The 71,153-nt window shown below is 33.8% G+C and overlaps 6 protein-coding genes and 4 non-coding genes across 11 annotated transcripts in view; 6 read left to right on the top strand and 4 right to left on the bottom strand.

The window, feature by feature from the left end:
* Window positions 1–5,537: 5,537 nt before the first annotated feature.
* On the bottom strand, window positions 5,538–6,125 carry LOC115970155 (uncharacterized mitochondrial protein AtMg00810-like). Its single transcript, XM_031089819.1, has 2 exons — window positions 5,926–6,125; window positions 5,538–5,823 (listed from the first exon to the last, which is right to left on the bottom strand). Exons 1-2 carry the CDS (start codon window positions 6,123–6,125, stop codon window positions 5,538–5,540), a joined length of 486 nt encoding a protein of 161 aa, XP_030945679.1.
* A 3,664-nt stretch (window positions 6,126–9,789) lies between these two features.
* Window positions 9,790–18,940, top strand: LOC115970950 (tobamovirus multiplication protein 2B). 2 transcript variants are annotated; one of them, XM_031090589.1, is made up of 6 exons: window positions 9,790–10,016; window positions 10,641–10,799; window positions 17,056–17,121; window positions 17,232–17,296; window positions 18,052–18,142; window positions 18,494–18,940. In XM_031090589.1, the coding sequence occupies exons 2-6, from the start codon at window positions 10,668–10,670 to the stop codon at window positions 18,527–18,529; spliced, it is 390 nt and encodes a 129-aa protein (XP_030946449.1). In that variant the 5' UTR covers window positions 9,790–10,016; window positions 10,641–10,667; the 3' UTR covers window positions 18,530–18,940. The 2 variants fall into 2 exon arrangements, with proteins under 2 accessions (XP_030946449.1, XP_030946448.1); XM_031090588.1 differs by having other exon boundaries at window positions 9,791–9,943.
* Window positions 18,941–23,778: 4,838 nt separating this feature from the next.
* On the top strand, window positions 23,779–29,910 carry LOC115970951 (ribose-phosphate pyrophosphokinase 1). Its single transcript, XM_031090590.1, has 8 exons — window positions 23,779–24,076; window positions 24,574–24,747; window positions 26,372–26,620; window positions 27,094–27,237; window positions 27,318–27,485; window positions 27,653–27,722; window positions 28,397–28,478; window positions 29,176–29,910. The coding sequence occupies exons 1-8, from the start codon at window positions 23,924–23,926 to the stop codon at window positions 29,354–29,356; spliced, it is 1,221 nt and encodes a 406-aa protein (XP_030946450.1). The 5' UTR covers window positions 23,779–23,923; the 3' UTR covers window positions 29,357–29,910.
* Window positions 29,911–33,543: 3,633 nt separating this feature from the next.
* LOC115972660 lies at window positions 33,544–33,637 on the top strand. Its single transcript, XR_004087521.1, has one exon. It is a non-coding gene; the product is annotated as a small nucleolar RNA U61 (small nucleolar RNA).
* Window positions 33,638–33,717: 80 nt separating this feature from the next.
* On the top strand, window positions 33,718–33,803 carry LOC115972662. The gene has a single exon (XR_004087523.1). It is a non-coding gene; the product is annotated as a small nucleolar RNA snoR14 (small nucleolar RNA).
* A 92-nt stretch (window positions 33,804–33,895) lies between these two features.
* On the top strand, window positions 33,896–33,992 carry LOC115972653. Its single transcript, XR_004087517.1, has one exon. It is a non-coding gene; the product is annotated as a small nucleolar RNA Z101 (small nucleolar RNA).
* A 697-nt stretch (window positions 33,993–34,689) lies between these two features.
* Window positions 34,690–34,783, top strand: LOC115972652. The gene has a single exon (XR_004087516.1). It is a non-coding gene; the product is annotated as a small nucleolar RNA Z101 (small nucleolar RNA).
* Window positions 34,784–36,427: 1,644 nt separating this feature from the next.
* LOC115970952 (peroxidase 20) lies at window positions 36,428–40,771 on the bottom strand. The gene is made up of 4 exons (XM_031090591.1): window positions 40,493–40,771; window positions 38,912–39,103; window positions 37,560–37,725; window positions 36,428–37,050 (listed from the first exon to the last, which is right to left on the bottom strand). The coding sequence occupies exons 1-4, from the start codon at window positions 40,742–40,744 to the stop codon at window positions 36,629–36,631; spliced, it is 1,032 nt and encodes a 343-aa protein (XP_030946451.1). The 5' UTR covers window positions 40,745–40,771; the 3' UTR covers window positions 36,428–36,628.
* A 7,170-nt stretch (window positions 40,772–47,941) lies between these two features.
* Window positions 47,942–57,664, bottom strand: LOC115971914 (type I inositol polyphosphate 5-phosphatase 2). Its single transcript, XM_031092016.1, has 11 exons — window positions 56,703–57,664; window positions 56,483–56,588; window positions 56,308–56,400; window positions 55,676–55,763; window positions 55,485–55,589; window positions 52,791–53,619; window positions 51,522–51,706; window positions 51,174–51,282; window positions 50,919–51,067; window positions 49,396–49,610; window positions 47,942–48,349 (listed from the first exon to the last, which is right to left on the bottom strand). Exons 1-10 carry the CDS (start codon window positions 56,730–56,732, stop codon window positions 49,409–49,411), a joined length of 1,896 nt encoding a protein of 631 aa, XP_030947876.1. The 5' UTR covers window positions 56,733–57,664; the 3' UTR covers window positions 47,942–48,349; window positions 49,396–49,408.
* An 11,345-nt stretch (window positions 57,665–69,009) lies between these two features.
* Window positions 69,010–71,153, bottom strand: part of LOC115971576 (tobamovirus multiplication protein 2A) — a 6,908-nt gene continuing 4,764 nt past the window's right edge. The window contains exons 5-7 of the mRNA XM_031091574.1: window positions 71,135–71,153; window positions 69,840–70,049; window positions 69,010–69,422 (exon numbers count right to left, since the gene is read on the bottom strand). The exon at window positions 71,135–71,153 is cut by the window's right edge and continues 86 nt beyond it. Coding sequence (XP_030947434.1) covers window positions 69,315–69,422; window positions 69,840–70,049; window positions 71,135–71,153 — 337 coding nt within the window. The 3' untranslated portion in view covers window positions 69,010–69,314. The remainder of the gene's footprint in view (window positions 69,423–69,839; window positions 70,050–71,134) is intronic.

A 71,153-nucleotide genomic window follows, 5' to 3' on the forward strand; every position in this document is an offset into this window, starting at 1 on the left:
CAAGAAGACATCTCATCATCGCTGGGTGAGCTAGCATCTCCATCATCATCATCATCGAAAGCAGTAGCATCATCATCATCAGCAATGCCAAAGCCATCACTCTCATCCGCGGAGTGGAAGGCACAGTGTAACCGCCTATCTCAGCCTGGCGTCGAGCAATATGTCCAACACGGGTGTTCACTTGACACAACTCATCACTGAGAGTGTTGAGGCGAGCATCCACACGCTAAAGCTGCGCCATGATGTCCTCGAGTGTCACACAGCTCGTAGAAGAGGAGGGACTGGATGTGGATGGAGCAAAAGGAGTGGGAAGAGCTATCAGACCGGACCACCTCGAACGAAACTGCGCCTCGCTCTGTTTAACGATAGCAGGGTCAATGGCACACATCATGTGAAAGTGGTCGGAAGCAAGAAAGGGAATAGAAAAATGGCGTATGATCCTCGTGATAGCGGAAGGAAAGATGAGTTTATCACGGGACGCCGTATCCCTATAGACATCTATGATGGAAAGAATGAAATGTGAGGGAAAATCTATAGTGAGATGCTCTAACAAAGAAAGCAAAAATCAAGCCCGGGGCTCGGCAATAGAGTTATAATTAGAAAAATGATGTAGAACAAAAGTCATAACCATGTTCATGAATTTAGGACCTTTAGCAAAGGTCAAACATAGAGTAAACTGACGATCACCCCAATCAGCGGGACACTCATAAAAAGCAGATATCATCTCGTCTTTGGACACAGTCCTCAGACACTCACAACCGGGGTAGTTAGGAAACTCCACCCTCGGGACACGGAGCACATCGAAAACAATCTCCGATGTGAAAACAATGCGCGTACCTCGAACGCGAGTAATGAAATAAGGTACTGAATAATCAAATCCATGCATGTTGGAGTAAAACTCATGGATCAACACAGATGGACAGGTGACCAAGACATCACACAATGACTCCCAACCCTGACTGTGAATGATAGTGGATAGGTCAATGTTGGAGAAGTCCGACAAAATGACTTGGCGTTCCGAATGAACGCCTTGTCTAGAAAAGTTCTCCAAGAAGTCCTTTTGGGCTTGCTCATCACGGAACCACACAAAAGAGGGGGTGGGATTAGAAGAAGAAGATGCCCTAGAACGAAGAGGGTTCCGGGATGGAGTAGACTTACATTTCAGTGCCATGACAACACTAACGTAAACTAGAGAGTGAGGGGGAAGAAAGAAACACTAAGAAAAGTCCCAAAAACAGTTCAAACATATAAAAATATATTGAATGCAGAGGACATATGCATGAAAATGCATGAGCATGTGACGTGCAAAGATAATTGCATCATAGGCTCGGCCCAATCCAATCCTACCAGTACATAATCAGATAACATATAAAACACACATCTAAATGCATGAAAATATAGTTATAATGCACATGAGATTTAATGTATAAAGTTTTTACGATCAAATCTTCAAAACCCATCCCAAAAATTTTGCAAACACCTTTTTGATTTTGAAAAACCCCAAAATTTTCAAAAATCCCAAAAACTTAGGTTAGAAATCATGAAATGCATGAAAATGAGTGATTTAGACACATACCAAGTGAAGAATAACTTGATTTAGGCCGAAAACACCTTGGGAAGAGGTTAGGAGTGTTGACACTCTATTTTGTAACCCGCATTTAACCTCACATGGACGGTAAAAAGGTAATTTCACATTGAAAATATGCATCTTGATTCTGGTCAATAGATCCTTAATCTCATTTCACCAAAATGATCTTGATGTTGTAACGATTAAATCAACTAGTTATAAGCCAGAATCGGACCACCAAATTGAAAGTTATCATCAAATCAAGTTTTAATGGTTAAGATGCACTATTGCAAATTGAGTCCGACTATATGTGATTATGAACAATTGATTTCAATTAGTTATAAATATAATCAATTTGAGATCAATGATGTGTCATAATTTGATTAGTTAGGACTACATTATATGGTAGGATTGCACACACCTAATTAATTAGATAGTTAAACATTAATTATTTAATGAGTAATTTGTGCAATTATCTTTTAATTAGAGTAAATTTGGAACAAGTTAAGTCTGAAATGGGAGTGATTGGAGTCATTTAATGTTAATTGAAAGCTAATTTAGGACCTATTAATGTTAATTATGCTGAAATCATTTTCTAACAAATGATCTCTGCTCACTATTTCATCAATATCTCTCATAATATTTTGAATCTGTGAATGAGGTTAATTTTTTTCAAAAACTAGACATCCGGGGCTTCAATTTGAGTACAAGAATGAGATAATTCCGATCAGAATTGAGTCATATATGATTTTTCGAAGTTGGCTCTACAAGCTGTTACAGCAGCTACGGGAAAATCGAACTTTACTTGCTCTTCACTCTCATCAATTTCCACATTTAGTGCACCAAATTTCTCCAAAAGCTAAAATGAGGTCTAGGTTCATGATTTTTTGTCAATTCTCATTAAATGGCCTTCCATTCATATTTCATCCACCACTACTATATAAACCCCCATTTTCCTTCATTCTAAAACACACAAAAAAACCTCTTCTCTTCTCTTCTCTTGACTTTTAGTAAAGTTAAATAGTCTTGTCATATCTTGATCTTCCTGGGACTTAAGGTATTGAGTGAGACTCACTCTCCCTCTCCTAACTCTTCTTTTTCTCCACCCTTAGGACCTCCATCAAGAGTCCTCTCCTTCACCATATGGATCTTGCATGAAGGTATAATCTCCTTCCCTAACTGTTTGTTTATGTTGCCATGATGAGAATTTAAGATTAAAGCATGATAATTCTCTTGAATATGTGTGAATGTTCTTAATTGTTCTTATGTGTTCTTCACATGTTTTTGGTTGTTCATCACATGTTCATGCATATCACTAGATTTAATCTTAAATCCATATCAAAAATATGAAAACCATGTTTGTCTAATATTTCTTTCAAATTCTTGAAACTAGGATATCACCATACACACACATTCACTAGAATTTATTTTTCAATCCAAATGCAATGCTTAATAAATTGAATTAAGGTCATCACATGCACACACTTTAAATTCAATATGCAAATTGATTGATAACATATTGGATGATGTGATATGAATGTTGGCCACCATAGTCTAGAAGACCGGTTTCACTAGGCCAGATGGGTGCCTAACACCTTCCCACCTTATAACATAGCCTCCGAACTTAGATTAAGGGTTAGTAGATCAAATGTTTATCCAAGTAATTTTCAGTTTTTAGATTGTAACTAGGAAACAAAGCCATGTATTTTATCTTAGATTGTATCTAGAACCAAAACCATGTAATTTCCTATGATCAATGTAAATTCAATTTCAAATAAATAAAATGTGGAATTTTTTAATTTTGATTTTCTTATTTATTCCAATAATTAAATAAGTAGGGACTTCATTGTAAAACTCTACTTCATTGTAAAACTCTTAATCTAAAGGGAAAAATATAACTAGTCGAACCTCCATTTTGAGAAGTAATAACACGACTCCACCCATTTATGTGGGTTTGGCCTAACATCCTATAAAAAAGGGGGCCGAGGGCGCGGTCTCTCGCAAGGAGTGAGTGAGAGAGGTTTGGGAGATGAACAAACACGAACAGATCGAGGAGAATGAAGATCGAATCATGCTGACCCTATATATATATATATATATATATATATATATATATAGGTGTTCAGTAATTATCAACAGATAGTAGGTGTCGAGAGGTGTCGAGCTTTAAAAAGCTTCGACAAATCCAGCTATCGGGCAAGTGTCCACAGCAAAAGAAGCTCGATGGATCGAAGAGGTATCGAGGAGCTATCGAGGAGACAAGAACATTCTCGATCGATCCACCTAGCTATTGAGAGGTGTCGAGATTGCGATAAAAAAACAACTGAAGAGCTCAATAGATAAGCCAAGTATCAAGAAGTGTCGAGGAGGTGTCGAGATTGCTTAAAAACAATTTTTCAAGAAGAGAAAAACACAGATATGAATGCAATCAAGCATGCAACTCAACCAATGATCCAAACAGCATTTTTAACACTCAAAATCATCTCTCAACCAAAAAAAATTTAGCACACACACACACACACACACTAAACAAGTCTAACCAATTTTATATATCAAAAAAAGTCAAGATAGTTTAGTGAGCATACATTAACACATGTAAACCTTGTGATGGTCAAATCACATTGTACCTGCACATGTATCAAGAGTAGCAAAAAATATTGCTTGTTGTGTGTGAAAATCATCGCAAGATTGCATAAGTGTATATATTTTATGATGATTTGAGATATGAGAAAATCACTTTAACTCACACACAATCATAACTGTTTGATGGGGACTATCACCTTCAAGGTACATTCTATAACTCCCACATCTCCTAGAATACATGCTTTCAATCATATATAAAGCATTTTGATCTTTTTGCTTTTTATTTTTCTTTGCATATTTTTTTTAATAAGCATATCATTCATGACGATTTGAGATATAAGAAAATCATTTTAACTCACATACAATCATAACTATTTGATGGGGACTATCACCTTCGAGGTACATCCTATAACTCCCACATCTCCTAGAATACATGCTTGCAATCATATATAAAGCATTTTGATATTTTTGCTTTTTATTTTTCTTTGCATATTTTTCTTTTAATAAGCATATCATGCATGGGTATATAAAAGATAAAAAAGAAATACCCAGTGATGTTAAGCATTTTGACATTCCACTTTTATTATGCCGAAACTTACAGATGTCATTTTATGATTGGCGGGTAACAGTGGTGAGATGGTTATTTATGCATTTCTCTTAAGATTTTCTAGTTCTTCCCGTCAAAAAGAATAATACGAGTGTTAACTATAAGAAATTACTTAATCTTACTTATCACAAATAAGAGCCACAAAACTCACTTGCTTAGTTGTGCATAGAGATGCTCATTTAAGCTACAAAAGATACAAAGTTTAGAAAACGTTGTTTCATTGGCCATCCAAAGTACACAAGTACCAATGTATACAAAACACACACTGTTTTTGTATTTTCCTGATTATTCAATTTTTTTTTATATGAAAAACGAAATAAACAAAACTAAAAACAAACAAAAACATGTTAAATAAAGTAAAGTATAAAAACTAGATGCAAATGCATGAGGAGAAAAGAGGAGAGAAGTAGATTAATCTATGGAGATGACACCAATGTTTTGGCGAAGGAATTCAAACTGTTTGCTGGCAAGAGGTTTGGTAAACAAATCAGCCTTCTAATCATCAGTGTGAATAAACTCAAAAGTAAGAGTACCATCTTCGACAAGCTCCCTAATGAAATGATGTCGAATCTCTATGTGTTTAGTTCAAGAATGTTGAACCGGATTCTTAGAGATATTGATGGCACTGGTATTGTCACAGTAGATGGTAAGATGTTCTTGACAAATACCATAATCATGGAGGAGTTTTTACATCCATAGAAGTTAGGTGCAACAGCTACCGGCAGCAATGTACTTAGCTTCTACAATGGATAAAAAGATGGAATTTTTCTTTTTGCTTATTCAGGAGACAAAATTATTACCCACATAAAAACAACCTCCTGATGTACTCTTTCTATCATCAGCATTCACAGCCCAATCAGCGTCAGAATACCCAACTAAGACATCATTTTTGTCTTTGCTATACCACACACCAAAGTCGGTAGTGGTTTTGACATACTTTATTATTCTTTTTAAAGTAGTCATATGAGATTCTTTGGAATTAGCCTGATATCTAGCACACACACCCACACTGTAACTAATGTCAGGTCTACTAGCAATAAGGTAAAGTAGGCTACCTCTCACGCTTCTATAGAGAGATGAATCAACACTTTTTCATAACAAGTCAACAGTGAGTTTAATATTTGGGCTCATAGGGGTTCTAACAAAATTAGCAGATTCCAAACCAAACCTTTTCACAAGGTTCTTAGCATATTTAGACTGAGATAGAAATATACCTGAATTTTGTTGACGAATCTGCAATCCAAGGAAGTGAGTTAGCTTTCCAATCATGCTCATCTCGAACTTGGTTTGCATGAGTTTTGAGAAGCTATGAGCAAGTTCATCATTCGTAGATCCAAAGATGATATCATCAACATAGACTTGAGCCATGATCAACTCACCATCTTCCCTTTTGATAAAGAGAGTTTGATCAGCCTTTCCGCTTGTGAACCCATATGACACCAAGTATTATGTGAGCCTATCATACCAAGTTCTAAGTGCTTGTTTCAACCCATAAAGTGCCTTCTTGAGGTACAACACATGATTAAGGAAGAATGGATCAATGAATCCTTTTGGTTGAGTCAAATAGACATCTTCTTTAAGTAGCCCATTCAAGAAAGTAATCTTTACATCCATCTAGTAAAGCTTGAATTTTAGGTGACAGGCTAAGGCTAGGAGAATTCTGATGGACTCTATATGGGCAACTGGGGCAAATGTTTCATCATAGTCTACTTCTTCCATTTGTGAGTATCCTTGAGCTATAAGACGAGCCTTGTTGCAGATCACATTGCCCTCATCATCAGTCTTATTGTGGAATATCCACTTTGTGCCGATGATGTGCTCACCCTCCGATCTAAGTACTAAAGTCTAGACATCATTCCTTTGAAACTGAAGCAATTCATCATACATTGCTTCAACCCAGCTTTATCCTAAAGAGCTTTCTCAACTTTAGCAGGTTCAACTTGATCTTGTGGAGGACTCCATATATGAGTTCTCGAATTCTTTACCATGATCACTTCGAATTCGATCAATCTTCAGGCTCTTTTCATTCTGCAATCTTGTACACAAGGCTTCAATGTGCTCAGGAGCATCTGACTTGGATCGTAGGAGGATAACTCAAGTGTACCTAGTGAAGTCGTCTACCACAACCATAATGTATCTCTTACCACTAAGAGACTCGGTTCTAGTCAGACCCATAAGATCCAAATGTAAAAGCTCCAGTGGTCTAGATGTAGCAGATATCTGAGTGCCCGGATGCTTAGCTTTTGTCTATTTCCCAAGCTAACATGGTCCACACACCACATTGCTCATTCTACTAAGTTTTGGTATCCCCAAGACTGATTCTTACTTAGATACAATAGAGAGATGTTTGTAACTAGTATGTCCTATCCATTGATGCCATAGATCTTCATTTGGTAAACAAATGCTATTGCACACAATATCAACATCAGGAACCAATCCATAACAATTGTTTAGAGTGTGAACACCACTTATGAGTTTCTTTCCTAACTCATCAATGACAAAACACTTTCCCTTTGAGAATAGTACCATGAAATCTTGATCACATATCTGATTTATGTTCAACAGGTTCACTTTCAGACCTTCAACGTATAGAACATTTGCAATGTTCGACAGTCCAGGTAGAGAGATGATTCCTTTTCCTTTAATCTGTGATTTGCTACCATCACCAAAAGTGACATTGCCACCTTTCTTAGACTCAAAAACCTTGAAGAGAGATCGGTCTCCAGTTATGTGTCTTGAGCAACCGTTGTCAAGGTACCACAAACATGTGTCCATAACCTTAAATGCGAACTTCATCATAAAACACACTTTGTGCTTAGATGATAGATCAGTGGGAATTGTGCTTTCTCTCATCTGCCTTTTACGAGCTAAACCTTTAGTTTTCACTCTTCTCAGACGAACTCCTTTACACATTTTCATTCTAAGACAATCTAGTTTCTTCTTGGTCAACTTGAGATCTTTTCCAATAGTCATCATAATAGAATTCAAATAACTTTTAGATTTGTATTTTCTGATACACTCAAACAAGCAGAGAGTAGAAAAAAAAATGTATTTGCAAATAAAGATCTCTTCAAGCCAGTTGCAGCCATGACAACAAGGGTCAATGGATCACACAGCAAAGATTAACCATAATCAGAGTGTGCTTGCTCTGATACCACTTGATAGGCCAAAAATATATTGACCCCTTGTGATGAATTAATTGATTAATTAGTCAAGTTTATTAATTAATCAAATTAACATGCAAACGCGTGGTAGCATAAACAAATCGTCAATAAACTAAAGTATGCAACGGAAAATAAATTGACATAGTAATTTGTTTACGAATGGGAAAAATCTACACAGCAAAAACCCACCGGGTGATTTTAAGGTCACCACTCTCGAGAATTCACTATTATCACAGTAAGCGGTTACAAGTAAAGGAATCCTAGTACTTTATACCAACCTACAGTTAAACTCTTACCCCAATACCCAATTGAGCTTGTTCTATAGTGATAATCTCTCCTTTCAATACACGGCTCCCAATACGTGATTAACCAATTGCGCAGATCCCAGTACATGACTTCAATCACCAACTAGAAAAAGTTGTTGGCTACAAAGTTTTTCAGTTCATCACATGATAAAAATCGAAAAGTTCCTTGGTTACAAAACACTACGATGCACAAACACAGCAGCTTCTTCACAAGAAAGATGAATTAGGGCAAATTTTGTCTCCGATCACAATTTGCTTAAACAAACTTTGCTCAATACTTGTGCAACTTGTATCGCCTTTGACGACCCTTAAAATAATCATTTTATATGTCTAAGGTTGTGAGAAAAGAAAGCTCAAACATACAATCATAGAAACTGAAACTCTATTTTTCATAAACCTCGACAGATGCCTATTTGTCGACTTGTTGTAAAGCCACAGGCTGGAACAACTCTTCAAGGCTCGATAGATGGCTAGTTGTCGAGTTTTAACGACAGGCACTTTTCAGACTTGAATCTTGGACATACTTGCATGGCTTTAACACTTGAACTTGAAACAAGGTTTCTTGAAACATTAAACACATATTAGATCTATCCAATTACAAGTAAAATGCGTTTTGTCAAATAACATGTGCATATATATGGATACATTATACCATTTCAGCTAACTTTTATCTTTATTTACAGTACTTTCAACAAAAACTTTTCAATTTCAACAAAATAAGCGAATCCTAAACAGGCTCTTAGATTTCAAATTGTAATTCAATTAGAGTATAATTTTGAGCTACGTGTCCCATCTAATCTAAATTTTAAATTTTTGTTCCAAGTGAGTTCGTTCGGTATAAAAATTGAATTTCAATTAGAGTTTAATTTTGCACCACGTGTTCTATCTAATCTAAGTTTTTTTAATTTTAGTGTCAAATGAGTTAATTTAGTATAGAAAACAAGACGTTTAATATAAATAAACCATAAAAAACCTAATCATATAGTCTTATTGCTGAAACTTATTCAATAGACGGGTTAGCGACTAGTAAGAAACTTATTGGCAACAAAGAGAACCAATCGTCTTTTCCAAGGAGAGAAAGGAAACCTTAATACTATAGTTAGGAAAGGGTTGGGAGAACCAATTTTAATCAATCAAGAACCAACATAACTAATCAAGAAAATTTTTAAAGAACAAAATTTAGTTACAAAATTAGTTGTAGCATTAAACTACAACTTTACTGAGTATTATTTTATTAGATGTGAATTTTGACAAATCCACTGTTGGATTACATATTTTTCTTATATTTCATATGCTTGCAAAATTTCTAAAAAATTAGAAATGAATAGATATGTTATCGATAAATTGTTTAAATTACAAGTTTTTATAGTTTAAAATGATGCATAAAATATAACTTTAAAGATTATATAATAAATAATATCTGATTGATATAAAATTTGACAGGTGTATTAAAAGCTTAAAAAATATGCAATTTAACCATTATATTTTCAAAATAAGCAATAATCTTTAATTTAGAGAGTATGATTGTAAACTTAACCAAAATTAGTTAAACTTTGTCAGTAGATGATAGACATTTTCGACTGTCTTTCTCTTTAAAAATCGTCTCTCTCTGTCTCTTTCTCTCTCTTATTGGACTGTATTTCAAACACTACTACACCTACCGCCTATGCTGGAGTTTTCTCGGTCTCTTTCTCCAGCCACGGACAAAGCCGATTAGGTTAAATAACTCTCTCTCTCTCTCCTATTTGATTCATCCATGTTTTGAGAAACTCCATGTTTGGTTTGCTAAGGTATGATCATCGATGTCGTTATGTATCATATTTTTTGGAGTTCATGGGCCTCAGAATTAGATTCCTGTTTCTTTTTAATATTATCATTTTCGTTGTTGTTGTTGCTGTTTTTGTCATTTATTTCTTTCCTAATTGTTTGGTGGCACATTTGTTAGTAGAATAGTGATTTACATTTATCTATGGCGTACATTGTGGATCATATCTCCATGCTTTTGAATTCAATGGAAACATTTCCAGGATTACTACATCGAATTTGGTGTGTGTGTGTATGTATATGTATATGTATCAACACATGTTTCAAGAGTTGAGTTCAAGGGTTCGGTTCTGTTTAATGATCTATTTCTTTAAATTAACATTAAACTTTCTCGTAAAATCTTAGCATTGGAAGAAAAAAAAAATCATGTGATAAAATTATAACTAATAAAGATATTCTTTGAAGTTAGCACTGTACTAATTGAAAGCGAAAAAAAAAATACTAAATTTATTTCTTTGTTGTGAAAAATAAATTCTAAATTTCTATTTTTTCCCCCAAACACCTCAATGCCCAAATCAAAAAAAAAAGAGGTATGAACACTCTTCAAAAAAGCGGCTAGTTTTTCTAAATAAAACACAACTCTCTTGCAGAAAATTTTGTAATGTAAACAAGCAATAATGGCAAGCTCAACAAGCAGTGGGAGCAGCAGAGAAGGTACGGCCAAAGCCATGGTAGCCGATCAGATCTCTCAGGCTGTTCAGTCCACCTCCAATCTCCTCCACCTCATGCAGCAATCGTCTGTTTCTCAGGCACGCACTCTCTGTCCCTCTAAATATAGATATGTGCTTTGTGCAATTGAATTGTTTCATTCTTGATGCTTTTAGTACATGGTGGCAAAATGGGTTTGTTGTGTTTTTTTGATAAGTAAACCTGTTTTTGCATCTGGGTTTTGCTTAAGTTTTAAAGATTGATTGGAATATGCAAAAAAATCAGAATTTTGTGATTGGATGTTATGCTTTCTGAGTTTTTAAGTTCTTGTAATTGGAGAGAATAGCATTGTCGAAAACAAATTAAGCTTTTTAGGATGGAGAACTTCTGGAAATTGTCTTATCGAATCAATATGAACCAAGGAGACTGCAATGTATTTTTGCATTTATTTTAATTAAGAGGAATAAGTGTTACTTTGATATAGTTTGAAAACACTTAGAATTAGTTCCCAATAGATGTATGTGAAGTCATGAACGGGCATGACCTGGTTGACAGGCAGATGAGGCAGAAAGAGCTGCTAGTTAGCTTGAAAAAGGAGATGAAAGTGACTTATCCAAAAAAAAAAAAAGAGGACATGAAAGTGTCTACAAAAAAAAGGTGGAGAATTTGGAAGAGAGTGAAATACTGGTGCTGTCAAGAATTCACAGGGGATGATTGGGACAATATTGTTGAGTGGGCAGAGAAGCATTGCAAAGGTAAATCCTTGAAATCTGTAGGCAGCAAATTGGGATTTAGTGTAGCTGTCTAATGTTTATCACATCTGGGGTCATACTTATAGGAATGCAATCATTTTCCAAGGGCTGATTAATTCTGAAGACCACATTGTGAGCCTCGTTTGAAAATAAGTCAAGATTTGTTAAGAGGGGCGCCAACCATTTGCTAGATCCAGCACTAACTTGGAGCTTTACTGCAAATAGGGATTTGCGGATTCTGCCCTTCGGTAATAGTAGTTCTAAGGCTGGTTGGGTCTCCTTGTGGAATGTCGTTGTAATGCTTAACATTTACTTGTATAATTGGGTCATTTGATGTGCTGTTATGGTCTGATGTTTGTTATAGTTCCAATTAGTTGGGGCTTTGGGAGCTTATTGTTGTTGCTGCTGGCTTTCCCTTGATTGGCCTTGTTGTTTGTTGTGTCTGGTCTCTGTACTGTGTTTGCTGGTTTTCCAGCTTGTTTTTAATAAATGATTTTTGCTTATCGAAAAAAAAAGAAAAGACATGAAACTAACTCTAAGGCAATCTTTGATCTTTATTTATATGTAATGTAAAATCTGATACTATGGAAACAATTTCATCCCACTTTTAGATAAAATTTTTATGTAATGTAAAAAGAAAATACAAATGTATTCAACAAAAGAAAAAAAAAATACTGGAACGATACATGTAATATAAAAGAAATGTTTAACTGTGTGGTGCCAAATATTTTTAGATAATATATGAGCAGCTTTTTGACAACTTACTTCCTCCACTTTGGAAACTGGATAAGAAGTTATCGTTTAAGTAAATGCAATGGATGGTCCCTTATTGCTGTAATGACCATTGATCTTCCAAATTGGAGTGGACCAAAAGGCTCTGTGGCTATCTCATAGGCGTTGAAATGAAGAGAAGATAATTGGAATTTAGGATTAGGAGACATTTGCATGTGCACTATTTTGTGGAGTTAAAAGGATGAAATGAAATGGAATGGAATGGAATGGATGGTTCATAAAAGAATGGATTTGAATACAATGTATTTTCCCTGCTGTATTTAGGAGTTTGTAAAAGAAGAACTGAAAAGGAAGAAGGGAATCCAATGTATTCCTCCATTTGAGGGATTCATGTAGTCTACAACCCAAGCATCTATATTTCTTGCAATCATGAAGAGCTCAGGATAACTTTCTTTCAAAGTTAAATCTCCATTCATGCCAGAAATGGATCCTGCTTCCATCTCTCACTTCAAATCTTGCAAATTTAACAAAGCTGTCCCAACCATGCCTAATATGTTTCCATAAGCACTCTACATAAGTCTCCCTTGCAGCATTCAAACACCGACCACCCTAGGCAATGCCATATTTGATATCTATTACCTTCCTCCATAGATCATCTGCGTCCTTAAGTAAATATTTCATCAAAAAAACACATAGGGGCAACCCCTGTACACAGGATGTGTACAAAAGTACACCAAAATTAAGCACAAAACATACAACTATCAAGCATCTCAAGCACAGTGGCGAAAGAAAATAAAGAGGAAGCATTCATCCACTCAAATAAAGCTTTGAGGAAGGAAAGCTTATGATCTGGAATGGATTTTTTCCATCCTTCAAAGATCCTAGCATTTCTCTCATGCCATAGACACCGCATAAGATAATGAGGGGTCACATTCCAAATCACCCTATTGCCTCTACCAAACCTGGCTTGCCAGCTTGTTAATAGATCCAGCATGCCCCTTGGCATAACCCACAATAGCCCTAACAAAATGAACACCACGCTCCAAAGTTCTTGTGCAGCAAGGCAATGAAGAAGCAGACGGTTAATAGTTTCCTCAGCTGACTTACTCACACATCACTAGTCTATGACAATTACCCATCTCCTCCTAGAGCTATCGATAGTCAGGATTTTCCCCAAAGCCGCAGTCCAAAGAAAAAAGGCCACCTTATTAGGGACTTTAGGCTTCTACAAACTTCTCCAAGGGAAGTAAGACCAGGTTAAAGGAATGCCTCCATGTATAGCTGCAACCATTAGCTTTTTTAATCCTTAGATCCCCCTAATTGTTCAAGAGTGCACACAATCTACCAATTCACCAAGTAGAACTTGTGATCTTCGTCAATACCACCCCATAAAAACCCCCTTAGAATTTTTTCCATCTTATTAGCCACTCCCATTGGCAAATGAAAGAGTGATAGAAAAAAAAGTTGGTAAACTAGAAAATGTATATTTAATCAGAGTGAGCCGCCCTCCTTTTGATAGGTACATTTTCTTCAACGTGCTAAGGATTTTTCCATTCTTTCTTGAATACAATCCCATATCTCCTTTGCCTTAAAATGAGCCCACAAATGTAATCCTAAGCATATCTTTGGAAGTCATGATACTTTGTTTGAGTGGATAAATGATTTAGGTGCTTTTACTTTTGCCTCTTTGTTTGAGTTACTTGATAGTTGAATTTTTCAAGCATTGTTTTGTTTGATTTCTCTTTATCCTTTGTACACTGCCTGTGTACTTGGATTCATTGCACTCTTTTGGTTTTTTCAATGAAGTCTTACTTATCAAAAAAAAAAGTCGTCCAAGTTTGCACCCAGAAGATTATGCCAATATCTCATGGTCTTCTACTCCTCCTCCTGGTACCATCTCTCACAAATTCTCTCTAAGAGCTGAAACTACTTCAAAGGAAATGAGAATACAACTTAAGCTCTAGATTTGATCAACATTTGCATTACAAAAGATGAGAATATCGTCGGCGATCAGAAGATGTGATATCACCAAAGGTTCTCCTTCTGCACGGTTAAGAAATACATTACCACACCAAAATTTTATGTTGCTCTCAATTGGAGTCTAGTAGGCTACTTTAAAGGGAGGAAATAGCTTAGGCACGGTGACTCTTTGTACGCTTACCTATTTGCAATTGCAATAGAGGCTTTTACTATGATTATGCAGCTAAGTGTCAAGGAGTACAAGGAAAGCAGGTTGCTTTTTCGGTACCCATTAATATCAGGGAGATTGAGCTTTCATGATCACCTCTAATTGATAAAATTATGGTGGACAGCTAAAAATCTCTCAGCAGGAAGACCTCAGCTCCTTCAATCAGTATTCTATAGAATCCAAGTTTATTTGGCTAGTTGTTTGAACTGCCTAGAAGTTTGTAAAAGCTATCGAGCAAGAATTCAGTAGCTTTTTGTAGAAAAGTTGAGAGAAGTATGTTGGGGTGCTACAGTTGTTTTGGGCTTGGATTGTGTGCCAATGAAAGGAGGTTTGGGGTTGAAAAGGATAGAGGAATGGAATAAGGCAGCCGTTCTAAAGCATAATTAGAATTTGTTTGTATAAGCAGGTTCTTTATGTGTGACCTGGGTGCACTATAACATCCTAAAGGGGAAGAGCTTTTAAGTTTTTAGGGTCCCTCAATAGTGTAACTGGGGCTGGACGAAGATCCTAAGCTTTAGGAGCCTCGCTAGACCTTATCTGAAGTTTCAGTTGTGGATGGGATCCTTATTTTCCTTACACATGATTGGTGGCATGCTGATAGGAGGCATATGAAAAATATGGATACAGAGCAATTTATGGTTCTGCTGGCAACATGGATGCTAAGGTTGCTGTGTGTTGAAGGGTTCTGACTGGTGTTGAAATCAGGCAAGGCCAGATGACTTAGTCTCCATCCAAAGAAAATTATATCTAATTAAGCTAGAAGATGTGGATCAGTCTATTTGGGTGGTTTCTCTCTCTCTCTCTTTTTGTGGAGAATCTATTTGGTTGGTTTTTAATTATGCTAGATTTTAGTCATACTGAAACCCAGAAGGATTTCTATCCAAGCCTCCTGTGGTTAATTGGTGGAGGTTGGTTTGGTTCCCTTTAGCCATCCCTTAGCATGCCCTTTATCGGGTGTTTAGCACTTAGAAACAAGTTAGCCCTAGAGATAGGCTCCGTCGATTGGGATACAATGGAGACATAAATTGTGTATTTTGTAGTGCCTTCTTGGAGAGTAGGAATCCCATTTTTTTCAGTGTTCTTTTAAAAGGAGAATTTGGAAAGAGATTATGTGATGTTGTCAGGTCACTAGTCCTAAATATTGCTAAGATGGTGTTGTTAATTGGGGCCTGCAGAATCTTAAGGGTTGGTTGGGGAATGGAAAAGTGGGAGGAGAGAAAATGATGGGGATGGAAAATTGGGGGGATAGAAAAAATTTTAGTTTTCCCTCATATTTGTTTGATTGGAGGTGGAAAAGTGGAGGAGTGCCTTTTTTTTTGTTTTGTTAAGAAGAAAAATGAGAGTATAGAAAATATTGTTTGAGTAATTTACACTCATGCCCCTATTACATTTAAAAAAAAAAGTTTATATGGAAAAAAAAAGTTTACAAAAATAACTACCAAACGTGAAGAGGGGAGAGGGGCATATGGGTAATTTCCTATCTTAAGCCCATTTTCTCCTCAATTTGGGGAGAAAACTCTCTTCACAAAAAGTGGGCCCAGGGAGAAAACAATTTGTCCCCCTCTCCCCCCCCCCCCAAAACAAAAAAAATCACTCCCTTCAACCAAATGCACATCCCCACCATTTTCTCTTCTCCCCACAAATCCCTCCATTTTTCTCCCCAACCAAATGGACCCTAATGGTAAAAGCTTCCAAGTAGTAAAGAATGCATGCTGGCCAGATCAAACAGAGGAAAGTATAATCCAGGCAGTTAGTGTTGTTTGTAATTGGGGTCTTCGGTATTCCCTTGTTTGTTTACAATTAATTTTGAGTCTGGTTTGCAAAGGGTTTGGGGTGGAGGATTGGAGGATCTTAGCAAAGTTGTTTGTTTTTTTATGCTTTCTTGTCCTCTGCTTCATATGCAGCATTGAAGCTCCGTGTTGGTGTTTGAACTGAGTTTTTCAATAATATTTTTCTGATTCATTAAATAAAAATTATAAGGAGAGAGAGAGAGATGATTTTTTATGTTTTGCTTCCACACATAATACACTTAAGTCAATAACTTTTCTTTGAAGAACCTTCATTGTATGCATTGTTAGCCCTATACATTGGTGGCACAAGTTGAATTATCACCTGTTAGTGCTTGTTGCTACTTTTGTAGCTCAATTCAGACTTAAATGGTTGAATCCTCTTGTACTCTGTTATCTTGCACATAATAGCCTATGTTAGAATCCTTTCTTAGTTGATATTTTTAAACTGAAGGAATAATGCCACAAAAGCTGTTCTGGTAGGTCTAACTTTTATCATGTGTGAAAACAAACTGCTTTTCATGTTAAGTTGAACAACCAATTCAAGATTTTTTGCAATTTAGATTTAGAGTTCTTGGAATGATGGGAAAGGTGGTTATTTATGGTAAAGTATGGTATGAAACTTATAAAACTTATGCAACATTGGTTAACTAATAGAAAAACTATGATCTACTAGTACTATGGAAAAAAATAAGAAGGATCCGCATTTCAGTTGATAAATTCATATCAGTCTGGTGTAATATTTCCTTTCAATATAATGATACATGACACACAAATTACTATATTTCTTTCATGAGCCATGTAAATGAGATTGATGCTTCTTGCAGCTTCTTAGATTGTCAAAAACCAAATGATATTCCTTCATGGTTACTCAAATTATCTATGATCACATCTGCAGGCCCAACTGATAAAGCTTCCAAAGAACCTTTTGGCAAAAACCTCTACAATCAAGAATACTGGGCAAGTATGTAGATCTGCTGCACAAATATAGGATATCATTTTTTACAAGTGTAGGATTTCTTTAAAAAATACCTGTAGTTTTCATCTTTTCATTTCTCTCCTCTTTTGCTGCAGGTTTTAGAGCAGATGCCTCGAGTAATTTCATCCTTGGATGCACATATGGAGAAAGGATTACAAAGGTTGTGTTCATGTAGTATGACCTTGTTATTTCAGATTATTATTAGTCTTAACTGGCCTTTAGTACATCAATAACTCTAAAGTCACTCTCACTTTACTAGAAACATGTAAGTATATGTTGTGGTCTCCCTCGGGGCATTTGTTAATAGGTCATTTTAAGAAAATTTTGATACTATTTTTATGAGAATTATAAAAAGCTATCAAAAAATCAATTACTTATTTCTTTTCCCATAAAAAGTTTCTAAAATTATTTCCTAAATCAATGCTCTTAGAATATCCGTTAATTTTTACCAACTTTGAATATGGAAACAGTATTTTGAGGATCCATGATGATCCTCGCAGAAAGAAGAATTATTTGGTCTTTCAGCTTTACCCTCCAGACTTGGTCTTTCAGAAAGAAGTATTATTTTGAGGATCCATGATGATCCTGGCCGCATATTTCTTCTTGGTCTTTCAGCTTTACCTTCCAGCCACTTGGCTGTTGCTATTTGTTGTAAGGATCAAATGGAAACATGTTTAAAATCTGGGTTAAAATACCCTTACCCCCCCCCCCTTCTCTTCCACTTTCTTATTAAGGGGGGAAAAAGTATCTACAATGCACTGAATTAGTTGCGTGTCTGGATTCTGCATGGGGACATAAACCACAATATTTCACTGCAACAAAAGAAGGAATATCTTTTAATTTCCTCCTGGTATTTAAGTTCACAACATTTCATTTCTGGTACTCATGGCTTATCTGAGTAATAATTTCCTGCAGTGTTCCTCATCTACAAACCGTAATCCAGTTACTTGAAAATATCAAAAGCTTCCAGCTTAATTCTCTCTCTCAAGCTCATCTTTCTCAAGAGGTACTCTCTCTCTCTCACTCTGTGACTAATGAGTACTAACTACAAATCATGTCACACACCAATAAGCTTTAGCTCAACTGACACCTGCTCCCCCTTGCACATGTTATGTGGAGGTTGAGGTTGTGGGTTCAAAACTCATTTGGTGTGTATGTCACTTACCAATAAAAAAAATGTCACACAACGCACAATTTTTCTCCACATTGAAAGCTGTCTCAATAGATGGCCAAAAATGAAAGTTGTTGCCTGTTTGGTACAGTTTATTTTTTCAGCTTTTGCTTTAAAAAAAAATTACCCAGAATTTGTAACTTTTCCCTGTTTCAATTTCCCCTCTCTTTAATGGTCAATCTTCAGGAACATGAGTTGGCAAGACCTTCTGAGGTGCCGTAGTTGACTGAGCTTTGATGGACAGTTTGCTGACTGAAATATCAGTTCAATGCAGTAACTGATGTGATGGCAGACTGTCTAAATCTACCTCGGATGATCGACACCTTTGAGGGTCACATTGATTTATATGTGTTCTCACTGTAACATTGAACCTAACCAGAAATCATTTGTTTGAACATAAGAGTATGTTCCATCTTGTAATGTCTGTTCTGTAAATGTCCCAATCTAGTGTTATTGATGTTCGATGAATGTAACCTCAAACTTGTCCCATAGTAATTTCTCCAAGCATTTGAAACACGTTTATCTGTCGGAAATGGAAGCATGTGTAAATTTGTAATCATGAATTCATGAATATCGTGCTTAATACGCGTTTGTTCTACCCTTGCATTTAAAGGTGCCAATGCTTTTTACACACATTATCTCTCTCGTATACAGTATACTACACAGGCACGCCTTTGTATAATTGACAGTTCGACTCTTTGAGAAGTGTTTGTTTGGTTTGCGCGGCTGCGTTTTGGACGTCCGCGTTTCAAGTGTTTTGTTTTGTTTTTTTTGGTTTTTATCATCGCCTATTCCCATGAGTAGTGCAAATAGGCATATGAACAGTAACAAAAAAGGATTTTTTTATTATTTTCAATTTTTAGCAAAATAAGTGGTATTCAAACGCACACTTCTTATCATATAAAACAAACAACAACAAAATGTTACCCACAACAAATGTTGGGGTGGCATGTTGAAGGGACAACTTGGAAAAGAACTATTTAACTTGTCATAGATTAGATATTTTTTTTTATTAAATGTAAATTTTGAAAATTTAACCATTAGACTACATATTATTTATATTCTTTATATTCTTAATATACATGTCAAATTTTATTCAAATTATATATTATTTACTAATCAATCAATTAGTTTATTTTTTTTATGTATAATTTTTTATTATAAAAGCTTCAAATTTAAACATGTTATTGATGACACAATTATTGATCTTTGATCTTCTTGAAATTTTGCAAATATGGAGAATATAATAAGAACATGCAATCTGTTAATTTTTCAAAATTCATATATAATAAAAATATGTAGAAGAAGTTTGAAAGGTTTTTCTCTAAACTAGATTTGTCTCAAGTCTTTCTTTTTTTGTTGCACTATTTATTTTTTAATTTATTTGTTTATGTATTGATTTTTAAAATTTTATATATTTTTTTTAAGTGTCTTTATACTTTAATTAACTTTCAGCAAAAAATTATCAACAAAAAATCAAATAAATTGGTGTCTAATGCACTCCCATTTGGATCGAGGGAAAAGAAGGTGGAGTAGAGTAGGATTAACTGAAAATTAACATATTTTCAACTAACTCTACTCTACTCACGCCTTCCTTATACCAAAGTAAAAGTAATTTATAAATGCACCCTCCGGCACACATGCATGCACGCATATTTAGCATCTTTATTCTTATTAATTACTAATTAATTCGAGTTGCCTCTAGTTTATATATTTAGATATTTTAGAAGCCAATTACAATGTAATTCTTCTAAGCAAAGTATATATAACCCAAAACTAGTTCAAAATAAAGTTGAGTACTGTTCAAAATTGCTTCAAAACCAAATTGGACTATAAATCTTGTTTATTTATCAAACACTCACATTTCAATCTTACCTCCCAAACTAAAATCTAAACCCGGATATTGTAGGTTTTTTTTTTTTTTTTTTCCCTGTTCTGTATATATATAGCTAATTAAAAAAAAAAAATAATGCCATTGAACTTAAAACTCAAACAAAAATTATATTTAAACTTTGGAGTGAAAGATTTTATAAGAATAATTATTATGGATAACGACGTATCCAACTATCCATAAATTTAATTGCATTAAATGTTTCTCTTAATATTTGCCACAATTAGTTTCACAATTAATTTACAAGACAAGTTTGGCATATTTGTGGTTGGTGCACGCTCCTGCTTTTGGATTTGGTAGTTGGGAATGGGGGGTTTGAACCTTGGACATTTTTCGATTAGTGTTGCATACTACATTTCTCAATTATAAACAAACTAATATAATACAAGACAACTTCCTTTTAAGAATCTTTCTTTGTGAGCTATGACTCTTTAAATGTTACAGATAATATTGTTACCATTTATGCAGTACAGATACAATTATACAACTAATCATATGCAGGAAGCAATATCCAATACTTTGATTGAATGTATCTTGTCTAACTTAGATTGTGTTTGTGTTTGTTGTTGTTGTTGTTTTTTCTTTTTATGGCAGAGCCAAAAATTGTCCTTCCATTACTTGCCAGAAAAGTAAAACGCTATTGCTGGTTGAATGTGAAAGTAGAATAGACTTTAAAAATTTTTCTTTTGAGAAGAAGAATAGACTTTAAAAAGATTTATTTATTTATTTATTTTTTATTTATAAACATTATACGTTGGATCATGATTTACGGGGAAAAAAACACTTCGGATTATGATTTTTTTCATAAATAGTCCAAAGATCATTGACCCGAAACTAGTCAAGGCAACACGCGCAGTCAAATTTTTGAAAAGTAATTTGGACCGAGAGAATTAAAAGACAAAAAAAAAAAAGAAGAAGAAAAAGATGGGAATCGATACAAAGATCAAACATATGCTTGCCAAAAGGTAAGAAAGTAGTAAAAGAAAGATACAAGCTCGTTGTCCCAAACTAAATGTAATTATAAATGCACTCTCGGGAATGCACATACACACATATATTAATATAACACGTTTCCTTAAGACATTCCGTTAACAAAATTATTTTGTTGAAATAGAATTCAGTATATATAATACTACTAAACTAGTTCAAAATCAAGTTGAGTACTTTTTAAAATTAATTCAAAACCAAATTGGACCATAATTCTTGGTTATTTATCAAACACTCACATTTCAATATTATCTCCAAGCTAATTATCTATACCTGGACAATGCATATATAGGAGTATGGCAGGTTTTTTTTTTTTTGGGTAGTGCCATTGGACTTAAAACCCAAGAAAAAATTGCATTTGAATTGTGAGATTATTGTACTCCTGAAAATTTGTATAATAACTTAAAGAAAATGCTAATGAATGCTCTTAGGGTATTAGTTAATAATCCATTTAAGAAAAATTTTTATGGGCAAAAAAAAACAATTAATGTTTTGACATCTTTTTTTTCATTTCTCATAAAAGCGGTGTCAAAACTTTTCTAAAATGGATTGTTAACCAATGCCTTAAGGGCACTTGTTAGTATTACTCATAACTTAATACTAATAAATCTTTTATAATAATAATCATTATGGATAACAATGTATGATGTATCTATAAAATTTGATTGCATTAAATGTTTCTCTTAATATTTGCCACAACCAACTTCACAATTCACAAGACAAAGGTGGCATGTTTGTGGTTGGTGCATGCTACTTTTTTAGTAATTCTATAGTTGGAGAGAGAGAATTTGAATCTTTAAAGTTTTCATTAGAGATATTAGAAATAGGAAATACTAGTTAAGTTCCAATACTCTTTTAAGTCTTAACTAGTTGCTGCATGCTACATTTCTCAATAATGACAAAGTAATATAATACAAGACAACTGCTTTTTGGGAATGTTTATTGGTAGATCATAACTCCTTAAATGTTATATATAGATATATATATATATATTTATTTATTTATTTACTTATTTATTTTTAAGTATAGTTACACTCTTACAGATACTATTGTTATTTGTTAACATATTATGGTGCTCTTATATACAAACCTCTATGCAGTTCAGATACAACAAATCATATTCAGGAAGCAATATCCAATACTTTGATTCAATATATCTTGGTAATTTTTTATTATGCCAAGACATTTCGACCTGCTCATAAATAATTGCATTATCTAACTTAGATTGTGTGTTTTATTTTATTATTATTTTATTCGTTTGCAGAGCCAGAATTGTCACTCCATTATCTAGACATAAAAAAATAAAAATAAAATAAAATAAAAAATGTAAAACGCTATTGCTAGTCGAATGTGAAAGTAGAACATATGCTTCAACCTTATCTAGACTTAAAAAAGAAAGTGCTTTTTTTTAAAAAAATTATTAAAAAAGAAAAACACAAATACTTTGAATCATGATTTACGGGGAAAAAACACTTTGGAATTTGGATGATGATTCTTTTCGTAAATGGTCCAAAGAGCATTGACCCCAAACTAGGCAAGGCAACCAAGTCAAATTTTATTTTCTCAAAAAAAAAAAAACAACCTAGTCAAAATTGTTGAAAAGTAAACATATTTGGACCGAGAGAAGTAAAAGACAAATAAAAAGAAGAGAATCGAGACAAAGATCAAACATAAGCATACCAAAAAGTAAAGAAAATAAAGGAAAGGTTCATAAAAAGTTAAAAACAAATCTAAATTCCACGGTGATTTTTCTCCGTGTTTGAACTTCGTATATCATAATGAAAATTATATTCGAATTGGATTGGTTTTTATAGTACTAATTATACTACTATTTATTTGGAGTGGGGGGCAAAAAAATAGGTGGATGTAATTAAAAAGTACATATTATAATAAAAATAATAATATACTAATTGATGGTCAGGAAGAGGAAGCCATTTGCAGCTCAACTTGCATTTTGATGTGCCACATGGGAAAAAGAGGAATAAAAGGTACATAAATCAAAAAGAATAAAAAAAAAAAAATTCTAGTACCATATATAAATTACAAATTTTATCATAATTGTTTATATGGCATATAAATATTTTTTTCAAAAATAAAAAAGATCCATGTGAAAATGGAATACAAATCCTCTATACCACATTTGTGTTCTATTTTATTTTCCATCAATCACAACTTATTGTGTATTTATTTTTATTTTTTCATTTTAAACTTTAACTATTTTATAAAGAAAGTTAAACAAATATATGATAAGTTGTGATTGGTGAAACATAAAATGAAATATAAAGTGGAACACAAAAAATGATACAAACTATTTATATTCGTAAAAATGAGTTTATATTATGTAAAATAATTATGACAAAAAATTTGTGACATTTAATATGATACTCGAATTAATTTTAAAGAAAATATGGAAATAATATTGATATGGCCAAAAAGGGCATACCAATTAACCAAGTTGCCAAAAAGACTCAAAAAGGTCACCTAACCCCAAGAGATCCAAAGCGGCGCCGTTTGTTGGCGTATAATCCGAAAGTTTGTGAGAAAACAAAGACCCGCCATTGATTAAATAAAAAAATATATAAAAACACACACGCACACACACAGAAAGAGCAAAAGCTTCGAAATCTCTCAAAGCTCTCTCTCTCTCTCTCTCTCTTGTTTCTCTCATTATTCATTACAGAGGCGAATTGTCTAAGGGTAAGCGAAACCCTAACCCTAAAGGTTGATAGAAAACCGCCATGGCTGCTGCTTCACTCACTCTGCCTTATCCTTCTTCTTCTTCGGCTGCTTCGGCTTCTTCTTCTCCTTCGGCTTCGTCCCTGTTCTCTCGCTGCTCTTTCGCCCACAGACGCTTCGACTCTCGCTCCAGAGTTCACGCCTTTAACACCGCCGTAAGCCTCCTCTCTCACACTCTGATTTTGTTTTGATTTTTTAAATGTATTCAAAATGTGAATTGTTGGTTTTTTTTTTTTTTTGGCTTTATTAAATTTCATTTCATATCTAATCGGAAATGATAATAAATTATGAATTTTTATATGTATATACCTGCAATATCAAAGGATTTTCTTCCTCATAGTATTGGAGTTTGGGATAACATTGTCAAGTTTTGAATTTTGAGAATGGGAGCTGAAGCTATGTTACATAGCTGCAAAGCGTTTTTAATTTTCACTTGTGAACAATTATATAAATATTTGGCACGGTGAAACTTTGTTATTGCTGCATTTTTTTTTTTTTTTTTTGGGTGGTGGGGTTGAAATATATGGGTGTTAATTGATATGGCTATAGGCTATAGCTGCAATTTTTTTTCTTAAATAGATATTTTGGAAAGATATAGATGGAATTATAATTGATTATTGATATGGGTGTTTTGTGTTGTGTATTGTGGTAGAAATGTGATCTATCAGAACCATTAAAAAATGTAAATGGGAAGCCAATTGTTCCCATCCTTAACGAGCGGACGCTTCCCAAGTTCTTGGAAACAGCACGCATGGAGAAAACAGTTAACCGGAATAGTACCAGGCTCAAATTGTTTTCTGGCACTGCAAACCCTGCACTTTCTCAGGTAAAGATGCCTTTTTTTTTGTTAATCAAGTAATTTTTAATAAATACTTATGTAAAAGAAATAAAGTAATTTTAATTAATGGAGGGGTAATGGGGCGGGTAAGGGCTTTGTCATCATATTCTAAATTGTCATTTAACAAATAAGTCTATTTACGAGTCATTTAAATGCCTGGATTTTTTTTATTAGTAGTATTTTGGTTTTGCTCTATTGTAATTTTGCCATTTGAGTGGAAGAGTGGACAGTGGTGTATGTTGTTGCCAGAAAATTATCTAAAGATTAGTGTTGGGGTGTGCCCATGGTCTTCAAGGTTTTTAAATTATTTTTGGTAATCATTGGATGACTCATTTGTATCTCATGACATACCATGGAGATTTCCTTTCCTTTTTTTTTTTTTTTTTTAATTTTTATTATTATATTAATATATATATATATATATATATAAATATATATATTCTATTGTATTAGAGGTTAATATGTTTGTTCTTCACAAGCCGTACTTTGTTATGAGCTGAGTTTTTCTTTGCATAGATTTTTTTTTTTTTAGTTTACATCATCTACTCAAGTTATGTTATGCTCTGAATTGCAAACCTGAAACTTTAGTTCTATAATCACTCGGTTATGTGGATTTCTGAAGTTCTATTTGAAATTTAAGAAAATAGTTGGCAAATGTAAGTAAATTTTTTTTTTCCTAAAAATAATAAATCTAGTAAATGGTACAGAAAGCATTAGAATTTACTGTTGTTCCCCAGTCAAGGTCACTTGCCTTGGCAAATATGAACTTTTTTTTTTTGGCTTACAAAAAGTGGGGGAGGGCGGATTTGAACCTAGGTTCTCCTCCATGGAAAAACTAGATAATTTTCGTTGAACTATAAGGCTTTTGGCACAAAAATGGAAGATTATTGGTGATTTTTTAAGACCACAAAATAATCAGAATTTTTTTTTTTTTTTTTCCTGACAATTCACTCCCTGATTTTTTATATCCCAATCACCAAAAGAGGCACTTGGAACTCTCTCAACTTTGGATTTAACGCTGGAAATCCCATTAAATATGGAGTTTTAAACCAATATATTCCTTAGAAACAGAAGTCAGATTTTTCCCTGCTAGAAGTATTCAAAGAGGCTTTCATAAAAAGGAATCTTACATAATTCTTATCAAATTAAGAATTGAAACTTCCTGACAGATGAGAATTGGCTTGGATGGTCAGGATTTTTGAAGTGCCATATGCCTAGATGTCTGTGAGTAATGTGGTTATGATCTTCTTAAAATCTCAATGTCTATGATGGAATTGATCTAAACTTTTATTAGGTAAAGGAGTTATCTGTGATAGATATTCAAAGAAATTCCAGTGCATCAGAATAAGTATCTTGGCTCCTTAAATTTTCAGGGCTTTGTTGGATTTGCATTCTTCTGCATCAAGTCCAAATTTCCAATAATTTTAACTTTGCTTTTGAATGGATGCTATACACCCAAAAAGATGTTGAATGTAAATTTTTTATATACTGTCTTGGAGTATGCTTTTTTATTTTTTTGTTATTCTTCTCTTTTGACTTATTTCAAGCAATATGTATTGTGATTATTGGAATTTTGTGCTTATGTTGCTGACTTTTTAATGTTTACCCCTAGGAAATTGCTTGGTACATGGGCCTGGAACTTGGAAAGATAAAAATAAAGCGATTTGCTGATGGTGAAATTTATGTTCAGTTGCAAGAGAGTGTCAGAGGGTCTGATGTATACCTAATACAGCCTACGTGCCCTCCTGCAAATGAGAATCTCATGGAGCTTTTAATAATGATAGATGCTTGTCGTAGAGCATCAGCCAAAACTATTACTGCCGTGATTCCATATTTTGGATATGCCAGAGCTGACAGGAAGGTAAATTTTAAATTGTGGTGCACTTTAAGTAACTCATCTTAGATAAATTTGTGCTTGGAGCATATATAGAGAAATTGCATACTACAGAGACGATGGAGATCTAGCAGAGGATGTTTGCGAATGATCTCTATCTCAAATGCTACTGGGTGCATGTTTTACTCACCAAGTTTTCAATAAAAGGTGTAAGGTGGAGTGTAAGGTCAAGACCTATTGGGTGCATGTATAACTCACCAAATTTTCAATAAAAGGGGGATACAACCTCAAATCTGGTTTCTTCCCTATGCTATATTGCTTTAGAATTTGAATTGATTGAACATGATGAACTGACATGGTTGGTTCCACCAATCCATCTTAAGAAGATCAATCATTTCATATAAGCATTTGCATCATATTGTGTTCTATTTATGCTGTTAAATTGTCTTCTCCATCTGTAATTTTGCCCCTTTTTTCCCCTTCATTTTTCCTTTTTCCAGACACAAGGGCGTGAATCCATTGCGGCCAAACTAGTTGCAAACCTTATCACAGAAGCAGGTGCACACCGTGTTCTCGCTTGTGACCTTCATTCTGGGCAGTCCATGGGTTACTTTGATATTCCAGTGGATCATGTATATGCTCAGGTAAATCAGTTTGTAGTTGTGATTGTTGACATCCATTGATTTAATGGTCTCTGATACGATTGTTTTCATGTGCACTCTAGCCTGTGATTCTTGATTATCTTGCCAGTAAGACAGTTAGTTCTAAAGATTTAGTAGTGGTTTCCCCTGATGTTGGTGGGGTAGCAAGGGCACGTGCTTTTGCAAAAAAATTGTCTGATGCACCTTTAGCCATTGTAGACAAAAGGCGTCAAGGACACAATGTTGCTGAGGTAATTTCTTCACCAATACTCCATGCCATTATCTCTTTTTAGATTACATGTGCGGTGGCCTTGATCAAACTCTTGATTCTCTAAAGCTAGATGTCTGGGAAGACTCTCTCTTTAATGTGCTATGTCTTTTCACATCCTAAAAACGATGTTTAACATTTACCTTCCAGGTGATGAACCTGATTGGAGATGTAAAAGGAAAAGTTGCAGTTATGATGGATGACATGATTGACACTGCTGGTGAGTCAAGTACTATTGATGCCAAACTCCAATCCTAAGCCTTTTTGCTAATGGAAGATTGAAAAAGTGGAAAATATAAGAAGAAAAAAAAACACAAATGAATTATATTCTTAATACATCTTTAATGGTCAGTTGATGGTTGAAAAAAATCTCAATGGCTAATGATTTTCTCCTTCATTTTCTTGTTTGGTTTGACTTTTTTCCTGTGGGTCAGTTGGCTGTGAATTTTAGCCCCATTTTATCTCTTGAAAAGTTTGTCACTAGGTTTTTTCATAAAGTTTTCTTAATCTTTTATGAAGGTACTTATAAAAAAAGAAAAAAAATGCTTTTAACAAAGGCATGACTGATTAAGTTTTACATTTCCTCCATCCTCCACAGTTTAAATGATGAAGCTGGCCTCCAATTATGTCCTTATGATTGAAGTCATGGATCAAATTCATTTAATTTTCAAACAATTAGTTAATTCTTGCAGATTGTGTTTTTCTCCAATATTAGGTTTCTCAAGGGTTCTGATGTTTCCTATCATAGATATGGCTGTACCCTGGAAAATTATTCCTTTAAAGAAAGCATAGAGCGATTTTTATTTTGAAGCTTATGAAGAGATATAATTGGTAGTATCAGTTTCCTATAAAATTTAATCAATTCATAACCAGTGAATTTTCTGTGTGCTGTAGGGACTATTGCTAAAGGTGCTGCTCTGTTACATGAAGAGGGGGCCAGGGAGGTCTATGCATGCTGCACTCATGCTGTTTTTAGGTATTGAGTCTTTTGACTTCATTTGTAGCATTTGATATTTTCTCATTTCTCTTGACGCTTAGGCCTTGGCGTAAATTTTGTTTACATTTAAATTTCTCTAGATGCTTAGCATTTGTTAACTGCTCTATGAGATGATTTTCAATATTTTGATCAACTTGGAGAACACAATTATTAAGTCAGCTCTCCATAATAAATAAATATAAAAAAAGCCAATTAACTCCTTTTTGCTAAGAATTCCAGAAACTGAATAATTGAGTCTGGCAGTTCTAATTGGGCCTCGTGATGTTTCATACTTCCATCTTTTTTTTAATTGTTATTTTAAGGTTGGGAAAAAAAGAGAACAGAAGTTGCACTGAGTATTCAAAAGGCTGCCAAACCCAAAAAATTTGGTACATAATGACAAAAAGAGAGAGGACTCTCCCCCTAGCATCTGACGGTATTTTTTATTTGAAAATCATAGATGTCAAGAACATTTCTGTGAATGGAATACTTGTAGTTGCTAATTTTGTTTCATTAGAGATGCCAAGAAGTTTTGTTTTTGAACATTAGTTTCTTTCCTCAACTATTAAGTGGAGATTATTGTGATTGAAACATCTCACTGTTAGACCTTTTCTTTTAAAAGTGGGAGAATCTGGAGTTTTAATTGTACATATTTTAACCATGTTTCAAATCATATGACTTTACTTTTTCTTTACAGCCCTCCTGCAATTGAGAGGTTGTCAAGCGGCCTATTTCAAGAGGTGATTATTACAAACACAATCCCAATTGCAGAGAAGAACTACTTCCCCCAGTTGACTGTTCTTTCAGTAGCAAACCTGTTGGGTGAAACTATTTGGCGTGTTCATGATGATTGTTCAGTGAGTAGCATTTTCCAATAGATCCGAATTGGAATTGCCAAAGGAGTCAATTAGCTTAGCCGGTAAAATCTTTTGAGCTGTACCAGATAGCTAGATCAAGTCCTGCTTGCACCAAGGATAAGAAGGATTTGAAGGATAAGAAATTATTACTTATTTTCTGTCGCCCATAAGCCCTGTTCTTACAATGGGCTGAAAAAAGAAAAAGCAAAAGAGCAACAACACAAAAATAAAAAATAAAAAATAAAAAAAAAATGACAAAAAGGAAAAGAAAATAGATTGGAATAGTCAATGTGAGCCTCTCCTTTCATTTTGCACATGGATTCATAGCTGCTCTCTTGTTTTCTACCATTTTTTGGTATAATTCTAGTTCCAATGTTCTCCAATTTGGTTCTTGTTACCTTCCATTGTCATTTTATTGGGTCTATCCCCTGTTTCAAAGGGTATGTTGTACGAATTTAGTGGAGCTTGCTTCTGTAGTAGAAATTTAGAACCAGACAACCAGTTTCTTCAGACTTATAGACCATACAGCTGCTTGAACTTAAAACCCAGAACTGGTTCCTCAGCTGGTTAGCTCACACTCTGACCGACTGGTTAAATTATTCTCTACTGGTGTATTTTTATCCTCCTCCCACATAAAGGTAATTCCCATCTAGGGATAATGCTAAGATGCAAAACTCACCAAAATTCATTTCAGTCTTCAAATTTTGCTTTCGGTCAATTCAGTACTCTAAATTTCAAGTGTTCAATTCAAGGCTTCCACTAACTTCAGATAATGCTCTACTATTTTGCCTCTCTTTTTTCTTTTTCTTTTTTCTCCAGTTTTTTAAATTAAAAAATGCAAAATGCTTATTTTAAAAAAAAATTAAAAATTCCAAAAATGCAGTACATGAATTCGACAAACCGAGTACACAAATAACAAAAATTTTCTTTATATTGATCAAAACCAAAAATGTCATTTGTAAAGGCACAATTTAATTCCAAAGCCCAAATATATGGTCAATGGCCTAAAGAGCCCAAAACAATGAATTTGTTATAGAGTGGGCTTGAAACTGAACTTTCAATGAGTTAGATGGACAATGATCACAGTAGGATAGTTATTATTGGAATGAATAAAGCAAATAGTTTTGAATAAGAAAAATTCTCCTTAGTCAAGTTCAAAGAAGGTCTGTTCTTATATATTTCTCTTAGACTTATACCAAATTACAACTCTTGAGTGTGTAGTGATTTCTCTCTAGATTTTCTAATGATCCCCTTTGCAATGGGGTTCTCCTTTATATTCCCTCCCCTTCTTTCATCTTAACCCTCTACGTATAGGTTAGATTGCTAATCTTCTTGATACTTGTGCCATCAGCACCTTCTTGAAGTCTTTGGGGGTAGATAAGGCTGAAAGTTACTATTCAGGTATCACTTCCACATTAATACTGCTAGGGGGTTAGATACAAAGCATTCAATGCGATGGTAGCAGCCTTTTTCTCAGATATTTCTCAATTCTCATTTGTCTTATCCTTCTCTGATGCTTATAATTCCAAGCACGATTGCTTGTTGCCCTGTTCTTAATGGATGGTTGGACCTTTGACCTCTACTCTACTTAACCGAGGAGGTATTTCTCCTCGGACAACGTCTCTTGCTCATTGTGACCAGACTTCTTCCACGGTTCATCAATCTGTATGCCTTCGCTAATATTTATCTATCCTTGGGCTATTTAACATCCTCGGGCGCTTTGACATCCTTGGGTGCAGCCCACGACCCAATACTTCCACCTAGGCCCTTCATCCCTACAGCATCCAAATACAAAATTCCAAGACACAAATTTAGATCAGAGCACAACGAACAAAGACAAGAGGATCTTGTTCCAACATTCACTATCACATCCACATACAATTTACAAATTCGCTACCCACAAACAATATTTATTCAGGCTTTTTAATTTTAGGGTTCATTTGATTTTTGCTAACAAAATCAGAATAAGAACATATTTGGCTAAAAACCAAACTTAAAAGTCCAAATTAGATCGGAGAGAGAATCCAAGGAAACCTAGATTAGATTGGAGAGAGAGAATCCAAAGAGACCTAGATCAGATTGAAGAGAGCTCATTTGGGTTGTTCATCATCACTAGTCTTTGAAACCAACCAAAAAAAATCCAAACACAATAGCCTAGTCATGGTTTGGAACTCCATTGAGGGTTTAACGAGAAAATGCAGAGAGGGGGAAATTTACCCAATTGAACCAAGCTAAGAGAAAGACGACCACTGCCAAGTAACGACAATGAACAGTGAGGAGCGGGGAGCGGTTGGCCATGAACAAAGCTTGAAAAGGAGCTGCTTGGGTCAGGCCTAAAGAGAGAGAGAGTATGAGAGATTATAGAAAGAAAAGAGAAAGAAGAAGAAGAGAGTGAGAGATTAGAGATTAGGATTTCTATTTTTTAAATTTTTGTTTCTTCAAAAAATAATTTTTAATTTTTTATAATTCTTAGGACTAAATTGATTGAAAGCAACATTAGATAATTGAAAAAAAATATATATGGTAAAACTTAGAGGGTGGGTTTTGCATTTTAGCTTAATAATAAGTATCATCATCCTTGGCATCATGTTGAACATTCTTGACTCAACCATTTAATCTCTTTTGAGTTGGGTGGGTGAAGAGTTTTATCAACTAATAAGAATAAGCATCTAGGGTTCTAAAAAAAATACTTATTTTACACCCTAAAAAGCTATTTTATCTATTTTAATATACCATTTCACAACTCACTTGCATCTCATCTCTTATTTTTCATATTACAACCAACACTATTCATTTATTTATTAATTTATCTCTCTCTCTCTCTCTCTCAAACTAGTGATTCGTCGAAGGTGGTTCAATCTCTTGGTTTGAAATTGGTGGTGATCTGATGGTGGTGCTTCAATTTGATGGTCCAATGAAAAGAGAGGTAGAGACATGTGAGAGTGTGTGCATGAGGAGAGAGAAACAAATTTACAAAAAAAAAGAAAAAAGAAAAAGAAAAAGAACTGCTACAATATGCTCTAAATGTAAAGGTCTACTATAGTGCATATGTACATTTTCTTAAGTATAAGAATCTAGATGTATGGTTTTTTTTTTTTGGGAGTTTAGGGGTTCTTTCATCAGCATATGTTAAAATTTAACCATCCAAAAATTGTCATCGTTTTAAATAGAAAATATATAATAAAAAAATGACATTGCTTTTTAGTGGGTTAGTAGCAAAAATGTGACAAACCATAATAGTGGAGGGTGTAAATTGTAAATAAGGTCATAAACTATAAAAAAATAATTGTCATTTATTTAATAGCAATAAAAATAATTCAAGACATAATGAAAGTGAATTCCTTACCACTTATTATGTCATTTTTAGTTAGCATATCTTAGCAACCATAATAGGAGAACCTATTTTTTACATCTTGTATATCACACATTTCTCTCATCATGGATGACTCCATATATACGGGGCTCACTATTTACGTGAAACAAGGATATACTAATATAGTGCATCAAATGCACTCCCATATAACTTGATGTAAAAAAAAAAAAAAAAAAGGTTTATTTCTCCCCAGAGAGTTAAGATCTATTTGGATTAAGAGGAAAGAGAGGTGCAGTGGAGGGGAGTAGAGTAAAATTGGTTAAAAATAGACTAATTTTAAGCTAACTCTACTCTATTCTTTCTCTACCCTTTTAATTCAAACGGGTCATTAAAGACTCCTAAACAAATCGATTTTATATGAGTTATTGGTTGGGTCAAGCTTTCGATGAAGAAAGAAAGGAAGGAAGAGTTTGTAGGTAAAAGAGGTGATATATGATATGAAGAAGTCTCCTCTAGCTTGTTTTAAAACAAGAAGTTTGGTTATAATAATAATGCAGATGATTTGTCTCTCTCCCTAACCAAAAATTAAAAAAAAAAGAAAAAGAATCTAATATTTTAAACGGGCCTGGTTGCAGAAAGAACATTCTAAACCCAAAACCCAAAAGTGTGAAAACCCAAATGGAAACCCAAAACCGATCGGCCCGTATGCTTGGTATGGAATAAGATTAGGGTTTCAGAGTGACGCAAACACAGCCTTCGTCTCTATAAATTGCCTCTTTGACACCCCTTTCATTCTCACATAGACACCAAGCAGCCTCTGTCTCTCACTAGAATTCTCTAGTTCTGTTTATTTTGGTTTTTCAACGCAGATTTGTGTTGTTGTTGTTGTTTTGAGAAGCTATGATGAAGAACTATCTGTGTACCAGAGACGGTCTCTCAGGAGCTCTGTCTTTGATGGCAAACACAACCCTCTAAGAAGTTCTGAGCTTTCCTTTCCTTTACATTTATTCCTTCTCTCTATGTTTTTACATATTATTATTTGTTATATAAGGTATGGGAGAGTTGAAAGGCGAGGTGATGATAGAAATTCATGTCTGTCAATCCACTGACTGTCATAGTGTGATGACCTCGTGAATCCCGACAGGTTCTGATCGCTTTCTTCTCTCTCTCACTCTTATTATTAAATTCTGGAAACTGGGTTTCTTTGTTTGTTTGTTTTTAAAGTAAAAAAATTATGTTTGTGGTTGGATGGGCATGTGATGAATCTCATTGTAACAAATGGGTAATTTGCGGCTGAAATTTTTTTTATTGATGCTATATCACCTTGGAGAACTGATGCCCTGTTATATTTTGCTTAAAGTTTGTTTGTGGTGTTCTGTTTATTGAGATGTCTATGATCAGAATTTACATAGCTGATTGTTACACATTGTAGCTTGTTTAGTGAAATATTATGGGATTGGGTGGTATTGTTGTGTAATTCCAGTAATTGAAATTGAATCAGATCTTACCCAAACCCATTGGATGTCATCATCATCAGCGTATGTTGGTTCTTTTTGAACTATCATAGCATGGTGGTAAAGGCGTTCATGGGAGAAAGGTTGGAATTTGATTTCATGGAAATTGCTGTTACTGTTTATTAGGAGTGTTTCTTAGGAATCATCTCACAATTCTGTCATCCTAATTCATGGCATCTTACTTGGTCTTACCAAATCACAAAGTTCTGCTAGGTATACACATTTTTGGCACACACATTGCCATAACTTACTTGGGTGTATGACGTCCAAGCAAGTTGTGGCAAAGTGTGTGCCAAAGAGTTTGTCCCTAAACTTTTTGAATCATAAATTTTGAATCATAAATGACAAAGAAAAAGAGTGACTGAAAAATTCGGTGAAAATTTGTGTCAAATTTACATGGCATCAAATTTTATTGAATTTCTCACTTTCTTTTCCCTTTGATGTTAGTGGCAAGTCCATTTGAGTGAAAATTTTTGTGCGTTTTAATGTTGGTCTTGGATTGGATTGTTTTTATACTGTTATTTCCCTTTGGGCAAGTGATGAATCTCAATGTTTTTAATGGGTAATTTGCGTCTGATGTTTCAATTGATGCTATTTCACTTTGGAGAACTGATGCCCCTTTTTGCTTGATACATAATTATTCAAACGTTTGTAATTAGTTTTTAATTATTCACCATATTTTTAGTTAGTACCTTTGTGGTTTAGGTTTCTAAATCACGCACCATGTCATGATGTTGGGTTTGATGTTGATCTCAAGTCTAAAACAAATGATGTTTTTAGTAATTTGAGATGCAATCTGCCCATACGTGATTATGTGTAGTGTATTTTTGAAATCAAAATGAAGGTCTATTGTCATGATGTTGGGTTTGATGTTGATCTTAAGTATAAAACAAATTATGTTTTTAGTAATTTGAGATGCAGTATGCCCATACGTGATTATGTCCAGTGTATTTTAGTAACCAAAATGAAGGTCTACAATCTTGAGTTACTTGATATCATTTGTCCAGTATACATTTATAAGCTCATTTTCTTTAACATGCATTGATGGTAGGACATCCATTCAAAATTTAGGATGGTCTGTTAAATTTATAGACCATGCTGAATTTTGAATGGAGGTCCTACAACCGGTGTATGTTTTATGATTTAAATTTTGGATTTGAGTTATGCAATAGCTAGCACTATATTAAATATCATGCTATTAACTTTTACATCTCATATACATGTGGTATAATTGCATGGTTCAATAGCTACTGGAACTCATAGATTTTCATAGATTCTTAGCAAAAGGTAAAATGCAATGCAACAAGTTGAAAGGAATTTCTTTTTTGAGGAAAATTGGAAGGAAAGAGTTTGTAGAAGATAGACCGAAGGAAAGAGAAATTTGGATTCATCAAAGGATCAATTTTTGCGTGTTTTATCGTTGCTTCACCATGGATTTAAAATATGATGTAGATAGAGTTTGTGGAAGATTTTTGTTGAGAAAGTTTCTAGCAAGTTTAACTTGGGTTAAAAGGAACGAGTTGTGATTTTTTGGGCAAATCTTGTAGACCTGAACTTGGTTTCCTTTGAGCTTGCTTAGGTAAATAACAGGAACCTTAATAGCTTGTTTGGATGGAGGGGGTAAGAGAGTGGAGGAGAAGAGTGGGTTTAATGAAGACATGTGTGGCTGCAAATCTATAAATCCAAGAGATAAAGAGAGTCGATTAGGCACACTACCAAATAATCACAAAGTGAAATGGTCTTTGATATAAAATGGTATTAAAGAAAATTTATTTTTAATGTTTGAAAATAAGTTGTAAAGTGGTACATGGAAGCTATACTTTAAATCCTTAAAAAAAAGGATGGATACATGGATGACACACACAAGTTCACAACATAAAGAGAAACTGACATTTAATTGGCTAATTAATTAATTAACATGGTCGGTTCCAAGTTATGCATGGAAGGTTCAAGTGGAGTACGCCTTATTTTCCCTATTGGATTTGGAGGGGTTGCAAGCTTTTGTAAGATGTTTGTAGTAACTAATGGATCATGGATGTGTCATGCTTTTGTGTTTCCACTAATTATTCAGCAAGTCACCAACTCCTCTAAGCTCGAAAAATCAGTTATTGTTGCCCATACTAAAAATGTAATTATAAAGTTGGACCCTATTAAGTGCCAGGAAATCTGGCCCATAAAAATTAGATTTCTTTAGTTATTTACTATTTATTTTAATTTTATGTTTTCGAAGTAAATAAAAGTTATTAAAATCTTTAAAAGCATATCTAAAATCAAAGGATTTATTCTAAAAATATAATGAAAATATGTCTTCTCAGCACACTAAGAACACACATGTAGTTGGGTCATGATATCTCTGACAAGTTTCGTACGCATATATTACATGTTAACTATGTATTCCGATTGCAATTTTAGCGCTATAAGTGAGATCCATATAGTAAAAAGTTCTGAGAAGGTCATATCCATGAGTTAGGTGTTGACAAACCTACACTTCCTCCTAATTTCTCCTTCATTTCCGGTGAGTACGTTGATGTTCCCCATCTTGACCATAGAATTCGCAAATGCCTTAAAGAAGAGCTCTTGATTAGAGGCATAAGCCCACACCTGCTCTATTATCAACCCCTCATGATCTTCAGTGACCAACACATTATCTGAACCCAACAAACCATTTCCTTGGAGGAGGTTAATGTAGTAGTGGTTATCAAATCTAGCCGGGGTTGTGAAATCAAGTGGTGCAAGCTCATTGTCCCTTCCTGATTTCGGGCATATGGACCGTAGGATTCTTCGGAAGGTTGTATATCTCTTGAAAGGATCATAGTGTTCTTCGGCACTAACATCATACACCCTTTGCCTGAAGCTTACACACCTTGCCTTTCCCACCGTATGGCTACCTGTTGAAATCCCCTTGTAGATTGCAAGGTGTTACAGTTGTTTCACACAAAAGGAATGTAATTTAAATACTTGAGAAAGATTTGCTTGATTCTCAAGAAAGTAACATGACATAAAAGATTTAGTGAAAGCTGTCATCTTTCAATCAATTTTTTCTTGTAATATTTTTCACAAAAGAAAGTAACATGACATAAAATATTTTTCACAATATTTTTCACATTGGTTAATATGATTTGTTATGATTAGAACAACATCACTTTTATTTGGCTTCACTATTGATATTATTTTTATTATCTATAAATTACAATAAATCATATCAACAATTATTGCTATACTTATAATTTTTTTTTGGTTTTTTATATGAGCATCATAACAACTGATATGGCTCCAAATCCTTAACTTTCAATTGAAAGAAAAATGTGATTTTCTAGCTGATTGTAAAATTTTCAGTGTCTCTTAATTTGCCCACACAATTTGTTCTTCATTATGAAAGTGGATGGTCATAAATTACCTGATAAAGCAACCAAGTCCCCCACGTCAAGGCCATGTTGTTTAAAATTGGAAATAAGAGTCTCTAGAGAGGAATTTGGAGCAGGGATTAATTGGTTGGCGCCACTGAAGCTTGCTTCCAGTGAATCTCTCCTGCCTAGCAATACATCCCATCCTGGCCCACCTCTCTATTTAGATAAGCAAATTCAAATTGTTACATTTACAAAAATTATTTGTAATTGTTAGAAACATATATATATATATATATATATATGTGTGTGTGTGTGTGTGTGTGTGTGTGTGTGTGTGACAGTAACATGAAGAAGCAAAATTCAAATTGAAGTTGTGCTGGCTATATCCTTGAGGAAAATTCCAAATTGACCTCCTCCATCAAATTCTAGGCCTTCTCAAGGAATCTAAAATCAAGTAGAATTCTCTTGTATACGTTCGGGAAGCATAAAAGAACAGGAATTCAGATTAGCTAATTAAGGGATGGTCTTATATATGATGAATGTAATAGAGTCTAATGTATGAAAATATATATGATAATGGAGCAAAAATAAAAATAAAAGGTCTGCCTACCAGTGTGTTCCTCTACCACCTAAATAATGGCTAAAAATATGTATATTCTTTTACGCTCAATTTACATTCACTATTTCACAAATATATATATAATTTTGATGTAATAATGTCTATATTTTAACATATAAAAGTGTACTCGAAAAAAGAGGTGTGAAATAGTGGATGTGGGAAAATCAAATCCACTGGCCAGTAGAAATTTTGTTAGGCCATTCAATTTACCTGTAACAATTATCAAGAAAATCCAGTCTATTTAAAGTTTGCAGTTGCATCATTTCTGAAGGATGAGCATCAGCCATCTTAATCATTGATTGAACTCGGACACACATTATCTACTTTTGTAGTATGTACCATGTAGGAGCCATATCATATACCATTTCGGAAGATACCTTTTTAAATGAGAATTGATTCCCATCAAGCTTTCTGACTTGTCTAAAAATAACCCTTTTTTTTTTTTTTTTGGACAAGATTTTCTTAGAAGAATTTCCTCTAATCCATCCATGGCAATTTATTAGATTATTTTTATATATTATTTAAGTAAATTATATCATTCATTAAAAAGATTATATGACTAAAAGTATATGTGAATAATTTTTTTTATTATTACGTTATATGAATAAAAGTATATGGGAATAGTTTTTATTATTATTACGTAGTAGTAGGTTGGAGAAAGTTTCCTCCAAATTGATTTGCAGGTAAAGTTCCCTTTTTTTTTTCTTCTCATGCTTATCATCTTCTAGTGAATCTAGTCTACCTTATACAAAATGGAAACTTAAGAGAAAAAGTAAGACGTACCGATACTACAGCATCACGAGCAACAATGGCTATAATATCAGCGCAAGAAATTGTATAAGGACAAGCCTTTTCCAAAATGTACTTTATCTCATCAATAACCTCAACTCCACGAAGTGAGTTTAGGTTAGGCACAGCTTGCTTTTCACTGATCATGTCCCCATTAGTGTCCAATAGAACTGAAGCATCGCACCCCTAGTAAAACCCAAAAAAAGAAAAGAAAAAAATGAGTAAAAAAATAAAAAAAATAAAGTCATAGAGATGAGAAGTGGAACAACATACTACATGATATATGGGCATCACCGTTTTGGTAAGGAAATTCTTCCACATTTGAGGACAAGAAAGAAAAAGATTTCACCATTCAATATATGAAAAAAGATAATTGGTGGGGGTTAGGTTTACCTAGAGTTGCATCAAAAGTAGGATCAACATTTGAATTTAAATATAGGTCATGGGAATGAAAAGTGAAAGCCCAATAAATCCAATTAATGATGAATATGACTGGATCGTTTAGTTCTATTCAAAGGTCTTTCACGTATATTCTAAAGGTTGGCAGTTCAACTCTTCAAGTACCTCAGGTAAAAGCCAAAGGGGGCAGGAGATATCATATACCGACTCCCAAGTAAAACAGATTTTGCTAATAATAAAGCTCACAATAGAAAGGTAACAAATGTTTCAATAATGTACACGCCATTTTTTTTTTATTGTGGGTTGAAGCCAAAGATATTAATTAAATTTGTAGTCAAATTTTGTCTATAAAGTACAAGAATGCACAAAATAAATTTTACAATTTGTTGAGGTGTAACATTACTTTTATATGTATCACTATACACATCACTTTTATGATATATCAATCACAAATTGTTACGTCAAATATTATGAAGAAACCGTAAAACTTATATTACCATTCATTAGACTTATGGCTTGGCTATACACTATTTGTTAAATAAAATTGTAGCAATAATAGAAACCGTTTCCGTATCTATGGTGTATGGTTTCTCTTCCCTTAAAATTAATAAATAAATATAAGTTTAAATATGCTTTTGGTATTCAATTTATAATGATGATTTTATTTTGGTCTCTATAAAATATTCTGTATCATTTTAGTCGTTACTCTTTTGAAACATGTTTCATTGTCATCCTTATTGTAACCTAACTGACCAAAATTGTTGACATGACAAGATGGTGGATTGATGGTAAGGGAGACCTATGAGATCTTAAGGATTTTAATGGGGTTATGAAAAGATTGCGATTAAGCATCGCCATCATCATCACCCGACACCTCTCTTACTCTCTCTTCTCGGTTTAGATCTCTTGATTTATTTGGTATAACCGTTTCCCTATTTCTCACAAGCTAGCTTCTTGTTTTGGAGGACTTGCATGTCTGCATGGTTTTCGATCTCAGTGAGAGGCAACAGGGTCTTGAAAGTTCTGATTGGCTCATAATGATGGTGGAGCTTGTCAGCTCTATCTGGGTTCTCTGTTGTAAAACAATTGTAGTGTGTGTTGTAATTGTGATTCATGGAAACAAAGAGAGAGAGAGAGAGAGAGAGAGAGAGAGAGAGAGAGAGAGAGAGGCCTAACCAAGACAAAACAATCATGGAAATGTAAGCGAAGCAGCGAGGCAGCCATTCGAGGTTCTTTAGCCACTGCAATCTCGACATTGACTCTCACAATCTCTTCCACCAATGGGCACGTTTCTTTGTAGTAGTCAAGAACAAGTGTCCCATCACCACTCAAGGTTTCAGTACCACACAAAATCAAAATAAGTGCAACCGTCAATAGTCTCATGAGGTCCATCGCAGAAAATGAAAGTGACAGATTTAAGTGTAACATGCAAGAGTATATTGCCTTGTAAGGTTGAATGAGATGCATGGGAACATGAGAGGAATGATGCAGTTACATCTCTATATATATTTACTTGCCAGAGATCTAACAACGATGTTCTACCTTTCAGGTTTCAGCAATTATTATTATTTTTTATGTTTTCTTACCAACTTGTCTGTGTTGAAAATTTCCCATTACTCTTTTGTCAAAGTTTGATGCAACCAACTCAACCTAATTCTTCCTTCAGTGCTTATTCAAAAAATTGTTCCTTTAGTGGTTCAGTACTTTAGTTTACTCTGGAAAACAAATCTGATTTCCTCTTTGGCCTAAAAAGTAGCATTTGCTCCTAAATATGGCTGAAGATGAGCCGATCTAAGTATTACAAGTTCTGCATTATTTATTTAATTTTATTTGAATACGAGCCGAGCTTGAACTTATCAACAAACTAGATTACACTTGACTACTCTACATGAAGACATAATATTAATAAAAATTAAATATAACAAAATCATTATAAGCCAATATGAAATTATATATAAAAAGCTAAGATGACTTTCACATCTGGTTGTTGGGGGTAGAATAGAAGTCAAAATGAAATTCTGAACAAAGCCTACCAATTAGTTTAATAAATTAAAGGAAAATAAAATCATAAACCGTGGAGTAAATAAATACATAAAAAAAATAATAATAAAAAAAAAATAAAAATAAAAAATAAAAGAAGAAGAAGAAGGAATAAGAATTTAGCACCTCCCAAGATTTTAAGTCATTTTTGCTAAGTTTCAAATAAGCTCAAGACTTTTTTAAGGAAAATGGAGAACCTAAATACTGAGTGAGAATGAGCTGTGAGCACATAGTACCAGTGAAAGCTTGAATAGCTATTAGTGGGAGAGCAACATGAAAGGGTGGAAATTTAGGGCAACATATGGAAGCTTGGGAATTGAAAAAGTTGAACTTCAATACCAAGCTAATGGTTTGACGTGTGGTGGGGGAGTTTGAATGATAAAGACAAAAAAACTAATAGCTAGTAAATGAGTGAAAGTCACTACATAGACAACTAAGAACAGTTGGGGGGGGGGGGGGGGTGGTGTGGGTGCGGCGGGGGCAATTGGTTTTTGGTGGGGGGCCAATTCTTACAAAAATGACTTAGGTCTTCAAATTTACCTGCTTTAGACAATTTTTAAACAATTTGGGGGTGGTCAAGGCCCCCCACTTAACAACATAGTTTTGGCTTTGGGCAGCGATCGTATTTTTGCAACCGTTGGTTTGTATATTTTTCGCCCTTGGGTATTAATTATATTCTTGCCACGTTAATTTGTATGTTTTTTGCTAGTAAAATTTGTAATAGTTTTAGTAATTTCATTCCCGGTTTTAGATTTGGGTCAAGATTAAGAGTCAAAATAAATCCAACTATGCAAGGAAGATATGGCCTGGAGATATTTGGAGTATTAGCCCAAAAGCTTTGGTTCAAAGATATGGATTGGGGAATTTTACAGATTCAAGGGTAAAAATTTATATCCTAATGGGTCATAATGGATTCAACGGTAAAAATGATATTTTCAAAATGAAATTTTTAGTTTTTGATCAGTTCATGCAAAAGAATAATCTTTATTTGTTGAAAATGACTTTAATTGAGCATGAATGCATGAAATAAAAATTTGAGAGACAAACACACACAAGGGAGAGGGGATGATGTTTAATTACAAAAACACACCACAAACTCCACTAAAAAACTATAGTAACTTTTAAGGGAGAGTGGAGCAACTGCACTCAAATAACTTTGAAGGGAAAACGAGACAAGTTATACTACACATAACTCTCTCCCTTAAACACTATGTGATAATTACCTTCTTTTTTTTCTTTTTTCTTTTTTTATATATAGAAACAGACGCACACATACACACATGGGAAAGAAGACATAATTTTAACACAAAGGCACACCAAAAACTTCACTCAAAAGCCATATTAACTTTGAAAAGATGGTGTGGCAAGTTATACTTTACACAAACACATTCTCTTAGGGTGTGTTTGTTTGGAGGTGAAATATGGTAGATGGAAAACTTTGGAGAGAAAATGGGAAGGAAAACTTTTTTAGAGTATGTTTGGTTGGGTGGGTGAGAGGAAAATAAATGATGAGGTTCGGATGTTTTCTCTCCAGGCCCACCAAAAAGTTTTTCCCCAAAATAGAGAGAAAACTGAAGAGAGAAAATAAGGCTGCTTAATGGACAAAAATGCCCATGTGCACCCAATTCGTCCAATTCCTTTTTTTTTTTTTCCCTAGACGTTGCTTTTTTATTTTTATTATTATTATTATATATCCTGGGCTGTGGGTGTAATAGTTGATTTGTTTTTCTTCTTTTTTCTTTTTCCTTTTTTTTTTTTTTTGTTTGTCACTTTTTTGTTTTAATTAGCAATCATTTTTTAACAAGGGTGTATAAGTAAATTTATATAAACTCACTTTTTTTTTCATCTCTCCACTTTTCCACTCCCAACCAAACAAAAAGATGAGAAATTAAAATACTTTCTATCCTCCCACTTTTCCACCCCTCTAACCAAACGAACCCTTAAACAATATGGGACAATGAAATTTTGATTCTCATTGGTTCAATTGAAATAATCATCATGCAATGGAAGAAACAAAAGATAATTGTGAAATTTCTAAACATCAAAATTAATTATCTATTTTTTAAAATAAATAATTGAATTGTTAATTTGGAAGATTACATTCCGATTGGAATCACCCTTGTAGAGTCCCGATTTGTGGCCCAAACCCAAAGTATAGGGGATCTCGACTCAATGAGCCCAACACAATAAATTTGTAGAGAGTGGGTCAAAGAACTAGGCCCTAGTGAATTGAACAACGACTAATATGGAATTAAATGACAATCAGGCACAAACAAGATGTATTGACATCAATAGACTTTCGGTCCGAGGACGCTATAATCATATATATTGATCACAATTAAATATAGAGACAATTTTGATTACTACAATGTTCTCCTTTTTCTTTTTTCGATCCCTTATCCATGAAGAATCTTTCACCTTATATATCCTCCTTTGGATCGTCTTCACCCTCCACCTATTGATCATCCGAACCCTTACTTGAGTACCTGTCCTATGAAACACCCTCTCTGGTTTTCTGTGAGTTGTGATAGCCAAGGTAGTACTGTTCAGAGGTCTTCTCCACATAAATGCGGCCAGAAAAGTAGCTGCAGTGCATTTAATGCGGTAGTGGTAGCTTTCCCTTGGATATTTTTGGGTTTCCTTTATTCTCGTATGTTCATGAAGTATGTCTCTTTTATTGGAGTTTTCTGGAGAATTAGGTTGACAGATGGAGTACATATTGTGAACTATTTTCATCATGTCCAAGGAGGATTTCCTCCTTGGATTACCTCCCACTTGTTCCCCATATTTGAGACTTTAATTGGGAACGTTTAACAATTACTTGCTCCTCCTCGGACTTATCAATGTCCTCGAACAAGGCCCAAGACCCAATACACTATTTTGGGCCCTAGTTTGCATGGCTTTATTGTGTTGTTCTTGAGAGACGTGACTCCCAACTCGAGAGTGGCTTTTGCTTGTGTGTGTAACGTGCACGCTGCCTTCCCTATCTGTCCTACGTTCAAGATTGGCGAAATGATTTTCACGTTGAGATGCCATGGATTCTGCCTGATGTGAGCCTGAATTTGCCATTTTTGATCGTTGTTTTCACTATCACACAAGTTATTTCCCACAGACGGTGCCAATTGTAGAGTCCTGATTTATAGCCTAAACCCAAAGTATAAGGGATCTTGGCCCAATGAGTCTAATACAATAAATTTGTAGAGAGTGGGTCAAACAATTAGGCCCTAATGAATTGAACAACGGCTAATATGGAATTAAATGACAATCAGGCACAAACAAGATGTATTGACATCAATAAACTTTCGGTCCGAGGAGGCTATAATCATATATATTGATCACAATTAAATACAGAGACAATTTTGATTATTACAGTGTTCTCCTTTTCCTTTTTTCGATCCCTTATCCAAGAAGAGTCTTTCACCTTATATATCCTTCTTTGGATCATCTTCACCCTCCACCTATTGATCATTCGAACCCTTACCTGAGTACCTATCCCATTAGACACCCTCTCTGATTTTCTGTGAGTTGTGGTAGCCAAGGTAGTACTGTTCAAAGGTCTTCTCCACATAAATGCGGCCAAAAAAGTAGCTGTAGTGCATTTAATGCGGTGGTGGTAGCTTTCCCTCGAATATTTTTGGGTTTCCTTCCTTCTCGTATGTTCATGAAGTATGTCTCTTTTATTGGAGCTTTCTGGAGGATTAAGTTGACAGATGGAGTACATATTGTGAACTATTTTTATCATGTCCGAGTAGGATTTCCGAGGACATTGATAAGTCCGACGAAGAGCAAGTAATTATTAAACGTTCCCAATTAAAGTTTCAAAGATGGGGAACAAGTGGGAGGTAATTCGAGGAGGAAATCCTCCTCGGATGTGATGAAAATAGTTCACAATATGTACTCCATCTGTCAACCTAATCCTCCAGAAAGCTCCAATAAAAGAGACATACTTCATGAACATATGAGAAGGAAGGAAATCCAAAAATATCCAAGGAAAAGCTGCCACCATTGCATTAAATGCACTGCAGCTACTTTTTTGGCTGCATTTATGTGGAGAAGATCTCTGAATAGTACTACCTTGGCTACCACAACTCACAGAAAACTAGATAGGGTGTTTGATGGGACATGTACTCAAGTAAGGGTTCGGATGATCAACAAGTGGAGGGTGAAGATGATCCAAAGGAGGATATATAAGGTGAAAGACTCTTCATGGATAAGGGATCGAAAAAAGGAAAAGGAGAACATTGTAGTAATCAAAATTGTCTCTGTATTTAACTGTGATCAATATATATGATTATAGCCTCCTCGGACCGAAAGTTTATTGATGTCAATACATCTTGTTTGTGTCTGATTGTTATTTAATTCCATATTAGCCGTTGTTCAATTCATTAGGGCCTAATTCTTTGACCCACTCTCTACAAATTTATTCTATTGGGCTCATTAGGCCGAGATCCTCTATACTTTGGGTTTGGGCCACAAATCGGGACTCTACAACCCTCATCCTCATCCAAAGAATATTCCATTTTGATTATAAAAAACCATAGATTTTTTATTTTAAAATACAAACCATTATAATAATATAAAAAGACTAAAGTAAAATTTTGGCCATTAAAATTTGGAGTTATTTTCATTTTGGCATTTTATTTTTTCAAATTTTCATTTTGCCTTTTCAGGTTTGATTCCATTATCATATTAGCCCTACTGTTGCCCATTTTAGTTAATAATCTGACCATTATGAGTATGTGTTTGGATTCACGTTGCGAGCGTCTGCGTTTCAGATTTCAGCGTTCTCTTTTTTTTTTTTTTTTCTTTTCATGCGTTTCAGGTAGACAATTATCACTATAGTAGCACTGTTCACGCACTGTTCATGGGACCCACAACTACTTTATTCAGAAAAAAAAATATTAAAAATGGGTTCCATGGCACTATTCACACATTTAAAAATTATTTTGCTACAGTGTTTCAGTTTTCAGTTTCAGCAAAAATAAGTTGTATCCAAACGGACATTAAGTCTCATTGTGGGCTGTGTGGCATACCCTCATTCGCTGATGGGCCTTATTGGGTGCAAGACTGGGCCTTGAGGTGGGCCCTAGATACATGGAGACATGAAGTAGATCAATGTATTGTGGGCTTTTTGTCTTAGAACTTTGGGTTTGGGTTTTCAAAGCTTTGTTGGAAATGAAGATGCCCTCAAGGCTTGTTTGTATTGGCCCAAGTATTGGCCATTCAAACTCTTGGCAAACATTCTTAGACTAGGCAGGGAGGGCATGTAATACTTTCCCACCTTGTAGCTTAACCTCCAAATTTTATATTTTGGGATATAGGCTAGAGTATCTGATCCATGTAATTTTCATTTCCCTCAATAACATATGACTAAGCCCTTGTAACATTGATTTTGGAATTGATATACCATTTTATAATTTAATAAATTCTCGAGGTTTTTCTTTGTTTTCTTTATTTCAAATTAAAGTAAGTTGCAATTTCATTGTAAATCCCTTAATTTAAGAGGAAGTATATATGTAGTTGAGCCTCCATTATGAAACTCCTTTATTGAGGGATGCTAAATATCTCGCCCCCTCAGGTTGCAATTCTCACAGCTACCTAAAGCAAATCTAGGAGGTGAGAAACTAGAAGCGTAGTTGAAAAGGGATGTTTGAAAGTGGAAGGAAATTATCAAATGCAAAAGGGAGGAGATTAGTGCGGACACAAGGTACAAGCCCCCAATTATACGCATGTATGGGAGGAAGAGCAAAAAGAAGACGGCCTAACTTGTGGCCTTATGAATGGAGCCTGCTAGTAATTGGGCTTGAGATTAAGCAAGCCTGAGCATTTAATAATTAGGGTTTCTTTATATGTTTTTATTGTTAGCTATTTAAGCACTTTTTCTGATTATTGTAAGACAGTTTTGAGAATTATAAAGAAAACATGTGTTTCTTTTTACACTAGTGCCGACTCCAGTTTTGCTTGGTGCTGACTCTAAGCAACCTTTAGGTGCTGACTCCTAGGGTTTATTTTTGATTCTATTGTTGTTTATTTGTTCCATTGAAATAGTGTGGTTGTCCTATGTCAGAGACTTTATATGCTTGTGTAAGGGAGGATAAGGATTCAGCTTGAGGTGAGAGCACAAGAGAGTTTACTGCTGCATTGAAGTTGCTATGACAGCCACAAGAAATTGATGTCCTCTATGTTGAGTTTAGATATGTACTCTCCATTAGGGGAATTTACTGTAAGATCTCTAGTTTGCTTATTTTTTGGGATTGACATTGTTGTACTTTTAGATTTAAGGTGCTTCTCTTCTGTGTTTTAATTGCAGTTGCAGGGGAGTTTGAGTGGCAATCTATGGAATTGCAGTTTTGGGTTCTGCAGCATTTATCTGCTTGTCACTTTTGTCTGTGCTCATTGTTCTATCTCTCTTTGGGTAATAGTATTGATCTCATTTATAAATAAAACAATATATATATATTGTTATTTTTCTGTGTAATTTAAACTGCTAAAAGGACATTGAAATTACAGTTCAACAAAAACATATTGCACACTTTATCATTGGAATTAGGCTTTTAATTATTTTTAAAAAAAAAACACAAACTCTTGCAAATAAAATGGAAATTGATAAAAAAGCAACTAACTCAAGTTAAAGGCTAGTATATCTTAAATTTATGGTAGCTCCACAAACCCATCACAAAATTTGAAAACAAAACCATATAGACCTGCAACACTACAAAACCAGTAAACCCACCGATAACACAAATGTTTGGAGGCCCTCTAGAAATAGAAGCAAATAGGTTGGCTTTTGCTATATACATTCATTCCTTATTCCTCTTAACTTATTAGCTTGTATGACCTAAATCAGACTTGTGATCCCAGCTGAAATACTTGACTGTGACAATCACTTCTTGTAAGCTATAGTCAGACATTGATGGTGTTGGTTGATGGCATCTTGAAACCCAATAATCAGACAAGGTAGCACCTTACAACTTGCCATAATGATTTGCAACCCTGTTTGAGAGTTTAATTATGTTAGTATATGCATGGACCATCGATCTCGTTATATTCTTCAAATCATAGATAAGCAAGTAACTTCATCTAGCCATCTTTAAGATACTTTTCAGGAGCCTCTTGCAAAGAATCACTCCAATGAGGCATAAATTTCCAAAACACAAAAGATTCACTCTAAGATGGTTGTCTGATTATTTGACCAGGTTTAAATAAATAACTGAAAAGGATCAACAAGAAAGGTCCACTTAAAAGTGAGTTGCATACTGCCAAGAGCCTTTTAGCTCAATTAGCACCTTCTAGTGTTTCCAATGAAAACATCAAGGGTTCAAATCCTCCCACCCTCAACTATCGGTGTATCAACAACAACAAAAAGTGGGTTGCATACTATTTGGTATAGAACATCTAACGTTATCAATTATCACAATCTGCCACACATAAGTAATACCGACATGTGCAAAAGGAAGGAACAATGTATTCAGAGTTTGAACTATCCTTCAGAATCAGCAGTGGTAAGAATCTAATACATATACTGTTCTTTTTCAGAAAGATGATGTGATTACTCGGACATATTTGAAGAAATTAAAAATAAATTTCCAAAAACAAAATTGACCTGACTTATGGACAACATAACAGATAATCTTGAAAATTTATAACTATTGTGCTATGTATTTAGTTTAACTTTACATCAATCTAGAGTAATCTTTTAGATCTACTAACAATTTCAAATATGATGGCCTATGATATTATTTTGCTGAGTTTCACATATATGAAAAATGAAGCAAAAGATTTGACTCTAGATAATTATGGCTGTTTAAACAAACTATTTTCGTGAATAGATCTCTTAAGTGGATTCAGTTAATGTCAAGTTTAATCCATGTAACATTTACGGGCACTTGCTATTGATTTCCTCCCTGTCACTTTAAAACCTTAAAACACAGCACATTGTGAAAGATTATGCAAGACTAATTATGATACTGGTTAAAAGCATTTGTTAAAACTTGTCTTTCATCTTTTCGTAATTTTCAATAATGAATTGGGACAGTTACCTCTGCTAAGATTCTAATTCTCTTCATCAAGGAAAATTTCAGGATGTACAGCTGCACTGTTGACATTGAGAGCCCTTTTCAGTTTTCGATGGTCTAGGACTTCAACTTCAACCAAGAAATCTGAACTAACTGGTCGATGATCTGAGAGCCTTATCTCTGCCCGCTTGTAGGAAACTTGTTTTATGCCTTTTCCTAACCAAAGTATACGATCACACCTGCATAATATATCAACTGCTCAGTTAGCTAAATTCCTGAGCATTTGTCTAAAGAAAGCTACATTTTGTCAATACTTGATCAATATTTCATTGAACATACTCAAGTTGACTCATACAGTCTTAAGTTCTAACGGATCAAGCTCTATTACTTGATCTGAAAAAATAGCTAATCCAATGCACTCCACTCAAGTTTTGAGTCCACTTGTTGAGTATCAAAGCAATGGAGCTCAGGATGTGCAGAGAAAAACTGTTAATTCTACCAACCTGACCCATACCAATGTGTTTGGACTACTTTTTTCCAAGCTAATGGGTTAGAATGGTTTCAAAACTAGAAAAACCAACTGGAAAGGTTTGGTATCAAGTTCAAAAGTTTTGACAAACAGGCAAACCCAAACAAATACAACAATTATGTTACCAAAAAAAATATATATAAATGGCAATACTGATTTTTTATTAGAACCTATTTTATATTATTTATTTCTTAATAAAATATGTAAACAACAATGCAATGAGGCCTAGATGGGCATTGTTAGCAATGATCCATCTTAGTTAAAAATTTAACCATACTTTTACATCTAGAATGGGTCTTCAGATGTTTTGGCCAAATTGTGCAGCAAGAAAAAATTATTTTTATAATAGGATCTTAAATGGTTAGATGAATTATTGGAATGATTCAAATAATTGAAATGCTTTTCAGAGTTACTGAAATAATCATTAAAGACAAAAGGCCCAAATCGACCTGATACTACTAGTCTAAATTGACAACCTAAATTGATCTAAAATGATCACATTTGGATTGGTTCAGTTTGGTCGGTTTGGCTACTATCCAAATCGTGATTTTTGGTTTGAAAAGACCTCCAAAATCAAACCAGTCTAGCCTTATGTACATCCCTAAATGATACCATGGAAAGTAAAAAATTTAAGTGATACATATTTGGGGGGGGGGGGGGGGGGGAAGACAACAGGGCACTGTTTGTTGCATACATTGTGTGCATTTACACACTGCCCAAAACAAACAGACTAGAAAACATGACTTAAAATCATGTATTCAATTGTATTTTGGCAGTGTGTAAATGCACACGTGTGCAACATAATTTTCCCTAAAAAAAAACCATGTCTTTAGTAAAAAGTATTAGAATTATGGTTAAGTGATTAAATTCATCATTTTCTAATGATTTAAGCTTTTAAGAGAATCGGTAATTTAACAAAAAACACAGCTAAGAGATAATTTTTGAGTTTTCCCCCATCAATCCCTCTTCCTCAACACCAGGTTCACAATCTTGATAGTCTCAAGAAAGTAGTGCTTACCAAGCTGGAGATCTCTTCTTCTCACATTCTTTTGGGTTTTCACCAACATATCTATCAGAGTTGATTTCATACTTGTAAGTGGGTGGAAACTCTATCTTCCCCTCTTTCCATCCATCAAATACGTGCCCACTATGGAGCTCCTTGCTTAGCTGCCACATAAAAGGATATCATTGAACATCAAATTTCCAATGATGCCAATTTATTTCCATCCATCAAATTTCCAATAATGCAAACTTAAAGCATTACAGGTCTCACCTGATCGTTGTTGAGAAGTTCAGCCCACCTTCTTAAAGCTACCAATTTCCTCACTTCCTCATCCAACATATTGATGCGATAATTCAAATCCCCAAACCAAAATATCTGACTGCTTACAAAGGGATCCAATCATAAATTTACATTCCAGGTAAAAAAATATTAGAGATTAAATAACAACATATTTTGATCAACTATTGAATAAAACAACAGTATCTGAACCAGTCTAAACATAGTAGACCTATGACCAAATTGAAATTCCATGCTGCAACAAGTTTCCTTACAAAACAAAGCTCACATGAAGATTTTGTGCTACATAAATGGAATTTCAAATGCGAAAATAATGCTTACTCATGGGAAGGAATTGTTTGTGGTTGATCTGTATCGAAGATAGATGAGAAATGGGTCCGCCGTATAATTTCATTAACATCAGAATTACGCCTCTGTTCAGCCCCATCCTTCTGACCAGAAGTCAGATGAGAACAAACAAAGCACATCCGGGATTGAAATAAAGACATGCTAACAGAAACTGATCCCTACATCAGCAACCACAATTTGGTTAAGACATCCAGTCAAATCGAAACAAGTAATCATCATACATGTATAGTGAAATGTCATCTCCCCTCTACAATTGATGCAATCTCTAGCCAGGGGCGGAGCCAGAAATTTTTGTTTGGGGGGGCTGATTTGTGTTGCTAATTTATTAGTCTATACAAACTTTTGTACACATACACAAACACATGTATCTATACACACACACAAAAAATTTGTATATTTCATAATGAATCCTTAAAATTTAATGTTTCATAGAATTAAATTAATCTTTCACCATCTTCCATAGTGAAATCTTTACAATTTTCATTTTCAATATAAGTTACCAAATTGTCTACCATTGTGAGTAAAAAAATTTCAATTGAATTAATAAAGTGTTCAAAGACATAAATGATCCAAAATTTTAAAAAATATGAGAACACATTTTACCATAAAAAATGAATTTGAAAAATAATATGTTCTCTATAACTACTAGACAAATTGGACAATTTTTTTTAAGAACATTATTGGACCAACTCAAATAGTTGGGGGGGGCCAAGTCCCATTTTTGAGGGCTAATTATTAAAATATTAAATATTTCTAAGTGAAAAAAAAAATTTCAAAAATTTTGGGGGGGCCTGGCCATGGCCACCCCCCCCCCCCCCCCCCTAACATGTAGCTCCGCCCCTGCTCCAGCCTGCCACCAATCACATTGCTTTGCATCATAATATGGAGGGCACTGTTTCTTGTCATAGACGTAAAAAAATTCAAGTGAACTAACCAATTATTGCTTACTATTTAGTGGCATGGAAGCAGCAACCCTTCATAGCATGATGCAGTGTGATGTAATTCTCTCCAGACTCTAGCAATAATGTAATAACAAGTAATTGTAGAGGTTAAGAACCCAATTATGAAGGTTCTATATTAGTCTCAGCCATTATGAATGTAGTTTTCAAATTTCACAAGGTTGCATCCAGGAAAGAGATTCAACCCCCACCACCATTCTTTTTAGTGTGTGTGCATGTGAGGAAGGGGAACACATTTGCTAAGAAGGTTGTTGCATTTCTATAATGAAATTAAAGGCACTACCTTATTTCCCATGTAGCCCATTAGACCAACTCCAACAGGAGAAACTTTCAAATTGTTGATATGTCTTCTGAAGCTCTTACGCACCCAAACTGATACGTATATCCCTACCATCTGCTTGCTGACAATCCTCACATACCTATGACGTGACTTCAAACAATTTTTGGTAACTTCATTAGTTTGCTGAGCCTGTGGAAGTTCAAGAAATTCATCATCTTCCTCATCAGAAAAAGTTCCGGATACATTAGATAGAGAATCAAGAACTTCAGGCTTCTCTTGCTGCTCCATCCACAACAAGCCTAAGTCATCTGAACTATGGTGCGAACGTTTCAATCTACTACATTCTAATGCAAAACTTTTAGGACTTGCTGGTAGAGAATTGTCTGTCGTGTTAAATCCAATTCTTGCAGAACTGCTGAATACTCTCCGCAATTTTGAATTGGAGGAGATCACTTGAGGGGTTGCATCTAATGAACGTTCAGGCCAGTCTAATCCATTATTGCAATCAATACCATATATTCTCTTCAATGGTAAATTCATTCCAAAACCAATTACTTTATCCAATGCCTCCTGTTCCATGTCATAATTATTTGTTGTCATGACGTATTCATCACTCATCATCTCTAATGTATCAACCTCAGCTTCAAGTACATCAGCAACAGAAGAAGTCCTCATCACTGGGGAGGGTGGGGCACTATAGCATTTGTATTTGCTTTCAGGTTCCAAAGATTTGTTGAGGGTTTTTCGTATGATCGCCTCCCATTTTGGTATGGGGCTACTATCCTCAGCCCCCAGTACATTCCCTGCATTCAAAGGGACTACCTCTTGGAAACTGGAAAAGCAAATAGATTATATTAAAATCAGTTGATAGACTATTAAACCTTCTCAGCAGCCAAAAGTTTTTCCTAATAAATGACCATTGTATAGAAGAGAGAGAGAACACTTTAACACGCAATGTCGACAGTCCCAAAATCATGAAGGACAGCCGCATGCACTTTTAGTTTTAGATTTAGATATAAAAGAATCAAAAAGATTATATATGTAAAGGGAGAAACATTGCAGCTTAAACAAACAAGAACATAAGACCATTCAACATGTTGCTTCTTGAAATGTGGAAAAATATTAGGTATATGTTTGTTTCCAGAGTACTTAAGAAATCTGCAGCAACTGAAATATGAGCAGAATTTACAGTTCAATGAACTTGAAACATTCTGGGTCTGAATGTTGGAGTAAAGCGTAGATGGATGTATATTATTTGATTTTAATGTGTATGCATGTGAATTTAGGTTTGCTTTTTAAGTGTAATACATTACGAATCAACATGCTCTCAGGCCCAAAAAAAAGGCTCTGGGACCCAAGGTGAACAGTAATGAGTCAATTGCCAAAATCCAGTTGGTAGCAGAATCTTTGCCAAGAACAAATGTCAGGCAAGGAAATCTACCATATTGGCTATGCAGTACAAACTCATTCAACCAAAAGCCCTCCAAAATATCCCTAGACTAGAACATATAAAAGGATAATTATGTAGATTAGACATGTATGTCCCATGGTAAAAAATTCACAGAATCATCTTCTGCATGGCTAGATAGATACAACTTCTTGTTAAATCTAAAATGAAGCCTTTGACTAGACCACAAAACTTAGGAACCTAAAAGCAAATAGGCATACTGATGAAGTCAAGATTAAAAGAAGAAAAGGTGTTGATCTATACTTGAAATGCAACCAGCATATACTTGACTTACTAGTAATCTAGTCATGAAAGGTGATAAAAACCTAAATAAGAATCATGTCGAGTATGAATGTGCAACCACAATGTTTGATTGAAAATTTAATGATTCATCCTTTAGATAATTAATCCATATAACCTTAAACCTAAATAAGAATCATGTCGAGTATGAATGTGCAACCACAATGTTTGATTGAAAATTTAATGATTCATCCTTTAGATAATTAATCCATACAACCTTAAAGCTATGAAAAGAATTTTGATAATTCTTCATTAGATCTAGTGCACCATGGACCTGGGATCCCAGGTTAAACTTCAAAGATTTGGAAACTCAGGTTCAATTTAGTTACATGTACTGTCTCCTCTAATATCATATGCCTAAACTTTGTTCTCTCCATACTTATAAGTAATCCAAAAATTCACAAATATAATATTCATTTAGGATTTAAAAGAAAATCAAATTGTATAACTTTGGCTTGTTGAGATATCCCTTGCATACTAAATCAATCTAGTCTCTTTTACATGGTAAGAGACTCAACATACAAGCTAGTAGTGTGTACAGATAATCATGAAGTCAAACAAAACCCAAGGAAGAGATCACCATATTCACATAAGATAAAGAATAAAGCTCAATAAATTTTATCAAAAGAAGAAAGAAATACCCAGTTCTGTGCAATATACCACTGATTCATTCAATTTTCATAGGACATCCCAGCATCTGACTACAAAGTTGGTCATTTTTTAAGGTCAGCATTCTACTATTTTCAACATATTCTACCTGAACTTATTAGCGAGATGGTTTTTAATATAAGTTTTTTTTTTTTTTTTGACTATAAAGTGTTCAAAAACATTGTTAGGCAGTATTAGCTTTGGCAATCAAATGTATATTAGTCAAACACTGAAGTTTATACAAGACACAAATTGACCGTCATCTAATGAAGCACAAGTCACAGGGATGAGGAAGTACTCACCCAAGAATGTAAATATCTGCTGGCTCTTCTGTACAAAGCCAGTCATCAATCTCAAGATCTTCACATGGAAGTCTTCCAGCAACATTCCATGTACCAATTGTCACCCTACAGTAAATAAATGTCATTATTAGAATCCAGTGAGAAAGAAAATAGTAATACCTATAGATAGCATAGGCAGGTCACCGTCAAACCTCACATCCTTTGTATTTATGTACTGCGCACGCAGAGTTTCTGATTTTCCTCTCCTGTGTCGTAACTGATACCCCTTGGAAGGTGTATCTGCATGAATGGAAATCAAAACCAAAGATGATAGTTATCAGATGACAAAATCATTAAAATATTAGGAAACTATTTCACATATTATTAAGCTGATTGACCAAAAGGTTTCTTTGGCTCCATTCAGATTTAAGGGACTAAGATGGAACTAAAGAAAAACGCTAATATAATTTGCATGATCCATACCATGCTTCAAATCCGAGGTCACATAAAAAAGTAAAACAAATTCTGACCACGGTAGCCTTCAGCTAAGAATAAACAATTAAAAATGTTCAACAAAGAAATAATAGCAAAACTATATAGAAACAAAACAAGGAAGATCACACAGATGAGACTTCCACAATTTTTAGAATTTAAACCAAAAGGAGCTTAACGCCGTAACCACAGATGTTCTTAGAAAAAAATAAGCACTGGTAAATGGTAAAACATTCCAGTAATAGTAAAGATGACAGAAAATATGCATACTTTTAATTAAACATGAATAGATATTGAGAAAGCAGTTTCATCCTAATAGGACCAATCAATTAAACAGAAAGCAAAGTATTGCCTGAAGTTTGACAGGGGAAAATGGATTGGTTCCTTTGTGTCCTATGGGCATGCTCCTCATCCGCTTGCAGGTTTGCATCTTTAAGAGAGCAAGCTGGAAAAAAGTTTCAGAAATCATAATCAAGCACAGAAGGCAAAACAAATAACTTGCAGTGGTAAACATGCTAAAACCATACCATCATCTTCACTCTCAGTTTCAGTGTCAACCTCATCTTCGCTAAAATCATACACCTTAGGCTGTATATTTAACCATTTCTTCATCACAATGGAAGGCCAAAAGGCCTGCAATCAAATGTAATTGGCCAAATAAATTATCAAGAAATCATATCTATATTTATATACAATCTTAATACACAAAAACTGGTAAAAGAAGTCCTTGATGACTTCAAAACATACCTCAGAATGCTTCCCTTGCCTGGTTCTCATTCTCTTAAGATCAGAAACTTTACACTAAAAGCCAGAAACACTTATGTACTAGACTTTCAAGCCACAGGTTCTTGAATCTTGAAACAAGGACAAGCATGCAATTGTCACTGTTCTAGCAGATAAATAATCAACTAAGAATTTTCCTAGACATAACTATATGAGACAGTCTATGGGTAGGCTTATTTAATGCCAATAAAAGGAGCACTCATGCGAGGACCAAATAGAAAGGACAGAAAAAATCTGGACATATCTAACAGACATCTTCAACCTCAAGTTGCAAAAAAAGAATACTCAATGGTCCTTCCTTACGTTGCAATTTTCAAATGCATAACATAATAAGAAAGATATAGTTGAAAATTCAATAGCAGACCAAAAAGTTCAATAAAAGCTAAAATGTCATTTTCATGACAACCAATGTGCAGTCCTAAAATCCGTTGATGCTACAGCTATTTCTTTCAGCAAGGTGGTGGGAAAAATAAGCCATTGACAGAGAGAAAAGTATAATATAATCAAAGAAACCCCACTAAGAAGAAATCATATATTCAATAATTGCCAACACTTTAATGAACCCAAAAGCTAACTACACATAAGCATTAAAAAAATCCAACTGGGTGCTCACAACAATGCAAATTGCTGACTCATCCACACACCTTAATCAGCAAATCACAATGATCCAACAACAGTAAGCTAATCTCACCCGACACACACACACTTAGATTCAATTCAGAAACCAAAGCCACAATGTATCTGCCAATAACAAACAGTGATTTAACACTAGCAACTATAGACCTATATATCCTAATAATAAACACAAACAATTATATGAAACATGATAACAAACCATTCATGTCAGTCATTCACAGTCACAGCCAAGATTTGCAGTGACCCGCAACATAGAATAAAATAATTAGACAAAATAAAGGGGTTGACACTAAAAAATAGAACCCAAGTCAATTGGGTAACTAAAAAAAAATAAATTAAAAAATAATTATGCTAAATCACAGCTGTAGACTAATTGGTAGGTCGGTAGACCTTTATTTGTTTTGTTTTAAAAAAATATTGACCACTATCTAACTGTATAATATATTATAATAGTAACAAAGTAATATTATAAAATAAATTGTACAAAAATGGGCCATGACATGAAAATGAAATATTGAAAAATTAAAATACACGTGACCACATTGGAGGACCCAGTCCGCACTATATGTGAATGTGATCAACTATGAGTCTGTTTTCCACTGTTATAAAATCCTATCCACAGTTTTGGCTGGCAAAACATATACTAAATAGCAAACACAAACCGTCCCAAGGAAACAAAAAATACGACCAACAACAACGTAAAAGACTTTTTATAGCAGCCATGCAATTAGAATAATAACCAAATGGAAAGCCAAGCGTTAGGAAGGAAGGAAGGAAGGAACAATTTTTTATGTCGGGCCAATTATATGATATGATATTATATTATGCTGTCCAGCTAAAATTGTGTTTTGAAGATATAATTTTAATTATAATTATGAAATAGTGTTTTGAGCTGTATCTCACCACTCATATCCGTAATGCTCATATGCAACTTTTTATAACAAATTTCATAATATCCGTGGATTTATTATTTTTTCTCTCCTACTCAACGATTTTTGTATAATTGTGAAATTTGTTGAAGAAAAAAAAAATTTGTATCCCTAACATTACTGCATTTAAATTTTGAAGTTTGAGGGTGTGTACGGCAGCTGTACAAATTGTGGGAGGGAATTGTAGCATTTAGGACTGGAAATATCTAAGGGTCCAGTTTGTTCTGTTGGTGTATGGAGAGGTTGATTATGATGTCTCAACTCTCAATTGTGGACTTATCATGCCATTGAACATTGGAAATGATGACAAATTATTGGGGTCGGATTGATAGTGTTTTTGTTATTAGGATTTAGGAATGTGTCATCTTTTTATATGAATCTTGTGATTGGTGTGTTAAAAAAGTAGTATGATGTTGTAACTCAACTATCCAATCTATCAACAGCTAAAAAGTGAAAAAAATTGTATTCATAACGTTCCTTGAGAAAAAAAAAAGGGTCTATCATGGTTGCTCTTCTAACATTTGTTAATAGACAATTTAAAAAAAAAAAAAATTATACCACTTTCAAAAAAAAAAGTATCAAGTATTTAAATTTCAAATTTTTTGTATTTAAAATTGTGCATAAAAGATGAGTTTCTAGATCCAATAGTAAATTGCATCCAATTGGCACAAAACTTTGTATGCGTGTTAATAACATAGAAAGCATGTAATCCAACGGTGAGATTTATGAAATATTAATTCAATAAAAAGTTATTATATATTGTTAAAATGTTTAGAATTACACCGAGTGTAACTCTAAATCTATCTCATATATTGATTTGCAAAATCTCTTCAATCTTCTACAGGTAATCTAAATTCCTCTCCATCTTTCCCAAATCACAACTCCCACTTCTTCCTTTTCATTTTATCCTTCTCATCCTTTACCTTCTTCTTCTTATCTTTCACCCATTGGCCCTTCTTACCCTTTTGTTAGCTTCAATTTGGTTTAGATAGGGGTGAGAAGCAGGAGAGATCTGAAATTGATGCTGATGCCATAGGATTCTCTGTTCTCTCACAGTACAGGGGAATAAAAAATTAAGAAAAAAAAAAGCATAAAGAAAAAGTATTTTAACGATGTTTGTGTAAGTCAATAAACTAGATAGATAGCAAAAATCGAAGAGGGGAAACCTAAGTAATAGTAAAAATTGAAGAAAGAGAACCTAAGTAATAATATTTAAGGTATTATATCTAAGTTTTGCCTCTCTCTCTATGAAACTTGACTAATTATTTTTGGATATAACGTATATGTGACTAATGCTTACTTGAGTCATTAAACTTGCAAACATGAAGTTAGTGTTTGGGAAACCATTAGTATTTCATGTAGTCATAGTAGTTGTGGAGGTGGAGTTAGTGGTATTAGCGACAATAGAGGTCATGTTTGTAGTAGTAACAGTGGTGGAGGCAAGCTGTGGTGTGGTGATGGTGGTAGTGTTGGGTAGTGGTGGTGACTATGATGATAAGGATTAAAGGCAATAGTGGTATCCAACTGTTACCAAAATTTTAAATTACTACTCCAATTGAAATCAGTTGCAAAAAGTTATAAAAAAAATTAAAATTATTTTCATTATTTATTTTAATAATTCACACCGTGTTTGTTTTGATAGAAGCTCGACCTTACAAGACATGTAACTTAAAATAATAGTTTTCTTTTATTTTTGCTATTTTATTGTTCAATTTTCAATATATTTTCTTCAATTTCACAGTTTTATGTATTGCTTGCAGCATTTAACAATTTAAGCCACGTAAACCTGTAATGCCCAAAGACAAGGAGCAAGAAAATGGAAGCACTAATGTGCCATCAAACCAAGTAAATTTGGTCCCCAATGCTAAGAATATTGTAGAAAGATTGTTAAACCATTTTGACACATCAAAAAATCTACTTTATTATTTTAACACACTATTTTACAATTCACCATTCATCACATCTTTTATTTTTCAATTCTATACATTAAAATAATATTTTTAAAAATTTTAAAAAAACCATCAATATAAAAAAATATAAAATAAAAACCCACCACCATACACAAACACAAGCATAGAATTGTAACAAACCCACCAACATACACATGCACAGCTTGCCACCACCACCCACAGCCACAAGTACAAACCGCCACCACCAACAACAATCCATCGGCCGCCACCACCACCCAATACTACTTAAAAAAAATCCCCAAAATCAACACAAAACTCTAAAAAAAAAAAAAAAAAAAACAAAAACAAAAACAAAAAAACCAAACTTACATGAGATCCCCACCATTTGACCTCATCAGTGAGGCCGAACTCCACGGCAACAGCCAATCTCAATGGCAACGGTCTAGGTGGAGAAAAAAGAAGAAAGAGAGGGAGAGTGAAAAAAAAGAAAAAAAAAAAAAAAAAAAAGAAAAAAAAAAAAAAGGTGAAGATTCTAGAGAAGAAAGAAGAAGAAAAAAAGGAAAAGAGTGTGACAGAGATGAAGGGAGTGGTGGAGAAAGAAAGAAGAAAAAGAAAGAGAGTCATAAAGAAAGAGAGAGAAAATGAATATATATATATATATTTTTTTTTTTTATTTTTAGCATTTTCATCCGTACCGTTCCAAAGATAGAATGATATTGTTCATGCGTGCAAAAAATTATAACGTTTGGAACATCTCATGGGAGGGGTTTTTTGGTGTTTGGTGTGCCAAATGCCAAATTTTTTTTGGCGTATGAGAATGCTCTTAAGGCCACATTACGACAAAGAACAAATCAAACATCCCTTTAGTACACTTAATTTTGCAAATACAATTGATTGGCCTCTTGGGAACCCATGAGGACTCTAGTTTATTTATGTTCTGAGATTACCTGATACACAGTTCTTGTCAGCAAGATTGTGCATTTGGGGTTTACATGACAAGGGTGGTTACACAAGATGACCCTACCTTGAAAAGGTTACTCATCATTAAAAATAAAAAAATTTAAAATAAAAAATTGCAAACATTTCGAATACTCTATATAACTTAGATTTTATTATTTATTTATTTTTAGAATCAAATTAGAAAGGTTTGGCCCCTCCACTCAACTGATACTCGCTAATACATGACTGGCCACTAACAAAAAGTTGAAGGAACCCAGAGAGAAAAATTCATAAAGGAAAATGACCTTGAAATGACATTTAAGTAAGTTAAAGCACCTTCTTTCTTAACCTCAAAAGTCAAAAGCACATAAACTCTTTCCGTTGTAAAGTCTGTCTATCTTAAATTCTTAATTAAAAGTAAACCTCGTGGCCATGAGTCATGAGAAAATGTTTTCAGCTAGGCATCACACAATCATATTTTTTTATTGTATATACATTATGCAAAGTGAAATATGCATACTATATCACATAATAGAGTAATAAACTTATATACACGTATTTTTCAAAAATGTTATAGCTTATTGTATACAAAACTTAAAATAGAGAAATGTTACGTCCACAACATTTTCACAATAAATTATAAATAACAAGTCGTTACAAGTTTTAATTTAATAGAGATTTGTTGTAAAAATGTGTTAAAATAGAGAAATGCTATGTTCACAATACTTTCACAACAAATTCATAATGGCAGATTATTACAAGTTTAATTTTTAATTTGACTACTGAAATTACTTTATTGTCTACCAATAAAAGCAAATAACAACTTGACACTTGAGATTTGTTATGAAAATGTTGTAAAAATAGCATTTTTCTTAAAATATATATATATATATATTTGTTAATTAACTTTTAAAGTATAATCCACAATAATAAATTTTTTACAGCAAAATATATATATATATATATATTTGTTAATTAACTTTTAAAGTATAATCCACAATAATAAATTTTTTACAGCAAATAATATTCCAATTTGATTGAAAATTAATACTTCTATGAACACTATAACAACTGTACGACTAGAATAAAATTTAGTCAATCTATTATGAATAGGTCCACTACAAATACTCCTCGGAAGCCTCCAACTAGCAACACACTACATCAAACCTTGGATGCGGTGAAAAGTGGGCAAAGGTTAGCTATAAGGCATTTCCTAAAAGACGCGCCACATATGTGCTTAGATGTAGTGCAAAAATGGGTAAGAGTTCCCGCATTTTGATGGACGGGTGCTAGTCCAAGAATAAGATTCATATAGGCATTTGGAATATATATAGGTCTTGAATGGTGATTGAAGCATTAATGACGAATATCAAAGAATGTTAGTAAAAGAATAGCATATTAAAGAGGGATGGAAAAGAATAACACACTCATGCCTATGTGTTGTTTAAACTCAAGGAACCTTTCTTAATTTTTTTTTTTAGTCCTTATAACATTAGGTTATTATTAAATAGGTTTTTTTTTTTTTTTTTTTTTTGTAGTGGTACTTTAATTATGTAATATATTATAAGTTTGTTTAGAAAACTCTACATACTATTTTCGTGTTCATGTGTTCTAATAAGTATTACTATTTTTTAAAATAAATAAATAACTCAAGGAACCTAGCCCTTGAATTAGGAGAGTACAGTAAGATATTCTACAGACTTACTAAAAAAAGAAACCGTCACTAAACAAAAATGAATAAGAATAAGTTATAAAAGCATATATAATCTTAGGTTCTAAAATACATGCGGAGATTTTCAACAAAAAAAAAAAATACATGCGGAGCTATCAACCGCTCGGGCCACCTCTCCAAAAGATTATTTCTATTTTGTTATTATTATTTTTTCTACCGAATAGAACATGGATGTATGAGTTGATTGGATTTAAATATGTAAAGCTATTATGAGAATGTGTGCTGATTCATGTATCTAATATATAGTTATGAATTATATAAGAGAAGTTTCAATTATGACCGATCCTTTTAGATATAACATAGATATAACTATTGTTTTCCTTAATTATGATAAGGGTTAAAGGCATGCCAACTTAATTAGCGTAATGATCCAATGCATGCAATACAAGGTTAATAACATTTTAGCTGATTCTCAAAAAATAACAAATAAAAAACATTTTTGCTAAGATTTTTGCTAATTACTAATAAATTTGGGATCAAATGATAGTTGTTTCCTAATAATATAGAACAGTATTTGACGTATTTTTTAGTTAATGTAGATAGAAGAACAGTATTACCATATTATTATTATTATTATTATTAAATTCGGGATCAAATACTGTTCTATATACACAGAGGGTCGAACTAAGGAATTCTTCTAGGTAGGATCAACTATCATTTGATCCCAAATTTATTAGTAATTCGCAAAATCTTAGCTAAAATGTTATTAACCTTGTAGATAGAAGAATATTATTATTATTATTATTATTATTATTTAAGAGACTTCTCTCCGGTTTGTAATGAACATTTCGGTGGTTCAAAAATGCCCTTACACCTTATGTCTAAGTAGAGACAAAACTGGAAGATAAATTGAAAAAAACACCTCTTTAACTCCCACATAAGACATGCCCAACAAAATCATAGCATTCTTTCGTTAGTTTTCGAATTGAACTTAAAATGTATTCAGTTTGTTTCTTCCTTAATTCCCCTGTATCTTGTTTCTTTGAATCGCCTTACCCACCTTTTTCATACATCTTATTCTCACACAAACAACCCCCAAAAGAAAACCTCCAAAAAACCTCTGCTTCAACCCCCTCCCCCCTCTCTCTCTCTTACTGTATATGTGCCTAGGGTTTGTAATGTTGCGGTAGATAATGAAGAATAGGAGATCACATTTAGGATTAGGAACCGGGAAGGGAAGATGGCAAGCAACTGCCTAGCAAAAAAAAAAAATGAAAAAGTTACTAGTGATTAGCAAAAATCTTAACTAAAATGTTAGTAATTAACCTTGTAGATAGAAGAACATTATTATTATTATTATTTTGCCAATTATAATTCGTCTTAGCCCATAACATATTAGATCTTTTTTACCATTCAAGGTTTGATGTAGAAGTTAAGATTTATATATATAAATAATGAATTTGGTAAAGTATATTGTTTGACTTAGTTACTTTACATGATAGCATTTTGTTTTGTTTATGTTTTTCTTGCACTGAACTTGTTTTTCCACCTCCGTCAAGCTGACATGGCTAATGTGACACGCATGGCCATTCTAGTGCAACTTGTCTTTTTTATTGACTAGTTCTTGTTTTGATTGGAACGCATCTTTTCTAAAGATGAATGCATTTTAGACTCTGCACATCTAATCAGTATTCTAGCTCAACATGATGCATGTGAAACTCGTCTCTTTCACCGATAATTGATTTTGTAAAATAATTTTACAAAATTACTATTTCAGCAAATAATTTGAATGCATATAGCATGTTTCACACAGAGTATAGTATATATAGCCCCACTCCCTAAATTTGAGATGGAATTGGCTTGTGTCAGGTCTTTTAGTGCACTGATCGCAGCATGATATGAACATATAACCAAAATTAGATATGCAAATTGCAAAGAGTAGTAGTATATTTACATTGTGTTTGGACTTTGGATGAGGTTATTATTAGAGAGAAGAATAATTGGTGAGAGAAAAGTGGAGACTATGAAGAACTTGGGGTTGTTTGGTTTAAAGAAAGAAAATGTGATTTTGATGGGGCCCGAAGCCCGGACCTATCAAAACATAATCTCCCCAAGTCAAGAAGCAAATCAAAGAAAAAATGGAAACAACTGCTTTGGACGAAAATGTCATCACCACAACATCCCTATTTTTTTATCTCCACTTTTTCATCTCCCAACCAAACCAAATGGGGCTGGACATATGGTATCCAACACACCAAAGACGCAAGCTTTTGGCCATTTGATATGCAAATTGCAAAAAAAGCGGGCAATTGACAACTACAACACATCCTTTTGTATAGAAACTCAAAATTGAAACTGACAAACTACTATTATATCTTTTAGGCACAAATTAGTGTAAATAAAAAGGATGGGTCTCCTATGATACCACCAACGTTTTGAATTGATCTCTCTAGGGGTTTATCAGATTTTAGGTCGAGTCAAATACACATAAAAAGTCAGAGAAAGATGCATGCACTACCAAACCCACTATTATCTTACACACCACCACCACAAACAAATCCCAAAAAGAAGCATAAATAATAAACCTTGAGCAAAGACCCAACTTGATTAATTGCGTCATTCTCAACAAGAGAGAAAAATCTTAAATTTGCAATCACTTTGTGCTATGTGACCACAAAGCTTTGGTAGCCGATAAGATAGAAGAAATCAAGACGGAACACTACTACTGAGAACGACATGCACTAACCTGGGGCTGACCTCTCCTTATTAAATGGCGACGAAAATTGATACATCTTTTTGAACCTTTGCGTTAAGAAATCGATTATTCAATACAAAAACAAAAAGGTGCATATTGCAATGGAATATATGTTGTAACAAATGGTGCTATCATTGATTAAGAAACTTTTGGTTTTGAAAGCAAGAAATTTAATTTCATTACATAGGCAACTCATTTTAGATGTTAATTGTGATTATTATTATTATCAAGCAACGATAACAAGCATTGCTGCATTTTAGTAAGTTTGACTTTGAAGGTGAAATATATGAATTAGGATCCAGTACTAGGTGCAATAGTAATGAACGGTTAAGATTAAAAGTTATTTTTTACAAAAAGTAACTTTCAATCTCAACTATTAAATAAAAAAATATTAAAAAAAAGTAAAAAGTTGAAGTTAAAAAGTTAAAAATGTAAAAAAACTTGTGAAGGAAGTAGTGTAATTGCATGGTGCAATAGCAATTGCACTGCACCTGATCTAAGTATGAGATATACAAGTGTTTCATAGCCATCTTTTGCAGAGTTGGGTTTTAGTACTTGACCCGTTGACCGATCGGTAGTGACTAAAGAAAGTATCACATGAAAGCAATTTGATTAGGAAGTAATTGTTGCACTCTAATTAAACTTATTTTTTATACTGTTAAGGGCAATTCTAGGTTTCAACTAAATTATTGATTAGGAGGTTGCATAGACTAACAACTCGTTACAGGTAATTAACCGCAAGTAGAAAAGTGTAAAGAATCATATAAATTCAAGGAAATTAGTAGTTTTTTTTTTTTTTTTTCTAGAAACAAATTAGTAGATTTTGAAAAGGGCAACTTTGTGTTATTTTTTCCTTTAATTAATGATATATATTTTCATACATAAGAATTCGACTAAAACAGTACCATGACATAACCCCATTTCATTTTCTTCAGCATTAATTCTTACTATAATATTTTGTTTATTTTACTTTGGATTCGAATATTCACTATTATGCTTATATTTATCCAGGAAACCTTATCTTAGTCACACTACTTCATCTGCATCAGAACAAAATTTAGTAAGTAAGACAATTTTTTGTCAACATCAATGGTGTCAAAAATCTCAACCAAAAAATAAAAATCAATGGTATCATTAATCATGGTCAAACCAAAGGTTTGCGTGGAGTATAGACTCTTCTTTTGTTCTCCAAAAAAAAGGGTATTAGTAAAAGAAAAGGAAATAAATAGAAGTAAAGCCAAGGAATAATAGTGTGGGACTTTCATTTTCCTTGAAATTTTTGGGGTCAATGGCACCATCCATCTAAAATTGACAAGTTCTTCAGAGGTTTCCTCAACAACATTATTTTTCACAATAACTCAGATAGACTTGTTTATTGATAAGGCAATGGTGACTGGTGAGTTGGTGACTACCTGTAAACTCTTTTTCACAAATTTAAATACATCTCTAAGAAGTGAACGTTTTGTTTGCTATTACTGCATAGAATGTTCTCATATTGCATAGAACGTTCTCATATTATATTAGCAGCATACTAGTCATTAATCCGTGTGCACGAGAAAATTTGAGAATACATGTTTAATTAATAAATATTAATAGAAAACTAAATTAGATAATTTGTAGAAAATAAAAACTTAATTTAATTAGAATTTTTTTGGAGAATATCAAACCTAATTCAATCAGAACTTGTAGTATTCCCATGCATACACAAATTAATTAAAAATTGTACGTAAGGAATTTCTTTTAGTAATATTAGCGATATTATTTTAATAAGCTATTTTAATAGTTAATAAGCTACATGATATAAAACACATTAGTTTTACATGTAATATGTGTTGGTTTATTCTAATTAATTTTAATTAATATGCCACAAAAAAATTTTATATTTGTGTGTGTGTGTGTGTTTTATGATGATGATGTGGAAAGATGTGTGTTTTCAAAAGCTTACTTGACATTAAAAAAGAATCAACCAAAAATTTGAAGGTTTTTATTTTATATTACTGGCCACTAACATGGGCAGTGCACAAGAAAGTTCAATATAAAAATGTATATATTGTACATATTTAATTAATAGATATTAATAAATAACAAGTCATATTAGAAAATAACATAGCTAATTTAAGTAGAATTTATTTAGAGAAGAGAAAACCCAATTTCATCAGTTTGGTACTGGATTGCTTTATTTTTTTGAAAAAAAAAAAATGAATTCTTTATTCTTTTTAGATAAGTAGATAGTGCTCGAGGGGGAGGAAAAAGTGAGTCTAAATATAGTTTTACTTTAGTTTACAATTTTTTAAAAAATTATATATATAAACATTAAAATGATAAGATAAAAATATATATATAAGCATGATGATAAAATTGATGTTATTTTAATGTTAAAAACCTAGTAGGCTATTATTTAGTTAACGGGCTAGGTCAGGCTAGGGCCAAAAGAGAAAACCTTAGCCCATGAGCAATGCTCATTTTGTCTTTAGCAGGCTAGGCTACCCCGTTGGGCCTAATAAGCTACTCATGAGCTTGTATTAGCATCTTATTTTATTAGTTTTTATAAGGAAAGAATCAAAGAATTTAATGCTTAATTAAAAAAATTTTACAATCAAATCTATTTAATTTTTTGTTTTTATGATGGAAACCTATTTAATTTTTTTATTAAGGCTTTAAATGGTTTTTTATATTTATCTTCTAGTATAAGAAATGTCAAAAAGTTAAATCAAAGTTGTTAAACTACTAGAAATATATATATTTAATAAACTAATTTTAAAACAACCACTTTAAGTATCTTAGTAGTTGGAAGAGCTCTCCTAAAAAATTCTTTTATAATATTTCAAGATTTATCATTCATACTCCTATATATTTTCGTTATTAATTTTGAGTTATTGAGCAAGACAACTGGCTGGATTACTGGAGTAGCCCATCTGGTGCCCGTGAGCATAAAAACTAACCCACAACCTGGCCCACTGGGCTAACGTTGTTGTATTCTAAACGAGAGACTTTACCAAGGGAAAGTTTGATGGAGCAAAAAATAAAATTCCGAGCAAAAATGGTAATGGTAGGTAAACCCCAATTCTTCACCATTAAATTGCTAGTAAACCCTGATAAGAAATGAAAACTACCAGCAAAAAAACCTTTTTTTTTTTTTTTTTGAGAAGAACCAGCAAAAACACATTTGATTAGACAGATGCAGGAATTCCTTTCCACCCACCACACTTTAAAACTATATTATAAAAAATGCATGTAGTCCCTATTACGTGAGGAGAAAGTAAGTTCTATTAATAATTAACATACGTACCAAGATGTTGCATGGCTCCTGGGATTTAAATGGAATGAAAAAAAAGAAAACTGAATATTTATGTAATGCAAAATATTGTTGTAGCCTTAAGACAAGCAGAATTTCTTTTTAATCTTTTTTTTCCTTTCACATTAAAGCAACTGGGCAGAATATCATCATTAACTCTTGTTAAATAAACTATGCTCACCTGCAACTCCATAAGAAAAGAAAAGAAAAGAAAAAAAAAAAAAAAACCTACTGTAGCCTTACAGTTTTACACACCAAATGGTAATTCATTTGAAGAGGAGAGCGAGAAGGTTGGGGAACAAGAAAGATCATGAAAAACGTGTGTTTTTACACAAGCTCAACAAAAAGAAAAAGAACGAAGAAATGTGAAGTTACAAACACAACTGTCTATGAGCAGTCTTCAGAAACCAACCCAAATTTGGGAAAAATTTATCAAGTCATCACATGATGGTGCATCGGCTCCTTTCCTCTGCTGGCTGTGCAGCGGCTTGCTGGTACCTATGTGACTCGGATGGGTTGTATGTAAACTCAGAAGTATCGAGCCCATACTGGTTTATATACAGTTAAAAAAAAAAAAAAAAAAAAAAAAAAAAAAGGAGAGAGAGAAAATACAGCAGTAGTATTAGCTATGCAAGAGATGGTCATTATGAAAAGTAAATGAGAAAGAATAGATTAATACATAAGCGTTAACTATCAGATCATCCATACTAAGGTCAATACTTGGCAGAACACAAGGTGGAACTACAGAATCAATGAATTCATTAATAGCAGGTGAATTAGTGAATCACATGTGTCAAGATTGACCCCCAATTGCTTCATGCTAAATTGAGCTATCATCTAAAATTTGTCTTATAATTATCAAGATCATTGTGCAGCCACAAAACATCATTCAAGACTGCCAATGGACACTCCATAACTTGCAATTTAAGCACTCAAATAAACTCTTCTACTTGAACAGATCATACCTTTTCTCTCATACGTGTACTCCAAGCATCATTTCTACTCGGACGCTGATCAACAGTGCCAGCAACAGGTACACCTGTCGCTGGAACTGGTGGCCTATTGACGAGTGGCTGCCTGATCTGTTGCCTTGAGGCAATGAGCTCATCATCACTGTCATACTCTGGTGGTCTGTTTGCTGCCCTGACCACAAGGGCTAACAAGAATAGCAGTGCCTGCAATTCATGTAGAATCATTATAAAGAAGCTATTTGGCCACCACAAGAAATAAATAATTCTATTGAATAATGAAATTCCAACCTTGTGCCCAACATAAGAGTCCAAAGTCACCAGAAGAGAGATAGAGTTGGAAGAACACTCTATTTACTAATTAATGCACACCAACACAATACATGCCAAACATCAGTTATTTTGTCCTAATTTCATGCTAGGGAGTCAAAGAGAAAGATCAAGATGGTGTACAATTATGCAAGTCCAAAAGGGAAATTCAACCCAGATCTATGGTATTACAATTAACAGACTCCGCTAGCATGTTGCCTGCTCTGGGACTATTTCAATCCTCAACACCATTGTCATATTTTAATCATAGGTTCAAATGCCATGAAACATTTTCACACATGTTTTGTAAAAGTTGGCACAAAAGAAACATGTACGCTAATAAAGTTGGCACAATTGGGATATCTGTAACATAATTACAAGGTGTCTAGCAAAACGATTTCACACCATTTATTTTTGAGTTTGAACCAGAGGTCCCAGGAAATTGCACCAAAGTATTTCTTGCTAAGAAAATTAAATGAACAGAGGAATTCCAAGGTTAACTGACTAATATTGAAATCTTCCCAACTTTTCATTTGTTGGAACCAGAAGTAAAAATTTTGGTAGATAGGGATCCCATAAAAACTTCTTTCAAGGAATGGGCCAGACCCGGCCAGAAAAACTATATATATTATGGACCACAAAAGAAACTTCCTTAGATTTTTCCAATTAAATGCCTTCTCATATATTTTTTGCTTATCATTAGTGTGTGCACTTGAAAATAGATCTCCAACAGACCACCGCCTGGTATTTTGTGTTTGCTTTCTAAGAAGTAACCTTTCCTATTAAGCAACGCAACAGTCAATTGCTGCAATTTGGAAACTAAAAAAAAAAGACAATTTATTGGCATTGTTATGCTCAAGAACCCCATCATATTTCCACTTAAACAAATGGAGCCTATATAGTCGAAAGCATGTAGAGTCATGATTTTCAACAATGTGAATATCTTAGTTCAATAAAAGCAAAGGTGGTCATGTTGTGCTTACCTCCAAAACAACAGCTCCA

Source organism: Quercus lobata, chromosome 12 (assembly GCF_001633185.2).
Source record: "Quercus lobata isolate SW786 chromosome 12, ValleyOak3.0 Primary Assembly, whole genome shotgun sequence".
Classification (NCBI taxonomy): Eukaryota; Viridiplantae; Streptophyta; class Magnoliopsida; order Fagales; family Fagaceae; genus Quercus; species Quercus lobata.

Coding starts and splice junctions, on each gene's coding strand:
- LOC115970155 (XM_031089819.1), bottom strand. CDS start 6,125: ATGGCTCAAGTCTATGTTGATGATATCATCTTTGGATCTACGAATGAT. Junction 5,824..5,925: donor GCTAAGAACCTTGTGAAAAG/GTTTGGTTTGGA, acceptor ATCTCTCTATAG/AAGCGTGAGAGGTAGCCTAC.
- LOC115970950 (XM_031090589.1), top strand. CDS start 10,668: ATGGCAAGCTCAACAAGCAGTGGGAGCAGCAGAGAAGGTACGGCCAAA. Junction 10,800..17,055: donor AGCAATCGTCTGTTTCTCAG/GCACGCACTCTC, acceptor TCACATCTGCAG/GCCCAACTGATAAAGCTTCC. Junction 17,122..17,231: donor CAATCAAGAATACTGGGCAA/GTATGTAGATCT, acceptor CTTTTGCTGCAG/GTTTTAGAGCAGATGCCTCG.
- LOC115970951 (XM_031090590.1), top strand. CDS start 23,924: ATGGCTGCTGCTTCACTCACTCTGCCTTATCCTTCTTCTTCTTCGGCT. Junction 26,621..27,093: donor ATGCCAGAGCTGACAGGAAG/GTAAATTTTAAA, acceptor TCCTTTTTCCAG/ACACAAGGGCGTGAATCCAT. Junction 27,723..28,396: donor TGACATGATTGACACTGCTG/GTGAGTCAAGTA, acceptor TGTGTGCTGTAG/GGACTATTGCTAAAGGTGCT.
- LOC115970952 (XM_031090591.1), bottom strand. CDS start 40,744: ATGTTACACTTAAATCTGTCACTTTCATTTTCTGCGATGGACCTCATG. Junction 39,104..40,492: donor TCCATGATTGTTTTGTCTTG/GTTAGGCCTCTC, acceptor GGGTTTTACTAG/GGGTGCGATGCTTCAGTTCT. Junction 37,051..37,559: donor GGACTTGGTTGCTTTATCAG/GTAATTTATGAC, acceptor GGATTTCAACAG/GTAGCCATACGGTGGGAAAG.
- LOC115971914 (XM_031092016.1), bottom strand. CDS start 56,732: ATGAGAACCAGGCAAGGGAAGCATTCTGAG. Junction 56,589..56,702: donor GGCAAGGGAAGCATTCTGAG/GTATGTTTTGAA, acceptor ATTTGATTGCAG/GCCTTTTGGCCTTCCATTGT. Junction 56,401..56,482: donor AACTGAGAGTGAAGATGATG/GTATGGTTTTAG, acceptor ACTTTTTTCCAG/CTTGCTCTCTTAAAGATGCA.